General features: G+C 40.9%; 3 protein-coding genes across 7 annotated transcripts; all 3 read right to left on the minus strand.

The window, feature by feature from the left end:
* Window positions 1-339: 339 nt before the first annotated feature.
* sdc2 (syndecan 2) lies at window positions 340-40,121 on the minus strand. Its single transcript, XM_070922258.1, has 5 exons — window positions 39,851-40,121; window positions 5,919-6,033; window positions 4,934-5,106; window positions 3,208-3,337; window positions 340-708 (listed from the first exon to the last, which is right to left on the minus strand). The coding sequence occupies exons 1-5, from the start codon at window positions 39,908-39,910 to the stop codon at window positions 545-547; spliced, it is 642 nt and encodes a 213-aa protein (XP_070778359.1). The 5' UTR covers window positions 39,911-40,121; the 3' UTR covers window positions 340-544.
* Window positions 40,122-43,571: 3,450 nt separating this feature from the next.
* LOC139299492 (protein phosphatase 1 regulatory subunit 36) lies at window positions 43,572-49,405 on the minus strand. Its single transcript, XM_070922401.1, has 11 exons — window positions 49,286-49,405; window positions 48,998-49,062; window positions 48,815-48,898; window positions 48,425-48,561; window positions 47,881-47,950; window positions 47,680-47,778; window positions 47,326-47,466; window positions 46,920-46,962; window positions 46,017-46,246; window positions 44,716-44,916; window positions 43,572-43,845 (listed from the first exon to the last, which is right to left on the minus strand). Exons 1-11 carry the CDS (start codon window positions 49,313-49,315, stop codon window positions 43,572-43,574), a joined length of 1,374 nt encoding a protein of 457 aa, XP_070778502.1. The 5' UTR covers window positions 49,316-49,405.
* Window positions 49,406-50,127: 722 nt separating this feature from the next.
* Window positions 50,128-54,174, minus strand: LOC139299452 (probable thiopurine S-methyltransferase). Of its 5 annotated transcripts, none has more exons than XM_070922358.1 (9): window positions 53,986-54,174; window positions 53,243-53,365; window positions 52,994-53,086; window positions 52,690-52,822; window positions 52,296-52,348; window positions 52,117-52,191; window positions 51,881-51,966; window positions 50,589-50,633; window positions 50,128-50,421 (listed from the first exon to the last, which is right to left on the minus strand). In XM_070922358.1, exons 2-9 carry the CDS (start codon window positions 53,338-53,340, stop codon window positions 50,384-50,386), a joined length of 621 nt encoding a protein of 206 aa, XP_070778459.1. In that variant the 5' UTR covers window positions 53,341-53,365; window positions 53,986-54,174; the 3' UTR covers window positions 50,128-50,383. The 5 variants fall into 5 exon arrangements, with proteins under 5 accessions (XP_070778459.1, XP_070778457.1, XP_070778456.1 ...); XM_070922356.1 differs by having other exon boundaries at window positions 50,128-50,428; XM_070922355.1 differs by lacking the exon at window positions 53,986-54,174 and adding an exon at window positions 53,900-53,976 and having other exon boundaries at window positions 50,128-50,428; window positions 53,243-53,368.
* Between the last annotated feature and the right edge of the window lie 478 nt (window positions 54,175-54,652).

Here is a 54,652-nt window from a genome sequence, read left to right on the forward strand (position 1 = left end):
AACATCAGAGAAAAGATAAATTAATGTAATACACCTTTAGAGATCAACATCAGACATGCTAGGACAAAATAAAAAGAAAAAAAATGAAAGCAGGATTGATACAGAATAATTATATTCAATTATTTCCACTTTTAAATTTTTTTTCTTTACAAATAACAGACTGCTACAGTTAAAAGTAGTCAGCGACTAAAAATAGCTCCTTTGACAGAAGACAGATGCGATTAGTTTCCTCGCCTTTACAGATCCTGTTTTTTTTTTTTTTTTTTCCATCTTTTTCAAATTATACACAAAAAGTTTAAATACACTGAGATTTGCCATAAAATGAGAAATGCTTGGTTTTCATTTTTTTTTTAAAAAAAGAAGAAAGAAAAGGTCTTAATTACAATACTCTATGCAAAAGCTTTCCTTTATGCTATTTTTCCTTAATCAACTTGAAAACATTTTGTAGTTGTTTCTTGTTGTGTTTGAACAGGTTTGCTGTTGTCATGGACTGTTTTTCACAGTCACCCGCAATTTGTCGTTCAGCTGACAGGAGGGCCGGCTTTTACGCATAAAACTCCTTAGTTGGGGCCTTTTGATAGGCTGCGCCGGAGGGTTTCCTCTCTCCCAGGTCATAGCTGCCCTCATCCTTCTTCCTCATACGGTAGACCAGGAGGAGGATGAGGAAGATGGCGAACAGGAAGCCGATCACGCCACCTGCAATAACAGCTGAGAGAGACAGAGACAGAAAGAGAAGATAACTATCAGTGCTGAGAAAGTCAAATCAAAGTTTACTGTGTGTACTCATGGAGAGTGAGACCTTAAATGTGTCCTAAAGAAAGCATTCATGAGCCGAGCCGCCTCCTTTTAGTCTAAGATGAATTGTGTCTTATCTTGTGCAATCAATTACGACACAGTGTTCATTTTAGCAACCGTATCTGCTATTGCTGCAACACATTTCAATACTAAAGCAATTCCCCAAACAAATGATCAAAATTGAGATTGAATGTGATGAAACAGTGACAGCTATTACAGCTGAATGTTGAAACCGATACTTCATGTCAACAGGAAAACCCCTTACATTAATCTCAAGAGATACAAAGTCAATAATTTCCTGTGGTTCATTTCACCCCTTCTAATGTTAAAAGTTAGCGTTCCATTGAGGGGATATTAAGGCTCTGATCCTTGATTGGTGCACGGAGCCATGTTGTCCCAAGCGTGGCTGATTCGACATGGTCTGTATTCCAATCAGTCACTGCCGCCTGGGGCAGGAAGAAGCTGATGCTATTGGTTCCATTAACAGTCTGGCAAATGAATCCAGTGGGGAAAAACAAACAACAACCAGTCCAGCATGGCTAGAACTAAATCCTGTTTCTGCTCCTGAACTGGCTGATAAATCTCATCGCAACACTTCAACAGCAACACAGGCGAACACCTAGCCAAAAGGCGTTTTTAGGAGTTTTAGGAATGGAATCACTTTTGTAGCTGATTTTATTTGTAGGGTTTCTGATGAAAGATCAAGTTAGGATTGTAATGTCAATATGTAAGAAGTTCTGTTCTTTTCTGACAAATGAACAGCATATTTGGTGTCTTAAACTTTAAGTCCATGTGGGTTGAGCGCTAAAATGTCAGATATCCTCGCAGGGCCGTGATACGTACTATACAGTCCTGAATAAGGACTAGACGGACCACAAAAAGACAAAGGCAGAAATATTGAAGGTTAAACTTCATGTGAAGGACACATTGTAAACCAATAGGTCTAACATCAAAGGAATTCTGAATAAAATCCACCCAGACTGTATTAAAAATTGCCCCCCTCCCTCCAGCTTTGACCCTGTCTCTCCTCACTAATGCTCCTAACTCGCCACATGGGCTTATTTCACTCTCCCTCCCAATTATGCCTGTATGAGGTTCTTTATAGCTTCCTAATCTCTTTAAGGTCTCTCCTGGTGCTACAATCTGCCCTCTGCTCCACTTTAGGTTTCCACATGTTGACTGGCCCCCCGGCCCCATGGGTAAAGATCATGGCACGCACCCAGCTGCTGAGCTCCAAGAAGCCGTAGCACTATGCAGAGCGAATAAAGGAAAATTAGATTATGGGCAATTATTTTTTATAGAAGTCATACGGGAGATGAAGAGTAATGGTTATAATCTAGAAGAAGGGTAAAGAGAACGAGGCAGAGAAGGCAACAAAGGAGAGATGAGACTCAGTATAGCATATATATATTTACATTTTCGAAGGCCTTATTCAAAGACCTATACTTGCAATAATTTTTTTTCTAATCACAATCCAAGAACAAAATGCAAAAGATGAAACGAGACTATCAATAGGAGAGATGTGAGCTGAGTTCTCGTCTAGCTGAGACTGTCCCGATTTGTCCTTGTTGATGTTGTTTCTGCATATTGCCAAGACCAGATGGATATCACAACAAAGTAAAAGTGAGGTGCCAATCAGTGTTTGCCTCAGACACGCAGGGAAAGAGAGACGGCACCACAGAGTGCAGTCATTTTGAGTCTGATCATTTCCTTTCCACCCTCTTTCATGTAATCAAAGCGAGCAACACACACTTGAAGCACCCACAATGCTGTGAACTCTACAAGGTCCCACCGAGGGACGCAGATGTAGTTTATTAAAAGTCATTACTTTGAGAAGTGAATCAGGTGGGAGACGTTAGGAAAATATTTCCAAGATTTCCAAGACTTAGCTATTTACCAGAAATATGCTGATATCTTGTAAGATATAAGAATTTCAGAAAGATTAGATGGCAAACTAAATAAACATTTATTGGTGGAGCATCCAACTGAAAGGCTACTTTCTTCATGGGCTGAAATATCAAAGGAATAGTTCCACATTTTGGGAAATAAGCTTTCTTGTTGAGAGTTAGATAAGAAGATTGATACCACTCTCTGTACAATATATATATATGAAACTAAAGCAGAGAGATGGTTAGCCTAGCTTAGCATAAAGACTGGAAACAGAGGGAACAGCTTACTCTGTCCGAAGGTAATAAAATCTGCCTAGCAGCACCTCTAAAGTTTACTAATTAACATGTGACGGAAAATCTGCTATACCATCCAACCAATGTCCAAATATATGAATATATCTCATTTAAAACACAAACTGGAGTCAGATGAATAGTACATACTGTATATGTTCCTCTGTGTATTTAAGTAATTTTCCAAAGGAGATTTGGTTTGATGTCTGTTGCGATTTATTGTGACACATACCTGCCAACACCTCTGTCCTCTGGAAGAGGTTTTCAGTGCGGACTTCAATGGCCTCCTGGGGTGAGCCGGGGGCGCTAGTCGTACTGGTCATCTGGTTCCTCTGCATGTCCTCTGTAACTGGCACTGGTGCCTGCATGAGAAGAAAGACAGGAGGGGGAAGTGGAGAGATTAAGGTTGCTTTATTGACAGCTGACTTTCTCATTCTGTCCTCCAATATTCCTTGTCTGTGTCTAGAGGTCTTGGGTTCATTCGGGTGTTCTGGCATAATCCCTAAATACCTCGCTGGTACAATCACGCTGATAGCTTGACATTTTGGGAAATGTGCTTAGTTGCTTTCTTGCTGAGAGTTAGATGAGAAGATTGATAACACTCACATATCTGTCTGTATAATAAGAAATTGCAGCCAGCTGCCGATTATCTTAGCTTAGCATAAAGATTGGAAACGGGGAAACCTGGCTCGGTCCAAAGGTAACAACATCTGCCTACCAGCCCCTCTAAAGTTCACTTATTAACACTTTGTATCTCGTTTGTTTAATCTGTGCAAACACTGATGTGTAAAAATTACAGTTTGTGGTTTGACAAGGGTTTATGTGGGGGAGACTTGAGGAAGTCACTGCACCTGGCCAATAAATAGTCCCACAACAAACAAAATATAAACAACCGAGATATAATGTGTCAAATTAGTGAGCTTTAGAGGTGCTGGTAGGTGGATTTTATTACTTTTTGACAGAGCTAGGTTAGCTGTTAGCTGAAGCTTTAGCTTCATATTCAACTTACAGACATGCGACGGATATCAATCTTCTAATCTCTTGGCAAGTAAATAAGTACATTTAAAAAAATGCTTAACTATTCCTTCAACAAAAAAGTGAGCATTTCACTGGTCCACTTAGCAAGAAAGTCTGATGGGGACCAAAATGGAACCTGGCCAGTGAAACCTATAGAGGCAGGCCAGAGAAGAAAATGGAACAAATCCAGATTGCCTAAAAAGATTAGAGCAAAACTAAAGAAAAGTAGGTAATGAAAACCGAGCCAGTGACCCCAAGGTTTTTCCGGGAGTTTAGGAAAAGAAGTATCTGGAATGGATCCGGGCCCATGTATCCTATGCTTTTTCCAATAACACTAGAGAAGGATGCAAAGGACCAAAATGGATCTGAGCCAGTGCATTTGGCTAAAGGAGTAGTGACAGAGGCAAGAGAGAAAAAAATGGAACAGGGCCAGGTAGGCTTGGCTTAGGAGGTTGAGACCTGGACGACTAATCCCAAACAGATGTAGGATCCAGTTCAGTACAGTAAGAGTGCAACACAGAAGTGAGATCTAGGATGGTTCCAGAATATGTGATTATTATCCGAGAGAGATGTAATCCTCCATAATTTGCAATGGAGCGAAAACATTGAAAACTGACGTGAGCACTTGATCTTTATCCTGAAAGCAACCTCACGGCTCCTGGTATTACAGGGGATTTGATGGTATACTGGGTCAGCTAAAGACATACTGAGGTACTGTGTCACTCTCTGTTGAGTCAGGACAGTTACAAATGAGTCACCATGATTATAAATGACTTTAAAATGTATTGGTCACAATTGTTAAACGTGAACTTTAACAAAAATGTTTATGTAATGGATTGTGCAAAGAAAATGAATATCATCCGATTTATCATAATTTTTTTAACTCTCAAATATCAAAATCAGCCTCAAAAATCCCGTATCGGTTGGGGTGTACTTCTTACCTCTGTTCTGAGTGGTTTCCTGGGCGTGCTGTCCCTGGCCCTTTCTCTGACCGTGGCTGTCTCCACCCTGGGGGTGAAATCTTTGGTAGAGTCCTGGGTGGGCTCTGCTGCATTGGGCTCAATATAAACCACACTGACAGTCACTGTTTCCTCCAACACTTCTTCACCTCCACCTGCGAGGAAGAGGGCGAGGTAAATAATGTCTCTCTATTAAAGGGCATAAAATGTTTGCTCGGTAAATCTAGTAGTACAGCACATGTATAGGGACAATACTTTGCTAAATGTAAAAATGCAGTAAAAATGTAAATGTGTAGTATGTTGTATGTATGTGCAAATAGGCAAAACATGGTCATGCATGTTCTCAATATTTTATGCCCACAGTCACATAGTTTGTCTTACTTAACTTCACACTCTGTGGATTTATTTTGAATGTATTATTTACAGCTTAAATCTCCTATAGAACACAGAGTGGCAGAGCAGAGTAATAGGGCATATATAGAGTATTGGAAAGGATATCGATCACTGTCCTGTCTCCTCTCACCTAGCACAACCTTCTCTCACTGCAGTTATACAACTCTCTCAGAAAGAAGAGTTACTTTCGACAAAGGAATGAGCATTGCAAAGATGCTCAAAGCAAGTAGAGCAGATGTGCTAATAAAAAAAAAAAAGACATGCGAAATTTGCACACTTGCCCACGGCAGTCTGGGTGACAAGGCAATCTCAATTGAAATCGAGTGAGAGAAAAAGAGAGGCGGTGAAAGAAAGAATAGACCAAGAGAGGAAGACAGAGGAGGGAGGAAGTGATGGCACAACTTTAGTCTGCCAGTGAAAGATGGAAAAACTTAGCGTTCATAAAATGTACCTGCAGCAGACTTGAAAATGAATGTCATCACGCTTCTGGGTAATTGCCTGCTGAGCTTGCAAGTTTGCGTGTGTGTGTCTTTACCCAAGTCTGTGATTGTGCGTGTGTGTAAATGTATCTTACCTGAGCCAGACCCTGAGTTGAAGTCATCATCATCTTCAGGGTAGAAACCTCCTGAGCCTGTGTCATCCAGGTACAAGTCATCAGCCTGAGAGGAAGTCTTGGCTGCTTCTGTTATCTGCAAAACAACAAGATAACGAGGTGTTGAGGACTCTTGTCGGTTTCATTACACATGTCTATTTATAGAAGTCCATGTGAAAGTTTTCGTTCTGTACCACATCACAGTAACAAAGTTAAGACCTTCGACTGTTTCCACACAAGCAGTGTTTCAGTATTCTACCACAGACAGCTAATATGAATCAAGTTTTTCTTCTGGCCTTTAAATCATTAATTGCAACCTCTTTGCTTTGAGACCAACACTTCAGTTGGTGATTATTTCTTTACTTGGCAAACATAAAATCCTCTTGGGTGGCAAATCAAAACTCATATCATTAGTACATTTTTAATAGCACAAGTCTTTGCTGAATCTGCCATTCAGAAATCTCTGAGAACAATCTGTCTCTAGTATCTGCTATAAAGCAGGAATTACAGCACAGTGTGGACACAAACCTTCAGCTGAGTGTATGTCTTAGAAATGGCTAGTATCAACAGATCACAGAGTGTTTTACGTCTGAGTTGTAAGAGCTTCCTTTCAAACAAGACTAATAGTCGGTTCTGTGAGGCTGTGTAGGCACTTCGGTCCAGTTAATTAGCAATAAACCAACACGTTGAGGGATCACCAAAGTTATTACAATTCATCTTCAAGGGGGGCATGTACATCTGTACAAACTGTATTGGCACACAGGTGACTGTCCAATCAGAACGAGTGGCCCCTCCCACAGCATCGTCGTCTAGACAACAAGCCTGAGTGGTGGGAATGTTTGTGTTCCGGCTTAACGGAGTGATTGGCTGAAAAGAGCACAGTTGCCTGTTTGTTTAAAAAGCACTTCCTCACACGGTGTGTAAGTTGAGATTTTAACGAGATATAAGATAAGAAAATTGAGTTTGCGGACCCACGTGTATGTTGGACACTTAAATATTGCAGCCATCATTGTTATAGTGGGTGTATGGTACACGTAACTCTTTATGTGTCGAGTGTGTGTGACTGGAATAGCTATAAACGCATCCATGGCAACATCTATTCAACTCCTATTCACCAATCTGTGGTCAGCTGTAGTGCCCCTTCTATACTGATAGTCCTGCTTTAGAAAAAAGACTACAAAAGAAAGACTCCACAATATATCACCCCTGTGTGTGTGTGTGTGTGTGTGTCTATTGCACCCATTAAGCTGGTTGCTACAGTTCCAGGTCTGCTCTGAGGATGTTGTGCTGATAAACCTGGGGCTGAATGAAGTTGAAATAGAGGAAATAATCAATTTGCTTGGCAGGAAATAAGTGTTTTTTTGTTAACGGTAAAGAATAGGCACGCTGTGAGAAAACTAAGAAAAGAGAAATTATCTCATTACCTCATTAACGCCTGTTTTAGACATTTCGATTAATGGTCGATAAATAATGTAAACTGTTTTATGTGAGTTTCAATATATGTTTTATGTATTTTATCATATTTTATGTATCTATCTATGTCCAAGTGTGTGCCTTCTGTGTTTTCTCCTGGCTGAAATTTCCCCTTAGGCCCAATAAAGTTACAGATAAACTTAATAAGAGTCAATTTCACAGAGATCAAAGTAGCATTTTCAGGTGTCTTGTTTTCGCCCACCAGCAGTCCAAAACCCAAATATATTCAGTTTATAGTGATATAAAATACATAAAAGCAGCAAATCCTCACGTTTGAGAAGCTGGAACAAGCACGTTTTTGGGTAATTTTTCTTGATAAATGACCGAGATGACGAATTGATTATCGAAGTTGTTGCAGATTCATTTTCATTGCAAGAACAGAGAACAGTCTTCTTTCAGTTACATCACTGCAGCTTTTGCAATTACACTAAATATTCTGATGTGAGTGTGTTCAGTTAGTGCTTTTAAGTCATTGTATATGCATATGCGTGTTTGTGTGGAGTCATGAAAGAGAGGCCTGGCACTCTCCATAACAAAGAAGCAGGGAGTACACACAGCTTACAACAGTGTGAAAGAGAAAGGAGACAGACAGAGGCGAGATGAAACAGAACAATATCTCCATCTCTCCTCTCTCAACTGGCTCTGACTTTTGGAAGAAAGGCCTTTCACCGCTGAGCCGCTTGATCAAAGAGAGAATTTGTTCAAAGCAACTTTATCTTAACCTTTCTTGCCTTTTTCTCCTCCAAACACAACCCCCCCCCCCTCCACTGCAACAGCCTGGAAAACCAATTCATCTGTCCATGCGGTCCACAGGTCTTTATGCATTGGCGATAGTAGCACAATGAACCAAAAGGAGAAAGGCCACAGATCAAATGGTGACAAAGGGCACTAATGAGATAGAGGCCACACACACATGCATGCATGAGTGGACATGTTTTACAAATGTATGCAAGCATTCATTGATTCATTGATTATACATACACACACACACATTAGAGTGAGCAATTGAGCATATAACATGACACCCCACAGACATGCATGGAAGCGTGTGAAGAAATGCATGAAGAGCTAAAGTATTAACAATAAAGCTTGAACTCCCCTTGGGCTTATTAAACTTAGCTTATAATGCTAACACTTTCACCTGACTTGTTAAATGAATAAGTGGATGAATAATATGCACGGCGTGACGCACAAGCAGGTAGCTAATTATAGTTTTTTTCTTTCTTTATCCAGAGAGCCCTTAAGATACCATGTAAGGCCTTCAAATTATAAGTAATTCCATTATCAATTAATCTAGTGGTTATTTTCTCTCATTATTTAGTTTATAGAATGTTAGCATGGTCATTTCTTAAAATGTCTTGTTTTGTTCAATCTATAGTTCAAAACCCAAAGATATTCAGTTTGCTATCATGTAAGAGTAAGAAAACCAGAAAATATTCACATTATAGAAGCTGCAACCAGTGATTTACGTTTGCAAATCAGTCAAAGTAGTTGCTTATAATTAGCTCTGTACAATATCTTTGTTTTGCTTTTGATACAAAGTAGATCTGAAACATTCATACAACATAAATGCAAAATCCATTCATGTGCATGTATTTATGTTTATTTAGGGTTTACTGCATTTGTTGTCTCAGTACCTGTACTCCATGCTAGGGCAGACAACATCAGACTCTACTGAAAAGCACAACTCTCTGAAGCAAGCAAGAAAACGTCTTAGCAGAAAGGAAAATGGAAAAAAAAATTCAGAAAACATCACACAAAAAAGACTTGGTATCTATTGGACAGCAGTAAGAAATAGCTTGAAATACTGGGAAATTATTATTTGCTGTCTTGCTGAAAATTAGGTTAATATGAAAGTACAGATGGCAGCTGGTTAACTTAAGTTAGCATAAAGACTGTAAACTTTTCCTTTAACAGTGACAATGAGGCCAAATCCAACCAAGAGTTATGTTACCTTTCGGATGAGCACTCAGGAACACAAGTGTACAGAGACCCTGTTTAATTCAGACTTGCAGTTACACAAGTCCGTTGACGTAATCTTCATGTTTCAACAATTTGAACACAGTGTTTATGGATTAGAGAGGGTCAACTGTGCTGCAAGCACTGCAACACCAAATCAGTACAGATGTGAGAGAAGGAAATGGTCTGTTTGACCTCGATAAACTTCACTGACTTTATCTGACACATAGGGCCAGGGACAAACTAACAAGCATGTGTACACAATATAAACTCGATGAAGCTGGCTTTCTCTATCACTAACACACACATATGCGTTTGCACAGACACAGCAGCCCCGATAAACTCTGCGCTTTTTATCAATCCAGTGACATTTACAGGTAGTCTCTGCCTCCGGCCCTTATCACAGGCTCGAAGCTGAACTAGACATCAATCCGCCGACAAGTAAAGCAGAGTGGACCCCGAAAACCAGTTAGCTGACAGATGCAGCCTTGCAGAAGTCCCACTTTTTATAAGGTTGCTTCACTAAGGCATGGCTGCTCAAGTATAAGGGGCAATTATTTGAAAAAATCCTGCAGTGTTACTTATCATTTCTTTTTGGCTGTGAATGTTAGGTCTCCCATGATGGAGAACAATTTCTGTGTCCCATCTATTATACAGCAAAAGTCTATGGACTCATCCCTCCTTAGAAAGCAAAACTGTGCTCTTCTCCTCACCATCTATGTCCTCATTCACTAAATCTGAAAGTGAATATGATATTAAAGTTTTGTGAACCCTTGAAAATAAAAACTTTAAGACCTGCAGTATTTTAGTACTGAATCTTAAGTAGTAAACCATTTTTATAGCAGCCAACAGTCAATGTAATATTATTACTGTAGTGAAGGGATCCTTTACAAAGCTTTCCGAAGGCTTACTGAGTTGCTGTTGTGATAGTAAGCCTAACTATTGTTGTATGTATTTAGTGAGGCGGGCATGCTGCTGAGTCTGTATGCTCAGTATGATATAATGACATTATCATATTCTCTAGTTTTGGAAAAAGAGGTGGCTCTCCTCTGTTTGTTTGCATATAAACCAAACTTTACCAGTGAAACAAGCACATGGAAATCAATAATACTCAATCAAAGTCAATCAATCACAGCAATTGTAAATAACTAATCTTTGGTGCATGTTTTTATTTTGCCTCTGTGTTAACTCATTTAAAAACAGCACTGCAGATTAATAGAAGCTAACAATACTTCACTATGACAACCAGAACTGAGAATTACGCACACATCAAAGACACACTCGCATTCAATCCGTCTTTCTAAATGAGGCTTAACTTTCCGCTCGTCCTGGTCATTCTTCGAGCTCAAGCTGTGCACCTTGCAATCAGTGGGCTAAAAAAAAAAAAGACCACGCTTCAGAAAGAAGAGGCCTTGGAGCACTGTAGCAGAGTAACAGTGAGTCAGTGGGCAATACAATATACATACAGAAAGGCAACATGTCGCCTTTGTGTGCAGCAACACAAACCCACAGAGAACTTTCTGGCGTTAAACGCAGTATCTAATATCAGCCTTCTGAAATAATGGCAGGAGCTGGCCATGGCAGGGCTATTGTCAGTGTGAATGACAATAGCCCTGTATGAAAAAACACAACATGCTCACTCATTTGAATGAATTCAAAGTTTGCCGCAATGCAATGTCATCCGCCAAGACGCTGCGTCGCAGTTTACCCGGCAATCGTCACAAGGAAACATTAAATGATTGTCACCGTGATAACAATTTCTGTGTTTGTAGTATTAAAAACTGTTGTGCAGTGTTTTGGTGTCTGATAAACATTCAAACTCATGGATCCACTAATCAAACTGGACTTTCTAGATCGCATTTCATGGTGTTACCAGTACCTGAAACAACACACCTCCACTAACGCAGCTCCTTGCACTTAAACAGTCACATCACTGATCTTTTGAACCTTAAAGAGGGGCGATGAAACATTTGAAAGAAGAAATAAAATAACCTTATACCTTATTATATAATAATCTTCCTCTTACCAATGAAATTAATAAGAAATAAAACAAACCTTTACTCAATTCAATACACTCAGTGGTTTTGCTGCTACAGCCTTACTTGGTCTGGTGGTTACTAAGTCAAGTTGAGTCTGCATTGATTTGACTGACAATCAGTTTCATCAAAACATATTTCGGAGACCAAAGAGTTCCTGACTCTTAAGACTGATCGGCTTGTTGGAACTATCCGAGTCTTTTCATCATTAGGGTGGATAACTGGTAAAACCTACCCATGCACAGTCACTCAAGGACACGTGGGTATTTTCACGCACAGACACACGAAGACAGCCTCATTTGGACACCTTAACGAGCAGAACCTACATAGTCTATCAAGCTTAGAGAGAGTGAAAGGCAAAGAGATGGAGGGACCGACATGGAAAGGACAAGTGAAAGCGTGCAAGAAGGAGGGCTTGCTGCTATAATGAGCTAGTAGCTAGCGATGTATGCCCGCTATTAGCTGTGAGAAGAGCTGCTGTTCGTAGCATCTCTGCCTGCTAAAGAACTAATAAGCCGGCGGGAGGGCAGCTTCCACACTGTCCGTCTGTCTGTGTCTTCCTGTTACTCTGGTCTGTTTGACCTGTAGACCCTGAGAAGACATGACGAGCTGCAGACCAAGATTTGACAAAACAGATGACAGAGAGAAGAGGCTGGAGAAGCACGGACTGAGGAGAGGAGAGTGTGAGATAAAAGAGAGAGTGGGGGTGGACGGAAAAGGGGGAGAGGATGAGAAAAGAGAGAGGGAAGGAGGGGGAAATAACCCACTGCTGCAGACAATCCTGTAGCCTGGAGGTTGCTCTGCTAAAAGCCTGTCAAAATCACCATGTCCATGCCTAGCGGGGCTTGAAAGGCACTGGGTCTGTATGTGCTTACAGTATGTGTGTGTCGGGGTAATATTTGCAATTCTCTGTCTATAAGAGGTGGATGGAGGGGATAAGGGAATACATATGGAGGTCATCTGAACTAACCCTCAGCTCCTGACTTCCTACTGTTGACACACCGCTCTCACTTCTAACACAACAAATATTAGCTCAACTCCAAGTCTCGCCAGGTGAAATAGTGTTCCTCAAAGGAATGCAGACACACACACACACACACACACACACACTTGAACATCTGCGTGTCCATGAAAGCACCCATGGGACACACATATGTGCCAACACAGACGCACACACAACCCCCTTATCCAGATCTCACATCTCAAAGGCGGGAGACGAATACACAGACGCACATCAGAACACCGACTTCAGAGAGAGGGAAAAGGGGAAAACAAGTGCAAGCGAGGCTGGCAGACAGGCAGAGTCTCAGATCCTCCTTCGTCGGTCTGCTGCTGTCTCTGGTTCTCAACTATTTCCTTAAGTCTACCTCCAAACTGCAAGGAGCTTAGAGAGAACCACAACAGAGAAAAACAACATCCCTCTTGGCTTTCCAAGGATGGTTACTTACTTATACTTATATATAAGGCATTGTGCTTCACAAAGTTTTGGGAGATAAACTTATTCGCCTTCCTGTCCAGAGTTAGATGAGAAGATTAATACCACTCTCATATCTATACATCAAGAGTGAAGCTATAGCCAGGAGACGCTTAGCTTAGCTTAGCATGAAGACTGAAAGCAGCTGGAAACAGCTAGAGTATCCTATCAGCTCATTTATAAACACATTATATCTTGTTTGTGTAATCCTTACAAAAACAGTTTTACAGAGCGTTATGTGCCGGACCTTTTCTTTCTATCTTTATTTTCTCTGTTTAATATCACTGTAAAATTTATATATTTGGGTTTTGGACTGTTTATCAGGCAAAACAAGCAACTTGAAGCTGTTACTTTGACTAAACAATGAATTGCTAATCAACGTGAAACACTTTAGGCCCAAGTTTACAACAGCCTTTTATGGTGTAACGCTTGACGCTCTCTTTGCCTCTCTATTTGCTCAGCTGTATTGACTTTCATAATATCAAGGTTCTTCATATGCATACTGTGACAGCCTTACTCTGTGGAGTGTATTGTCTGCTTTGTTCTGTCCTGTGAAAGAAATCAGTTCTCATTATCACAAGCAGGCAGACAAATATCTGCATCTATGAGAAAACTCAATGATATGTGAAGGGGAGGGTGTGTGTGTGTGTGTGTGTGTGTGTGTGTATGTGTGTGTGTGTGAGAGAGAGACGGAGAAAGAGCCTGTTAATCTCTAATTAACAAAGTAAAGGTGGCAGATTGGCCTGCTGGCTTTCACTTTATCTGTTCTACTTGGCCTGCCACAGATCCATACACAAGGTCAATACAGCAGCACAGTCTAGCAAGCAGCAACTGGGCTCCCTCCACAAGCCCCCTCCCTTCTTCCTCCCACTGCCTCCTTCTTCAGCTGAACTTTTTTTCTTAATAATATCATGTTCCTCAACATAGAAACATGGGAGTCTCTCAGGTAATATACTGATCCTTTAGCTTTATGTTATTGCAACCCGTTTTAATGGTTTCCACTAAGCTGTTTTTTTCCATCAGTTGGTTATGGCGACAATACTACAATACCCATGAGCCTCTGTCACCAGTGCTATGGAGAAGAAGCCTTAGCTGCTGAATTAATCAAATCAGAAAGTTAATTAATTTTACTGAACATTTTATTATTGGTTTTCTCAAGAACATAATCTAGGAGGTTTGCCCTGCCGTTAGCACAACGCACAGTGGCGTTTTACGCTGTGACTGGATGTTTCTTTTCAGAATGCACCCTGGGAGTCATAGTTACTCGTGGAGAGCCTTTGTTTGCAGTTGTTTACGTTTTATGATGATGATTCAACCGGGAGAGTTTCGCGCTCATTCAAGCTGTCGAAGTGCTCCAACTGTGAGTCACGTAACATTTCCTATGGGAAAGATGAACGACTTCTGGAACCAGCAGTGCCCACAATGGTAAATGTCTTGTTCATTTTCTGCATTGACAATATCAGGTGACTTGCAGTTGGAGCACTTTCAAGGCTTGACAGAAAATATGTCGTCCTACAAGACTGTGTACCTAAAAATGTATAGAGAGAAGTCAACTACAGTACAACTTCCACGTAGCATAAGAAACATTCTGCCACGAGAAGTCGGTTTCAGTGAAACTTTCTGTTGCTAGTAGCAACCACTACTGAGTTCAAAAGCAGTTTAACTGACATTGTTACATCCATGTTTACCTACTACCCTACTATTATCTGCAGGTACTCTTTTCCTAATACTTGTTTCATAATTGTTAATTTAGTTTTTCTGCGGTTAGTTTAATGCTTACCAACCTAGCCATTATTCTAGCTGTCTGAGGCTAATGTGTTGTGAATACGAGTAACGGTTAAATGACTGTCAGGCTAACTGTACGCTATGTATTTTACTCTTTTTTGTTTCCCAAAGCAAAATCTTCAAAGCCCAACTGCTGTCTTCAACCGTTATTATACTGTAAGTGTGTTTAGCTCGCTGCAGGAGAAGAAACATCTCATCAATGAGGTAAAAATTCTGTGTGCATGACACTAATGGTAGACTGAAACTAAAGATTATGCTCTTTAAATGGGATTTTAAAATGGTAGAAAAGCTTTCTCCCACAACTTTCAGCTGTATTGTGGAGAGGTAGGGAATAAGAGCCTCCCTAATGTTTGGAGCAGTGGACAGTAGGAGAGGAGTGACAGAAGAAGACGAGTCCAGGAGAGTTTGATGGCTATATAGGGCGACAAATTGGATTCCCTGAATTCATGCAGCATCGGCCATCAACAGAGCAGACAGCTGCTGCCTTCATGGAAGAAGTATGAATAACAGCTGGATCCGTGATGGTGTTGTTATTAGAGACAGACAAAAACAGGACAGGAGGAGTTGGCAACATCGAAACATTCAATTTGTCCCAGCAACACCTGCTGATAACTGAACAAACTTGCAGCAAGATAGACAGAAATTAGGTCTCTGTGTGTCATGTATGTAGGCGGTGAGCATTGTTTGGAAAATGTAAATAGGAAGAACAGAAAGTAACAGCCGCCTACGGGACTGTAGGAGAGGATGTCCAAACTGTAACTCTAACAGGCCAAAAAAGGTTTGTTTGTGTGTGTGTGTCTGCCTTTGTGCTCTTTGAACCCACTCTAACTTTTATTGCCCTCCCAGGGATCATAATAAGGAACTAATTGATAGTCTTTAAGCCGCAGGCAGAGGAGAGGGGGAGTTCCTGCAGGAAGTCAACACAAATCAAACTCTCTCTGAGCCCTTAAGGTCTGGAGTTACTCCAGCTGAGTTGTGGTGGGTAACAGTCGCTGTGTGCATGTGTGTGTATGGGGTGGACAGACAGAGAGGAAATGCGAAAGAGAGATAAAGAGAGAGCGATATTCTGGAGTTGACATTGGCTGTCTACTTATCTTGTAGTCGCCTCCTCACTTATCCACACAAGCTTCCTACCTAATATCCTACCTATCTTACATGTAAACCTGTAAATAGCTTGCTGTTATTCCTCTCTGGTGATGTACAAAAACAAAATCGAAGAAAACACATCACATCAACACAAGACGACAGGTTTCATTTAAATTTGTGAGAAGATGATGTCTCCGAGATATATTTATTTCAGAGGCTCAACACTGTACAATATGCTATGGAAATTTTCATCCCTCCCCCTCTACCCTTTTCATTTTCTCCTTGGCCCTGAAGGGTTAGATCACGTTGCTTCTGTAGGTGAAAGGCCCCCCTTCAACAACCTGAGCACAAGCTGTGCATGTGGGTGCGTTTGGCTCAGATTCATATCGTCTCCTATTCCAAAACAAACGGCCGTCTAACATAGAAAGGCATACGCCACATTCCACAGGGCTCAAGCCCGTCCATAAAGGGGGTTGGCAGGAGCAGGAGGGGTTTCCAGCTCAAACGCCCAGGGGTGTCTGTACCATACTCTGCTGTGTGCAACTTGTGGCCTTAAAACTGAAGGTGGACCACTATTAGAGATGTGCACATTTAAAAAGATAAGTCTAGTCATATTCTATATCTATCTTATTGTCAGCAAATCCCAAAACCAACAGAGATCTAACAAGTAGTGCCTGTGTAGCCAAAACCTGATGGAGCTTATTCCTCCGTACCACAGAGCTCCATTGTTGACCAAAAACTATTACACATCAGTGAATCACAGTTGCACTGGCTGATTTGTTCCTTCATTACAATAAACACGGGCTCTGTAGTTTATTCTGAGTCAGTCCCTTTAACACCATCCTGCCGAAAGTATTGTGAGACAGACACATTTTTGGTTTTGGTCAGAAAAAAGTCACAAACTCTCAGTAATAGATCAACTTACTAACACTTGCTCAGCAAAAACCTCCTCCATCAAAAACAGAGCAATGTGGGGCTTCCCGTAGGAATCCTCTTTTACTTCCTGTCAAATTCAAGTTCATTCATTCATAACTTGTGTTTTAGCCCTATGAGGGTCTGCCAACTCCTGAGGAAAAACACCTGGGTCTCTAAACTTGCTAGATGTTTGAATGTCTTCACCAGCTACTAAGTTACTTGGGCTCCCTACTGTTTTGCACTGAGCAGGTGGCTGCTGAAAGCTGTAGTTTTATATCATGGGGTCGGCCACAGCTGTTGTGAGTGCAAATGACCTCATAATAAATTGAATTAACTGTACAAAATGCAGCAACACTTTTCAATTTTCCAAATATAATTTAGAGCGCTTCAAGACTTTCACACAGGCGTGAGAATGCAGGTGAAAAGATGTGTTACCCTTTGGTTCGTCTGACACTGCCCTGCACCCTATTAATAAAAGGACGAGACCAGCCTTTTACGGGTGCATTAGCACAACTTTATGTCCCCATAAAGATTTAAGTAAACGGTCTAAGGCTGCAGGACAATCACATGTAGCAGACCTTTCTGAGAGTGTTGATGCTCAACGGACGTGTCAGCCTGCTACTGCTGAGCAAATACATCGACTTTCTGAGATATAAGACAGATCAGCTGCCCCTTCACTGCACAAGCATTTTATGTCCACAGAGAGAGCATCAAGAACTAAAACTGGTGGCTGTTGGGGGGACTTTTGGTTGATGGACAGGGTAGGAACTAAAATGATAATTTTTAGTGTCGATAACAAACACGGGTAAAAACAGAAAGCTTGAGCGAGGCTTACTGAGGCATCTCTGGTTGTATATTGCTCTAACTCACACCATGTGAATAGTGCACATGGGTAGAATCGTAACCCTGCCTTACCATAACGTGCTGCTTCTCAACCAGCACCACATGGTGTTTTTTCCTTCCCACAGACCAGTAAGACACAACATGGCGTGGCTATGATTTCCTCCCTTGCAGTATTGCTTCCCAACAGGAAGAAAGTCAATTTCATGGTTTCCAAGAAAAACAGACACATGCTAGACCGCTGACAGGGCAAGAGTGAACAATGGTGGCCGACTCACTCTCACTCCTACCTGTCCAGTTGTGTTTAGAGGCTAATGTAGGCAACAATGGAATATGCAACCAAAACTGTGCAGCATTCCTATCTCATTGCATCTTTGTATTTAGGTGTATCTGTGAGTGTCAGTGTAAGAATATGGATTTCCTCACATGCCGCAACACATTACAGCTGATTTACCTCATCTCAGACCACTAAATATTTCACCAGTCTAATTAAAGGCTGCCTGATCCTGTCAAGTGCCTCTCTAGAGGCCCTGATCAGATTTAATGTAAAGTTAATGTAAACCTTCTCACTGTGAAATTTCTCCCTCAGCGCTGCCAGAACTCATAAAGAGGAGAACAATGTGGAGCTCATGTGGCTTCAACATGGCCCTATTTAGAGAATACCTCAGTGCTGTGGTATCCAGCCTCATGGACCGTAACTGGCTTTCTTTCTGCCTTCTGCACAAGAAGGAACTCTGCAGATTCCCAGGCCTAGCGAGCCCTGCTGCTCCCTTCTATGAATCCCGCCCTCTCATCCTCCCTCCTGTACGCCTCCCTGCTTGCCTGTCCACCGGTCAGGAATAGGGGAAATTCCTCAGCTCCGTTAAACAGCTTCTGATTCGCACGGGAAAGCCTAGATTCTTTGTCAGCTGTGAAACTCTAGACACTGGGAAATGGGCTTCACCTTCCAGTCATCTCTGGTGCTGAGGAGGGGGGAAACAGAAAGATTTGCTGCAGCACGGCAGCTTTTTTCCCTCCAGACAGGAGAGAAATATGAAGCTTAAAAGAAAAGTGTAGAGAAGAGCAAACACAGTAAGAGAGAGAGAGAGATTTAAGTGTGTTATATAAAACAGGTTTCATATTCTGTCTGACTCAAATAACCCGAAAGCACTAAGGCGCAGCATGGGAACAATCTGGAGTTTCTCCATTTAGCTGGAAGTGATAGCACGGCCCATATCATGAATACCACATATCAAAGGCTCAAACCACTCGCAGGGACTCAAAATGGAGTCGAGCCATGTACACAGAAATGTGAGCAGCTGTATGAATAAGAGACAGCGCTTGTTTAACAAGTGCTGATAAATGGAAAAGAGTTTTACAAACGGTTCAACCCTCCTCTGGAAGTAGAGAAGAGCCTTCCCTGCCCCTAAACTGACCAATCACTGGTATAATGTCCCCGCCTCTATTCTACTCTAGTTGCACGCTAAATGTCTTTATCCTGAACATAATTCTTGAATTCAGAATGGGTGAGAATAGGACATCATGGAGGCTATACTGCATTTGAATTAAAAATCTAATTTCACGGGGGCAACTAATTACTATTTTCATTAATGATTAATTTCTTGATAAATCAGTTAACGGTTTAGTCAATATAAAGTCAAAACATGTTCAAAAATGCTCATCACAATTTCTTAAGCCCAAGTTGACGTCTTCAAGTTGCACATTTTGTCTGACCAGCAGTTAAAAACCAAATAACATTGAGTCTGCAACTAACGATTCTTATCATTATTGATTAATCGACAGATTATTTTGAGAGAATTGAGAGAAAATGCCCATCACAAATTCCAAGGGGACGTGTTCAGATGTCTTGTTTTGTCCAAACAATGATATAAAACAGAGAGAAACAACAAATCTTCACATTTGAGAACCTGATGATATTTGTCTTTTTTCACTATTTTTGTTTACCAAATGACTGAATGAATCAGTAATCAAATTAGATTACTTTTCTGTCAATCAAAAAATCGATGAATCGACTAATCGATTCAGCTCTAATTAACTTTACTTTCACATAAGACAAATAAATGCTGTAACTAGGTTGTGTTTTCATGGAAAATGACTTAATCAACTAACAAAATATTGGCCAATACTGTTTGTGTCAATCAACTAATCAATTATTTAAAATTTAAAATTGTTTTAGCTCTAATATTACTATGTTTTATTTAGAAAAAGTTACTTTTATGGCCATCCATTTAAGTTAACAAACCATTCTTCAAACCAGCTGGGTGGAACAAAAACAAGCTAACGACAACAAGAAAGCCCCAGGTAAAGGCAGTTACAGCTGACACAAACACACACTGAGACAGACTTTACAGAGACATCATCCGTTTCAGCCTTTAATTAAGGGCCACCTCTGGCTCTTGGGGGCAGCCTTTAGCTGGACTAAAGAGGTCCTCTGTTTCTTTCTCTCTCATATCTCACCAAATCATGGCTGAAAATGACCTGGCCCGCAGTGCCCACTTAACCGGGGGAGAACATTAGCATTGTGACAAAAGCTTATTCTCTCAAAAAGGTCTCAGTGAACCGCCTCAATTCATTCACTCTTAATATAACATGAAACTAATCGGGCATCTGGCCCTCTATCGATGCAGAATTCTCATCTCTCTCAGTATCACATTAATACTCGCTTAGCTTAACTTTTAGCCCACAGGTACACACGATACGAGCCTTTCGTCTATGCAAGAGCAGGAAATGAATAGTTATGCTGCTAACTTAGCAGGTATTCTCCAAGGAGCTGCAGTGTATATTAAAGAGAGGAGAATATAGAGCCTGTATAACAGCCCCCGTCGCTGCCTGTACAAGACTTCTCATCTTTCAATCCTGCCATGTAATACTCAGCTCAGTGGGCAGGAATGTGTGCATATACATCGACCTCTATTTAAATGCATGTGTGACTGTTATCTACCTCTCTGTGCCAACAGGCTTCTTGTTCCCTTGATGCGAGCGTACGGGGCTTGGTTGTGTAGCATGTGGCCCAGAACTGAAGCTCTGCTGTGTTCAGCTGCTGTCAGCAGACAGACAGACAGACTCTCCTGGTTTAAAAGCTGGGAGGGAGGGAGGGATACTTACAGAGGGTGCCAAAACCATCTGTAAGGGAGTGCAGGAGAGAAAACAGGTCTCTCTTTATCTCATGTCCTTGGACCAGCCTGGTAAGAGGACAGGGGCAAGATTTGCTTCATTTTGTTTAACATTAGTCATTCAATTATTAGTTGGTGGATAATGTCTGCAAAGATTGAGAGAAGTATTTTAATAACCTTTTTTCTTTGGCAAACATTTGAGTACATATTAGGATGCAGAAATACCATTTATATACATTATGTTTGCACAAAAAAAAAGCCATTTCACCTGCAAAAATCAGGATGTATTTAAGAAAAGTTGACAAATAAATGTGCATAGTAACTTTGACTCATGTATACAAACACTTCAGACACTTAAATAAAGGAGTGCTTAAATAAAGAGAGCCATATATTCTAAAAGTTCTCACACAAATTTCAGTCCATGATCCAAATCTCACAGCAATCTTCAAAACAAATATTCAGGCCTAAACAGTGATTCAGACACACTTTAGTCACTGCAAGACTGCAAGACTGCTGATGAGGAAGCCTCTACTTATAGAAGCCGGACGCTCGCATCCTCTGACCTCCATCGGGCGACACAGACGCTTTGCTGGTTCACATATCTGCCGTTGGCATTTGACTTTCATATCTGACTAGCTAGCTAGCAGCATTAACTACTGCTGCTGTAACATGCTGCAGAAACGATCCACCACAACCACCAATACCAAATATAATGCAGCCTGCCTCGACCTCTGAAACAACTGTCTTTATTTCAGTCAGTTCAGTTTTGTTTTTGCAGTCTGACTTTTTGCCTCTTTGTCACCAGACTATTTTGCCAACAAACAACTGAACCACTGTGTGATTCATATTCATATAATCATTCAAAATGGCTGTTTTATTTTTAGTTGTTTTGAGTTAACTGTGGGGAGGTCACATGGCTTGGAAACCTGCATAATGCGGAACATTTCAAATTCAGTGTTATTACTACGTGTTTTGGATGCTTTTATAAATCAGTGGATTGACAGATGAATGGAATTATATTTTATTTGCATTAGAAACCACATTCCTAAATAAATGTAGCCACCATTATTCAGCAATAGCAAAGACTTCAAAAGCTTCACGGGGCTCCCAGCTGAGATCTATCATGCTGTTTGTTATATAAACCTCTGCTGTGCATGCATACACCTGTGCCACGGGCAAACACACATTCGCAGTACAGTGCCTTGGTTACACACACACACACACACACACACACACACACACACACACACACACACACACACCTCAGATATATATGTACACTGTTAACACATGAGCTGCCACATGTTCATGAACACACAAACTATAGACTGTGTTGCTTTGTCCTGTGCATTGACCTGTCTTCATACAGTGTGCACATAGACAGCTCTCTTTTTCTCACACAAACACACACACACACACACACACACACACACACACACACACACACACACAGTTCCTCCATCAGGTCGTCGGTGTCTCAGTCAGTGCTCTGGAAAGGGATGAATGCAGTCTTTCAAGCCACAGCAGGCCTGCAATATCAACCATTCCTGCACTTACGCAGGTGCTGCTGCTGCTGCTGGACGAGTCAGTTGAAATGAATATTTGCAAATATAGTAGATATGAGTGTGTGTGGTAATATTTCTAATCTACACACATAAACAGTGTACAAGTATCTTAATCACCTGAGAGGCAGATGGGGTCAGTCAGAGTTCCCGTGTTCTGCACCGCTGACTGCACTTTGTCAACAAAGCACACACACTACTGGAATGTGTTTTGTTTGAACCCTATCACTATAATTAGGCTTTGCATATGTGTGTGCATTTCTTCCATGATGCCTGTGCTTGCTTTGTACTTGCACTCTTTGTTCTTGAACTGAACAGTCGTTCAAGTATTGCTAAATGCTGGTCATGTAAATTACATGCTGAATACTGCATACACCAAACATCTTTGTGCTCTTGAGTTCAATCTGATGGGGAAAAAAGAAAAACACACCGTGGTACTTCACAAGTTCTGTCCTTAGTCTCCTATTAGCTGTTCTACCTCTGGCATGCACATAATGTCTAACATAAAGGGGGACTGCTAAGTGTTTTAAACTCAGTGCCCTTAATCTTTGAAACAATGGCATGCACATAGTTTCTGGCTCAAGAGGGGGTCAGTGTCATTAATCACTGATCATGTGCTTCAGACTAAGAGCTAAGCTAATCAACTTGTCTTATACCAATCAAGGTGCAGGGTCAATTCACTTTCAGCTCAGTCAAATGTGAGTGTAAATTAAAAACAGTTCGCTCCATACAAGAGAGGCCAATTAGTCTATCACTTGTCAGGAAATTGAATATGCAGAGAACCTGCAAAGAACAAAGATAACCTGCATAACCTTTTTTTATATGCAGTAGATGGATTGTCAGTTTCTGTTGTTAGTGGTTGCAGCCAGCTACACAATCCTCTAGTGCTCCGTGTCACAAAACGCGTCTCTCACACCTCACACAGTCTGGTTTTCTCTGTCACTTTGTCAATGGAAGGGCATGGTTTCCATCAACTCTGCCTTTTAAAAGCTTGTGTGTCTCGCTGGTGTTATAAAAATCCCCAGGGCAAGGTGTGTGTGATTGTGTGTTTAGCATTTGTGAACCCATGTGTCTGTACTCACATACTGCATGCACATGCACAAGAAAATGTGTGTGCATGTGTTTGCTTGATGGATGAACTACATAACCAGTTTTAAACTTAATATAGTCTGCCTTTTCCCCCCATTTTAGCATCTCTTGGTCTTTGTGTGTGTCTCTAACCAATCTGTTGCCAAAAAAAAGCTCTTCATTGCCAGATCATTAACACCACAACATGAAAGCTCTCTCAAGGACGGCAGGGGTCAAAGTTTGCCCCATGTCTTCCTCACCACATAAAATACAACAGATATAGAGGACGGATTGGAGAAGGAGGAGGAGGTATGGTGACCCTGAAAGCTCAACAATACAGAAACGTGCAGCTAGCCCCACAAAAGAAACAGAAATTAGTTAGAAAACCAGGCGACACGAAGAAGTGATGAGTCCTGATGTCGATGAGCAAACAATATAGACAACAAATAAACAATTTTTTTTTTTTTTAGTTTTAAGATTCTGATTGCACGATTCAGATATTATTGCAGATATTTGCTGTAAACCTAGCGTTAGCCTTTTGCAGATTACTAACCAACCAATAAATAATGGTATATAATATCTGAATCATGCAACCAATTACTGTTACCTCATTTCCATTAAGTAAATTGAATTGTTTTTATTTCCGTTTAGTATGTGTGACTTGCAGAAGTTCTATATTTGGATTTTTTATATTCATTTTCTTACATTGCACATCCTTCATTTGCTTGTGTTTTGTGTATTTTGTGTATTTGCTGTGTTACAGTGGGTTGAGCCAGTGTCTCAGTGCCACCGTTAGAAGGAGAACATGAAAGACAAGCTGGGTCTTAGTTAAATTTGTTTATTCTATTCAACTTTAAATAGTTTACCTGTTTCCAGTTATAATCTGTCCATTTAACAAATGCATTTTAGATGACGTGAATTGGATTATAAACATGTTACTAGAAGAGAAGAAATCCAGATAACCAAAGTACCAAATATCAGTATCAAGTACACCATATTTTCATGCCTGTTAAATACATATGACCATTTATGCACTTATCAGCGTGCAGAAATAAGATGATGTGCCACATTCCTCCATCCAGGACGCCAATCTCTCACTGCTGTCAGCTCTGACAAATAGGCCTTTATCACCTGAGATGAAAGCCAGAGGGGAGAGGGAGAAGCAGATGGGGCAGAGGCATGCGAGGAGAGAGGAGGTGGGGGGGGGGGATTTCACTGCTTTGTTGGCTGATCTGGTTCAATCCTTGTGGTGCAGCGATTGAATTCCCATCCAAGCCTTTTCCTTAAGAGGATTTGGACTCAAGGGAGTCGGCAGGCCACAGGGCTACAGTGTGAGGGGAGGAGCCCGTGATGGGATGATGGGAGTGATTGAGGAGAGAGAAAGGCATGGAAATTGTAAAAAAAAAATAAAATACAAAAAGCAAAGGTCAAAGATAAATTTGAGGCAAACATGTTATCAGAGGGGGGGGGATAATGTGTTAGCTATCTAAAGACAGGAAGGAAGCAAAGATGGTGAGAAGGGTTAATGACAGAAGTCACACACATTATAACAGGTAGACGAGATGGAACGTGAAAGAGAAAAGGGACAGTGACAGTTTAAGGAGCGGATAAACAGAAGGAATAAAGAGGCATAGGAAGGATGAGATGACGGGAGAGGAGCGGCAGGTGGTGATCTCTGATCCCATTATCCAGGGCTAATCCTGACCAGCAGTTTTGTGTGTGTGGTGGTGTACATGTGTGCGTTTTTGTTGTTGGCATGATGCTCACTGACGCTTCAGGTCTGTCAGTCAACCTGTAGCCAGATTTGAGGTCAAATTGAGCACGAGATCTGCTCAAATGGGGCAAGGGTTAATTAACAAAACGTGTTAAATAAGCATATGTGCAGAAATAGACTGGAATATCTTAAAATTGTCTGTATTTCAATTCAATTTAGAACAAAACTGTGTAGCACTTCAAACACGATGCACTAGCCCATAATACAACTAAAAAGGATCTCAATTAAATAAGAAAAAAAGCATGGAAACTGATCAAAAACATGAACAAAGTATAACGTAATTAAATGTTAAATCTTGACTACAGCCATCTATTCAAATTCACGATTTAGTCCTACCAATACTGGGACTCTTGACACGAGTTTGGCTATTGTTTTAGTACAGTATACAGTTTTCTTATGTTTTAACAAGCTATTTCTTTGTCATTTCGTGCTCCTTTTTTTCTCTTGTGTCTGTCTGCTCTCCATCTCACCCTCACTCACAAAACAACAGACTTCTGACAGCTCGCTGCTTGACAGATGAAACACGGCATGTCTCAGCTTACATCCACAAAATAATAAAACTCAGGTGTAAACTTTTCAGAGTCTGAGAAACAGCAGATACAGTGTGATTGGGGTGGGTCTGGTGTTCAGTACATGAGAGTTGGCAGCCCTCGGCGCAAGTCCCAAGTGCTGCCACTTCCAGTACAGTATGCACAGGGTGTATTAATAGTCAGCTAGCCAGTGTGTCTGGACCACAATGTGTTTGTGAAACAAAATGTTCAACGACTGATTCATAAACACACCGGTGAAATTAGAGCTGCTGCATTTTTACTAATAATAATCACAGAATTATAGTCTTTCCTGTTGCTATGATCACAATAAAACAAACATTGTTATATAGGGAACCAGAAAAAGTCAAATAGGAACTTTTCGTTCTGTTACAGAAGTAAAAACAACTCATTCAAAAATACATTGACAATCGTAATAATGCAAATAAGTAAAAGTCCAGCTTGGGAACAGCTTTACTCAACAGCATGTCATGTGGTTCACTCAATATGTCGAGATAAGGATGGTCATTTTTTAAAAAAGCAATCTGATATCATTGTACATTCAGCATTTCTGTTTTGTATCCTTTAACGTACACCATTTCCCATTAGCCCCACACCATCGCAGGTTAAACGCCACCAGCTGAACTCCATGGGTGAGTCGAGTGTTTTCAGACAGCAGAGATTACAGCTTCCGAGGGAGCTGTAGTTTGTGTACGCTAACAAATTAAAATTATGAAGGCTTTATTTTGTCTAATAGTGAGTGCTGTTGTGGAGCACATTTAAATTTTTTCAGAAAGACCGACAACAGAAAAGCTGAATGAGAGATTGCGTTGAGTATCAGAAACAAGTGGAACAGAGGCTAGCCTGGACGTGACGTCAAGACTTTGGCTCTTTGTACATCGAGACCTACATGAAAAATAGGTCATAGATCAACTCAGTTTAATACCGGCTCATAACCTAAACATAAAAGCGATATGTATGTTTTTGCTTTAATGATCAAATGAGAACTCCTGTCATCAGTGCATTGTTATGTTTAAAGAGGGTTTTATCTGCTGGCTCTAATCCAGTCTGGGCCACCATGTCACATGATGATGTCGGATGACTGCAGTTGCAGATGTAGATGTGCAGGTCATTATTAATGTCATGCTAAGATGTTAAGCCTAAAAAAAAATAAAATAAAATAAAAAAAGTGTCCAAAGACACTGTAATCCCCTTTTATTTAAACCGACGAAAGAAAGACCAAACATTTTCAAATCTTGGGTATGAGTATTATTATTCAAGTCAGGTTGAGTTCAAGTTTACATGACAGACAACGGATTATGAACTCTTCATTTAGTCTTTGTGAAAACTGCCAAGGCAGGGGTGCTAAAATCAAGCTTTGAGTGCTCCTGTGGGGTGATGCTCTGAAAATAAGCAGCACTATAATGTCTTGACACATGCTAGAAGTGCTAAATAGTTTGGATATGCTCCATGATCCTGACATAACAGGCATGACGTCCTCAAGACTCAAGTGATGATGCACTTCTTTCAGGGTCTCCTTAACCATTTCAGCCTTTAGAAATGTAGCCTCCGACACGAGTTTTTAAGTCAGAGTTGAAGGGCACATAAGTGAGCGTTTCCATGGCAGGACATCTCTCTCCAAAGATGGGCAAGTTGAAAATCACGACAAAAGGGCAGCTCTCAGTGGGCTGCAGTATCAACAGTGACTGGATCCAACGTGGGCTAAGCATGACTCATGTAATTGCACATTAATGACACTGTCTAATTATGGGTGTGTGAGCTGAGCAGCGTGCCAGACTCAGTGTAGGGTCCACAACCACACAGGTTTTTTAATCTCTCGTCTCCATCAGTATGAAAACTTCAAGCTAAAATATCTTCAAACGCAAAGGAATTCCTTGTTGTTATGTTTCCTTGGCAGTATTACCAGAGTATACGTTTAATTCCTGCAGTGGGTTTTAAGTATTGTAAGGCCCACCGACATAGAATTTATGAGCCAAACACTGAAGTTGATTACTGCTATAACAATGTGCACACATACACCTACAGAACCTTATTAAACCAGGATTATCTTAACCAGTCATTGATACTGGAGCTCTAAAAGCACGACCTTTTCACCGTAACACAGTTACCTGTGCGGATTAACAGTGTTGAAGAGTCACCTGAGGCTCAGGTGGCAGGTGCTGAAGATTAGCCTGCTGTGGCTAGAGAGCTCTTCAGACTTCTTAGCAGCGTAGTCCAAACTAATTCGAACTTGGCATGCAAACACCAGAATGCTCACTGCAACACAAGGTCTGTTCATATAATAGTTACGGTAGGAGCAGACACGATCAGCTGATTAATAATTTTGGTAATTGATTCATCGTTTCAGTAATTTCAAAAGCAAAAAAGCCAAACATTCACTGATTCCAGCTTCTCAAATGTGATGATTACCTGCGTTTCTTAGTTTTGAATATCTTTCTAGTTTAGGATTTTTGATCGGGAAAAAAACAATCTGAAGATGTTACTTTGGACACTATTTTTTCACCTTTTTTTTTTTTACATTTCATAGACTAAACAATTAATCAACTAAACAGAAAATATGATTGGCAGATTAATCAAAAATAAAAATAATTGCTGGATTATTGGATTGCTGGTTAAAGATTAAGAAGCTGCAGCGATCCAGGCAAAATAGTTGCACTTCCTTTGGTTCATAAAGCCACCATTTCACCAGTGTGAAACAACAAATGTGATTTTGTTTGGAGAATACGACCTTACGAAACAAACACCAATCACACAAAGAGGAAGCCATTGTAATGTACAACACATCTGTGTGTCTTTTTGAACGATGTTTGATAGAAACACCACAGCACCGTCTGCTCAGTTCCTGCGCTTGTTGAAACAAACTACTCCACAGCTAAAAGAAAAACGCTTCCACATTTTACATATGCAGGCCAGCTGCTCGATGCTAGATGCATTCTTCTCTTATCAACCAAACAACAGAAGTAAGTAACAAGTGAGCTCAAAAAAGTATGAGTAAACAGCTCACATCATTCCGGACGATATCCTCCAGCTTTGATTAGCCCCTAACTGGAAAGACTCTTCTGAGGACTGCTTGCTTTTTATATTTTGTTAAATTAAATTAAGATAACACTCTCCCACTTTTAAGGATGGGGTGCGCATCCCTAATGTTGCAGCAAAACCACCTTGTCTTGGTTTCTTTGGGATCTTTTGTGTGGCTATTTAAAAAAAAAAAAGGTTCTATCCTCTGGCTCATATTTGGAAATGATGGGGTGAAATTCTTATTCATGTCCCATCCTATGTAAATAATTGAATTCTGGCAACCAAAATAGGCCCAGTACTCGAACCACAGCTAGGCTGTATTTTCAATCTTTAATGACTTTGTAGATGAATAAGCTGGGACTTTGAAAGAGTGCCAATTTATCAAGACAGAAAAAACGCTTTCAACTGAGAGAACACACAATTAGCAAGAGTCCAATCTTTCCCATCCTTTGGATGCAGGACAGAGATCACTAACAAAACTCCTGCAGCTAAAAATGGCTTTTAATGTGCCTGCCAAACCTCTGCTCCCTCCCTCACGACATAGCCTTTCCCAATTCTTTCCCTGTGCTGTAATTCTGCAAGAATGTGTGGTTTCTGAAGACTGCAGTCTGGCTTTCCTGAAAGGTCCAGAAACAACACAAGATGCTGGCTGACTGGCGCTCCACCCTGGGCTCCAGGTTTTACTTTACCACCTCCTTTCTGATGGGCTGAGGATGCTGGGGTCTCAAGAGAGGCACAGTATTTGTAAGAAAATACAAAAAACAGAGACAGCATTTGCACAGCTCTTACGGGAACCTTTGAAAACAATAAAGAGGTAGCGGTAAGCTCTAATCGATGTTATGTGCATGCAAAAATCTACAAAGATATGCTTTGAAAGCTGGGGGACAGAGGTTGCGGTGGTACATCCCACACTAAAGAGGAGCCACTATCAAAAACCCACCAGGCCACAGATGTTTCCAGCTGCTTTTGCACTGCAGGTCTAACAAAACTTGTCATAAAGCCTCTTGCGGTCACCAACTCACACATAGCGAAGTGCAGCCACACTAAACAAAAGCAGAGGCTGCAACAGTAAGCAATCATCTTCAAAAAAGGAATCTTCAATGGACTCTTCAGAGCCGTGTGTTGATGCATTGAATGTGGAGGCAGCTCTGTCTGCCACACGCAGATGTAGCGGGGTCAGTGGAGTTCATTATATGCACACTGTAAAAGCGGGATGTCGCAATGTCACTCCATACTGACTATAAAAAAAAGTCTCAAAAGCAGGAGGGAGCTGATGGAACCACAGTAATAGGTATGAGAAAATCCAGCAAATTGTGTATTGCTCTCATCACACGACAGAAGTAGTCATTTTGACTTATCAAGCTTCGGTCACGGGGTGTAAGAGAGACCTTTTTTCTCATTGACAATGAAACGACATAGACCTTTAGATAAAGGTTAGATAAGCCATTTTCTCAGACTTGACAAAGCTCCTTCAGAGCCACAGGAGACATTATACTACTTTCACAGGCTGAGTAATTCTCTCCATGACTAATACACTGATTTGAGTGGAATTCCCCATTAAATTTGACTGGGTTTAGCACCGTGACAGAAACGCCACTACAGTTGATTGAAACACAGAAAACTATTTTCATACGCGATTCATGGTTTAAGTCATTTTTCAACCACAAATGCCAAAACCTTACCTAGTTTCAGCCCCTCAACTGTAAGAATTTGCTGCTTTCTTTGTCTTGTGTGTCATTTTTGTGATTTCCTGTTTTAGGGTTCTGAACTGTTAGTTGGACAAATAAGTTGGACTAACAGGCAACTTAACAATGTCACCTCGGGCTTTAGGAAATTGCAAATGATTTTTCACAATCTTCTCACATTCTATAGACAAAACGATTAACTCAGAAAATAACGGGCACATTAATAGATGATGACAATCATCATTTATTACAGCCCTTATATTAATGCTACTTTAACACTGACACTGGGGAAATGAAGAAAGATTTCCCTTGTGTTTGTTTTAAGCTGCGCTGTTGAGGGTTTTTTGTGTATTTTGTGTATATCTTTCAGGTCTACTAATGTGTTGAATGGATTTCCTCTCTCATAAAACATTTGGAAAGCAGAAACATCACATCATGCGTGGAAGTTGCTCCTGTATTTGCTTAAAAACTGTGTCAAGGGTTAATTGAGCTACTAGTACTACTGGATACAGGAGACGACAGAAGTTATCCAAAATGTTGTGAGGCTACGACGCTTAAAGCTGCTTAAAGCTTCTGAAGAAGAACCCTCGCTCTCTTTACATCCACTATTTAATTCTTTGTGATGAATATGAAAAGCCCTACAGAGACTGTGTTGGAAAGCTAGGAGGCTCCAGCGTCTGCTGGCTGCCCAGGCAGAGAGGATATCCTGCTGAGTCTGGAGGATAGCGGTCATGCAGCCGTCCCACTCATCCAGCCAATCACTTGATTAAACAAATTATTGTCATCAAAGTAATCAAGCTTTGCACCCTGCCTGCCCGCTTCCATTATACCATGAAAACCGGTTTAAGCACGGCATGGAAACGATACAGATTATAAGTGAAGCTATGACCTTGGCTGATGTCACTGTCAAAAGGGCTTATTTTTGGGGGGTTGGAAGCAAGATGGAGAGAGCCGGAGAGTGAAACGGTGAAAGCAAGAGAGAGACCAAGAGAGTGTCAATAAGGACAGCTGGTTTTTTTGACACTAATAATGTGCTTAAAATCTTTGGGAATATTCAGTTTCAAATTTCCAAACCCAGAGCACACAACCTGAACACAGTCAACCATACAAAAATAGATTTCCAGTAAAGGGGTCAAAGGGTCAACCGTGTACCTGACTGTGGACATGACACATTCTGACTGGCAGCCTCTGTTTGTTTAGAGACCTCTGCCTGAAATTTTCCACCCATCAAGAGGGCTGTGTGGTCACGCCCGAAAGGAGAGCGCCAGCAATGAGCGTGTCAGCGGTATTTGCATTTAAAATCAAAATGGATTCCATCTGACACGGTTTCTCTGGTCTAAAGCCTCTCCGGGCTGAATAATAAACCCAATCCCTCTGCGTAATGGAGGAGTGACTGCTGGGGCGCTGAATGCAGCGTGGTGCTCTGCTGAAAGGGTTTACAGTCGGCGTTGAGAACACAGATGGCTGTTAACAGAATGCATTAGTAAAGATTAACTCGCCTGTTAGAATCGCCACATTAGTGCCTCTGATCATGTTAACAACCACGGCGGAGAGACAGTGTGTGGTATGATAAGGCTTGAAATTTGACCTGGGGCTGCACAGTTAATTGTGTGTGTCAAATTTACTTGCAGAAATATATTTTATGAGAATATTGGCAATATCAAAATGTAGATTATCCACCAGCAAGTGAAGATACTGGAAAGATGCCAACCGTGCAGAGAAGTAATATTTTTTATAAGGGGGTATAATAAAGCGCTGGAATGGATTACCCGATCAACAGAAAATTAATCGTTAACTAACGGTTTATCTTTTTTCAGCAAAAATGCCAAACATTTGATGATTTGAATTTCTGCAACGTTAAGATTTGCTGCTTTTCTTTATCTTATGTGATGATAGACTAAATATTATTGGCTTTTGGACTGTTGGTCAGGCAAGAAAGAGGCTTTAGGAAATTGTGACGGGCATTTTCAAGAATCAAGAAAATAATCTTTGCTGATACACAATAATCTGTTGAGTTTAGTTGTCCTACACTTTTTTTTTGTTTTTGCAGAAGATGAGGTTAAAGGATTGTTGAATATCTTCACAATATTTATTGAGGAATTAAGGAATAGAATTAAGGAATAGAAACAACGTTAAGGTTATAGAGTTTCTGTCTCCATTCATAGAGCACAGGAAGAGCTGTGTTCAAAGGTTTTACTTTTTTACACTGCAAATCATTTTTAGGGGGGAAAAAGGATTAATGTACGAAAAAAAATCATGTTTTTTCAGATTACAGACCATAAATTAGTTTCAGACTTGCTGTGAAAGGGCCCTCAGTTTGATCCTCAGTAGCAAATAAAATTCTAGTATTTTCTCCTTTTAATTTAGTGCCCATGTCCCTTTCTATATTTGCCCCCTTTTTCACCACTGTGAGCTCATTCAGTCTTACAGTGTGAGTCACTGTCTGGACTGGTTTGATGATGTGGTCACAGTTTAGACTTTCAAACATCGGATGTCTGCCACAACTGTACACAGGAACATCTGGACACGGATCTAGGGTCTTGACATCACGGCTCCTCCGAATCAAAATAAGGAAATGAAGCAAACCTCAGCAAAAGTCAGCACCCACCATTGCCTTTGAAATTAAACTAGGATTAAAAAACTAGGATATGAAAATGTTTGTTTTTGCCAGGAAAAGAGTGTTGGAGACAGATGCACATTTTCTAAGCACGGAAAAAAAACTGGCTTTTTATTAAATTACAGGTTATGTGCTCACCAGGAAATTATTAAAAGCTGGAAGCATTCAGGAGTCTACTGAGACTACCCACGTGGAGACAGCGATGGAAACACATCTACTTCCTGTTTGGTTTTTTTGTGAGCCATTACAATGACAAACACATCTCAATAATGAATATTCATAAGCGCTCAATTGAAGCCTTTAAATTCACTGCTTTTCACTGAAATGAGATGAGTTTACACACCAGCATGCATTTAGAGGAAGAAGTGCTATGTTCTAGTTCACTAATGAATTCCTCTCTCCAGCTCATCAGCTTCCCCAAATACCCTCTGGAGTCTCAAAGGTCTCTCATGAAAACAGCTCTAAATTAAGTGACTGCATGGAGTATAATTTGCAGTTGGTGATACACCCTGCACAGAAAGCTTGATTTACACGCTTTAGCTCATTCGGTGCTGTTTTGACTCGAGATGGGGGAAATAATGGAAACACCAGACATTCGAAGTACATTTTTCTGCTTGGAGGAACGCCAGTGCAGATATCAATTTGGTGCCCTTTAGAGACGATAAAGCGTGCTCGTAAATATGAGTGCGCACAGATGTGTTAAATGTGCCGTGCCGTTTTCCGCAGCAATCTTGGAAAAACCTAGCTGACGTCATGGCTTCAAAAATCCACCATTTTTTGAGGAGGCGATAGTGTACAGATGGAACACATTTGGCCCATAAGATCATTGTCTATTCAGCAGAACAAAGTCAACCAAGAACGTTTCACGAGCAGCATTTGATTTCACTTCATCCTTTAACGAGTCGACCAACTAAACCTGAACTGGCCACAATCTACGCCAATGATATTTAATACAGCTTTAAAAGCAATTTTTTTCTTAGTTGGAGTTACAGGGTAAACTGCCTAATGTCAGAATTTCAGCTTTACTGCATCAACCCCATAATGTATAATTCTTACGTGCTTTGACGTCTCTGGACAGTATAAATTCCTCCCAATAGCACTGCAATAAGGTGTGATATTCAACAAAGTGGAGCTGAAATGATTAGTCAAAGTATTGATTAGTCAATTGACAGAAAATGAATCTGCAACCACTTTGAGAGCCGAGTAATCATCATTTTTCCAGGAATGCCAAACATTTCTAAAAACCTAAAGATTTGTGTTTTTTCTCTGTCTTATGTGATAGTTAACTGAATATCTTTGGGTTTTGGACTATTGGTCGGGTAAAACAATACATTTTGAAAATCCCGCTTCCTACATAACATGAAATCCCATAAAGTTAAACCAGGGTGTCCACATTGTCAACCATGTTGAACCATGTCCAGAGGCCTTTTTATGATTAAAAGTAATGTATTTAAGTCAAAGCTATTTTTTTCCAGTAAAGAGTATAGGCTCTTTTGAGCGTAGACTCTTGTATTTTTTTGTCCATTGTATAATAAAAAGTCTGTGTCCAAATTATATTAATTTTCATTTCTCTCAATACGCTCATTTTGGCATAAGTGTATTCTCACAATTGCCAAATAGAAAAAATGATAATAGCTTGATAAGAGCATGCTCCATTACTTGGGTCTTCTTTTTAAATTACATGAGAAAAAAGTGAAAGCACAAAGTATCTTTTACAGTAATTAGAAAGTAAACAGTGGGCAGATTCCTAAAATTCATACAAACTGTTACCAAAGACCAGACCAGACCAGTAGACCAGTGGTCACATACCGAATACCACTAGTAGCACTCCGTTTACCACATGGGTTTGTCTCTGTCATTTCACCCCCTGCCAAGTTAGACACTTTTCACACCTCATACAGCAAAGCTCCAGACAGGTCCTGTCTGGCTTGAGAAAACCTGAACACCAAAAGGGAGGCAGGGTTCACACTCTGCCCCCCCCCCCACTCCTTTTCCTTCATCTCCTTTTTCTTTTCCTCCTACCAACTGAAACTGGGAGGCAGGAGGCAGTAAAAAAAAAAAAAAGAAAGAAAGGAAGAAAACAGACGTCCTGACACAGGGTTTTACCCATTTCTCTCTGTCACAACCACAATCCCCTCCACCCCAAGCCCTGCCAAGGAAGTTTCCATTTGCTAAGCTAATTAAATAGAAGAAAAGGGGGGAGGAAATAAGGTGGGAAAAGAGGAGAAAAGAGAAAGAGTAACGTTCCTGGACTACTATGTCTAAATATTTTCATCCAGATTGCCACAAGCACATGCAGAGGCTTTTGTTGTACACCTCTGATAGTCTGGAAGCTCACGGTGGCTGTGGCCCAACATAAACCAGTGCTGCTGTCGCCGGTTTTGCTGCAGCCACATCTCCCTAATCTGTTTTCCCTGTGCCTTGGTGGCTGGGATGACAGTGTATTTTAAACATGTGGCTATAAACTTGCACACACACATATCCAGAGGGACATAAAAAAAGGCACGGATGCCCAAACCAGCACACACAAACACATGCACAGTTAACAGAGTTTGACTATTTGTGAGTCTTTACTAGTATGCACAAGTCCCTGCCAAAGTAAGAGCCTCTTCCAACTCGTCAACAAGAGAGAGGAGGAGGAGAGAGGAAAGCAGCTCCTTTCAAACACACATACGTCCTGCAGATGTTAGCAAATTCAATGCAAGCACTCACATCTTAAGGGAAGGGAAAGAAAAAAAAATGGGGTGTATCTTATGTGGGGGGGGGGGAGGAAAAATATATCCTTTTCCTTCATTCCTTCCAGTTGCCTGAGAGGGAAATATAATGCCACTGTTCTCTGGCTAAAAAGAAAGAAAGACACTGTGGTAATGACAGGCAGCATATTGACCATGCTGGCAGAGAGATGTGGCAAGAGGGGAGCGCTGTAGAGGGGGACAGAGAAAAACAACACAGGGGAGGCAAAAGACCATGTGTGCGAATGTGTGTTTATCCACTTCTCTGTGTGTGTGTGTGTGTGTGTGTGTGTGTGTGTTTGTGTGTGTGTGTGCCTGCATGGTGACAAAACAGGAGTTCATGCGTGGACACAGATGGATTCAGGGAAAAAAGGGGGGTGGTGGTGGTTGCTGTTGTGCTTTCAGTGGTCCAGCAGCCCCTGCCTCCTGCCTTCTGTGGAGTCCATTAGCGATTGCATAATGCTTGGCAGACAGGGACCGATTGAATGCACCCCCTGAAGGGTCGGACACCAGCGATGAGGTAGGTTGCTTTGCAGAGCAAGAAACTCGGTGTTCCCATGTGTGTCAGTGGCGGATTTATTCGAAAAATAAGAAAGAAAGCGGTGGCTTTTTCACTGTCAGACAAAACACAAGCCGTTTCAGGCAGGGGGGCTGCTTGTGTCTTCACTTTGAGGAATTCTAGGTTAATGCAAAATAAAAGCGCATCATTAAATATACAGCAGGAGAAGCTGCAGTCACAGCACAGCATCTGGCCTCTGCTTCTATGTGGCACTACATCCTTTCATTTCTCTACTCCATCATTACTCTTTTATACTTTAACTTTTATTACATTCTTTATTTGGTAATTTTCCTCGCATATTATTCCTTGCTGCCTTTCTCCCTTTACATTTCCTTCTCTTGCATACAGAATGATGGAAAAGAAGGTAAATATTTTGTCCATCAACTGCAGACAGACAGCATTTTACTTATTCATCATGAAGTGCATTAGAAATGAAGTACTTAAGATGAAACTTATTGCTTTTATCCCTGGAGAATGAAGAGAAAATTTCCAATGTACACACTTCCTGCGGGCTCTGAAAGCCTTGTGCTGTGCAACAAAATGAGTGAAGTATTGCATTCAGTTCAGTAGCCTTGGAGAGTGTGATTAAAAAAAGGATTAAAAAACATTAAGATTCATATAGCCTTTATATCAATCTACGCAAAAGGAAATACTCGTGTGGGTTATTTGTTCTCGTGCATCTAGGAGTGAATGACGTGTGTAGATGTGTTTGTGTGCGTTTTACGAGTACTTGTCTGGAGAAATGCACTCGACAGCCTTAAGTTGATAGGAAGGTCAGCTTTTGCATCTGGGCTGTTCATTTCATTACCAGCAAATCAGGGTATACAAAACCAGCATTCAAGCCAGAAAATTAAACTAGAATACCGCTGTGGGACCTGGATAACACATCCATCACAATACACAGCCTGCACCTTTCCCCATCCCTTGAAAAGCCATCAAAAGGCTTCAAGTTGAAGTCTTGTGTTTGGTGCCTTGGCCTTTTCACCCTTGAAATAACATAAGGGATTTTCTCAGGGTTAGCGCATCTTTTCTTTTTGACTATTTGAGGGTAGTTTATCACAGCAGTCCGACCTCACTGGCCCTTTTGAGAAAACACTAAGACAGCTTTCACCCTGCATCATCTTCATGAATGCCCAGAAGAAGAAAAATAAACAGATATGTGAAATCTTCCTTTTGCTGGCTCCAAAATCCCTTGAACTTGAATGGAGTCATTCCATGTAATTTTTCTGTCTCTCTCTCCTCTACCACCCCCCCCCCCCCCCCAGCCTCTTTCTACAGCCACACTCCAGTCTTCCTCTGAAGTGATTCTTTTGAGTCCAGCATCAGAGTGCGAGACAGCACTCAGACCCCCCCCGTAAATCACAGATGTAAAGGGAGGTGAACAACACCCACGCTTCCCACCAAAACATGACACAAATTACAGACCACAACATCTGGTGAGTGGCGTGCACCGAAAAAACGCGGCAGGGCGGGCTGAGCATATACAGCCTAGCTTAGCCCAGCCAAACTCTTCCTCCTCCTCCTCCTCGTTCACAAAAGTTCTTGGAAGAAGAGGAGTTGAAAACATGAAAAAACAGAGAAGAGTTGCAGAAGAGAGCAGACCGTTACAGTTCCCTGTGTTGACTCATCATCTACTGAGAGATATTATAACAACACACAAGCAAGGCTACACTGCACTCTGCAAAACAGTATTTTCCTTCAACTGGAGGCTTTAACATGTGCAGAGACCTCACATGTTGCATTACTGCCAAAGCATTACTAGCTAAGTAAGCTGGTGAGCAGGCAAGCCAACAAAAAAAAAAAGCAGAATGAGGAACATTAACAGTTTCAAGACAAAAGCACAATCATTTTTATATGACCGTATAAGACTGTGGGTGACAAAAACAATTACTTTTTCAAAGCCACGAGCAGTGAGTTTATCGAAAGGTTTTCAAAAGCCGCTGAGAGTCATACTGTACCTCGGTGATGTGATGGGGTAATTAAAACACAGACCGATGTGCCTAAAGCAGGTTATCAACCACTTGTCAACACCAGCGCCAATATTGAGAATCAATGTCACATGTCAAATTCCAGTGAGGCCTTCAGGGGACACAAATAAAGGGGAGGCGGATATCGATCAGGTTAAAGTGTATGTGTGTGTCTGATTTGTGGGTGTAAAGTCATCTAGATGATAACGGTCAAGCACGCCAATCTTGCCATATTCTTGTAATGGACTACCTTATATTTTGCCAAAATAAGGTGCTTTTTTTTAATATCATAAGATATTATACTGTAAGTGACCAGGAAAATATCATATATATAACCTGCAATCCTAGGTAGTATTGTACTTCATGCTACCTTGGTGAAACTCAATAGTTGTGTAGTGTTGGTAGTGCAGTACTGCACTGATTTGTCAGTGCCCTGGTGTAAAAAGAGATCATAGAAAAACATGTAAAAAATGTACTCAGAGGGTGACCTCATTCAAAACAATGACTCATAAAAACAACAGTGTCTGAATCAGCTAATTGGACAAGCGGCTCTAACAGAGGAGGAGGCACTGCGCCAAGCGACAAGTCACAACCCACAGAGAAACAACAGGAGGGGACAATAATGACAGGGGCTGCACATGAAAGTGCCAAAATCTGTCAGTCCTACAACCCGGCCAATTTGCAGGGCGACGCACACTCAGTGAGGAGGCACGACTCTGACTTGAACCTGCAACTGGATCAAGGAAATAACAGGGATGAACAGCAGTATATATAAAAGTCTGACCGTTACTGATGATAAAAAGGGGAAAAGGAAAATTGAGAATGAAAGTTGCAGTATTGCTCAGGTTATTCATCTAAATGGCACCACCATTCAATGATAGCCACCAAAAGGAAGAAGAAAACAATGATTTATCTGGATAGTGAGCTGGATGGCTCCAATAATGATGACATTTACTCAATAATGCATCTATTTCAGTGAGCATGGACCTGCACTGCTGTCATAGGGACCCACATTATAACAACAAATCACTGTAATAAAGCTAAAATACTGGAATAGAGGTGCTCTGTGTTCCCTAATAGTCAGCGTAGTGATCATATCCTTCATTTCAGATGTCATACAGTCTACAATATTCCCGTTTAATGTGATATTTCTAAAGCGTCCCTCTAAATTGTGTCTTTAGTGGTTATGCAATTACTTCATAGCTTTGAAAGAGATATTTAAGCAACAAATACAAGCACATTGAATGAACTTCATCCATATAGTCCCTTTAAAGCATTGCTCCATGTTACAAAAAAGGGGGAAAAAACTGAAGCTGAACTCCAATTGGCAAGCAGTGAGCAGGCTCTATATGAGCTCGTCATGCACATTTCAATATCTTATTATATATAAAGAACATTCTTGTGCAAAGTGGCAGCAATACGTCCGTCTGCTTAGTTGTCAGACACAGATTCAATGGACAAACAGTCTGACTTCTCGGCAAACTACAAGTCAAACGTTTCTCATAGCTTATTCCTCCATATTACAGCAGTGTTTTGGATTAAATGAGAAAAAACACACATGGAAATCAGAAGATTTTCTCAAACAAACTGCACTTTTTTTTCCTTTTTTTTTTAAAGCAGCTAGTGGTCCGTACGTGGACCCAAGTTGCCGTTCTCCCCCACAGCTATCACTCCCGTTTTAAGTTTGCTTTCCAAAAACTTACCGTTTCCCCGGAGAGGAAGACGGTCAGCCCGAGGGTCAAAATTATCCACACGTTCCTCATTATTCCTCTTTCTTAATTACAAACGCGTTGTTACGAGCGAAATGTCAAATCTTTCCCCTCTTCTTCTTCTTCTTCTTCTTCTTCTTCTTTCTCCCACTCGCTTTCCCCTTCGCTCCAACTCCTGCCGCTTCTCTCTCTCAGGAGTGGGATCCCACCGGATACGTGTTGCGTGTTGGTTATTCCTCCCCCCCTCTCTCCAGGCACTTCTCTTTTCTCCCCCCTTATTTCCTTTATGTAAATCTGACAAGATATTTACAAATTAGCACGGTTTTAAATGCAAAGTCCTCCGCGCGCCTTGCGTCAGTGAAATCCGCACGAGACACCTAGCTCGCTCTCCACTCTCCCTCAGCGCTCACTTGAAATAACGAGGACAAAGTAGGCACGAGCACGACTGACGCTCTGCTGAGTGCGTGCGCTCTTTTCGGCCATGTCACCGCGAGACACAGAGAGAGCTTGAGACAAAGTGGCCAAAAAGGAAGCCGATAATAACACAGCGATTATAACAACCCAATTATGTTGTCTATTGTCGCACAGCAAGTCCTCATAGGAATTACTATTGATTATTGTATTTTTTTTCTACAGGGGAGGCTGGATAACAGACTGCACGAGGAAAAAGCCTCTGCTAATTGAGACATTTATCTCCACGTCTAGATAATGATCATTAATTGCAGCCCTAATGAGGATTCCACAGTTTCATTCACTCGCGGCACTAAATTACAATCAAGTCTGGTGTTTATTATGCGGCGATGATATTGTGAACACATCTGATTAGTCGTTAATCGCTGCTGTATTTCGGCATGAACGGAAATCCATGTACCACTTTTTATATATGAAGAGAGAGATGGAATATATATATACAACAAAAGATGGGATATAAACACTAAAAGGAGTTGCATCAGGTTTATGAAGTCCCACTGAGTTAAGCCATTTATGGGCAAAGTCTCCCCCTGCTGGTAAAAATGAATAACTAACTAACTAACTAACAGAATATCGCATAATTCAAAAAAGTGTGCTTTTGTTGTAAAAATTTAAATTTGTATCTGCAACAAAATTTGATCAATTTTGTAATTCTGAACATTTAGTTTCCTGATTTCCTAGATGTTGCCTTCAGTCAAATGTTTGCAAGTTTCCACCCTCTGCCCACCTTTAATCTCTGTTTCAGGGTTTCTACACAATCACAGGTTAGATGTTGGTTTTAAGTAAATGATCAGGTCAGTTTATCTGGTTATGTAAAACCATTAGCAAGCTGGAATCTCCTGCTTGTAGCAGCCTCATATGACAAAACGTTAGATTACAGGTACAAAACGAAAAGATTTGGTAAATATTTTGTCCATCAACTGCAATCACATCTGTTAAATCATATATCATAATGATCTTGTAACTTAAGAAGACCATTAGATATAAATGAGCTTGCAGTACACTTTAATTAGCTTTAAAACATGAGTAATGCATGATTTGAGAGGCAATTTTTTGTTATTCAATTAATTAAAAAAGAAAGGTGGGATTTTTCCACTTAGTAGCCTTCGAATGGTCCACTGACAACAAGCTTGCCAGCACAATCTTCCACCTCACAGTCAAATTTCCACATCACTAAAATCCATTCAGAACAGTGGAAAAACAGCATTTTCCCAGAACCTTTTGAAAACCACTAATCCCACCCGATAACAGTCTGCCCTTTGTGCACAGTAAACCCTACAACTCTCCTGATCACAAGTACTGCCAAACTAAATTCCTTAGGCACCATCTTAGCCACATATATTGCAAGTCAGTTCCGCAGATACACTTCCTTCCTTCAAATACAGAGGCCAAAGACATATAGATGTGTGCAATACAGACTGTAGTATAGAGGTAATTGTGCATTGGTGGTGCAATCCCAAAAACCTTACATGTATCCATAATAACTAGGCTGAAATGTCGATATACTCTACTTGCCTTGATGCGAGGTGTAAATATACACCTATTTACGCTATCATGTCTGCAAACGCTAGCTCTGTGCTCAACAAAGCTGCTGAGTTCAACCACATGATATCACAACATTAACATGGTTTAACCAATTAACCTTTAACATTCACACGGGAAGAGATGTGATTCACTGCCAAATTATAAAGCTTTACCAATTAGTGCCACTGCTGGATCTCTCATTTTGAAAAAGAAAGACAGGAAATTTGAAATCATTAAATCATTCTGACGACTGATTAACAAGAATATTTCAGTGTGCAATGAATCATTGTGCAACGTGTATGTGGAGATTTCTCAAGTATTCACTGTTAATGAAACTTGAATTTAAAACCAAAATAATTCCAGATTTTTAAATGGCACTTTAAATAACTTCAGTTTGGCTTGTCCTTTTTCACAGCAAAGAGGGAGTGCAGTCAATGGATAATGACCCTCTCTCTCCTCCAAGCTCACTGTTCTAATGTTTTGAAACCCAGCATTTAAGTTTCAGGGACACAATCAGGTGGTAACATCAGGCAAAATAATGGTCTATTGAAAGTTTACTGGAAATTAATCCTGCTGTATTAACTGATGAAGAGAAAGGGTGTGTTAAGTATCTGACTGCTTGCCACACTGTATTAGCCACACTGGCTAACAAGGAAGGAGACAGAGAGGCAAAGTGAAAGTAGCCATCAGGGGATGAAGTCAAGACTGCAGAAGAAGAGGGGAGAAAGTAACAGGTCCCATTTGATCTGAATAATTCTCTTTGTCCTCCTCAAAGAGTTCCTCTTCTGTGACCTCAATAGAAACAAAACAACAGCAGAAAAACTGAGTGATACCAGCCAGATTTGGACAAAACAGTGGAGTGCTTCAGTTAATCGTTTTGGGTGTGGAACGGTGTAAATTTAAACCAAGAGCACTTCAAATTTTTGAAACTAATTTAAAACTTATCTTGTGACCCATCCCCCATCCTAATGCACAAGCTTCCCAGGCCTCCTCCTTCTCCTCCTCCTCAGAGGGCTTAACTCTACTCCTGGTGTCCCAGATTACACAGCCAATTAGGGCGAAGGCAAAGCCCCTTCTGCTACCAATCCTGGCTAGAGAGTGGCGTGCGTGTGTGTGTGTGCGTGTGTGAGCATGTGCGTGCATGTGTGTGTGGCACGACTTCATGTTATTGTCGGCCTGTTGTGCGGCACAAGGACACAGAATGACTCAGTGGTCTAAAGGGAGGCCTTCAATGATCTAAATAAAACCAAAAGTGAGCACTGATCAGTTTGACAAAGTGCGTGAAGGCTGTATAATTTGATTTCCCAAATACAGATTATCCAATGTGAATTATGCATGCAATGTGTTGGACTTCCTTCATATTCATAGGTGAATTGAATATCTTTCAGACTCTATAGAAAGTGCAGACCTTCAAAATTGTTATGGATTTCATTATATTTTATTCAACAGCACCACCAGCTGGCAAATAAGAAACCGATTTAAATTCAGAAGCAAATCTCAACAAATATGATGTGTGTGATGACAGTCCAGGTAGGTGCTTTTGAAAATAAGCCAAACATGAGCAAAGAAAAATGAAAATCTGCTGCCGAGTTTTTCCTCTCTGCTTTTGACCCTGTGGGCTGTGCTGAGGAATGCATTTGCACATGCAATGTCTGTGTTATACCATCTATGCAGACTCGCACTCAAAACATTCTGCCACTTTCACACATACACATGCAAGTCATTCAGTGTCTGAGGTCACTGCCTCAATGGCGGCTGCAGAGTTTCTAATGTCTATGTGGGTGGAGCTGCCGTATCTGGCCAGGCCTGTCGACTTGGGCCCCTTGAACGACCTGCTACCTCCAACATGGATGCCAGGATGATCCTCAGTGTTGTTATTAGTATCACTCCCTGGTTCATGGTCGTCACCCTCCCTCTTGTTGGTTTTCTGCTCTCCACAGGGTATCAGGGTGCTGTGGTTGAACTGTCTCAACGGCTTGCCAAGAATCCCAAAGCTGATTTAATAAATAAATGAGAGAGAGAAAATGTGGGGTAAGATGGATACATTTGTTTGTTTTCCACAACCCAAGTCACTTTTTCTATGCTATCTTGGCACAAAAACACACACAAAGTGTTGGTCTATGAATCTTTCTACCCTTTCAGTTGGCGATAAAGATTGCCATTACATATGAAACATGAGATTATTCGGTTAAAACCAGACAGAGCGCTCTTTATTATCAGTGTTCCCTAGTGGTTATATTGTGTTAGTCATGTGAAGTGGGTATTACTGCACATAATCACAATATTGTTCAGTTTTTCATACGAGTTACTGATTTCTAAGAAGTTGAAACAAAAATGGCAGGAGAAAACAAAAACAAACAAATACAAAAAACAAAATCGCAGCTAAATGTCCTAATTATTAGCAACATTCAAATATATCTTTAAAGCTTCACAATATTTTACATTAACACTGTATCAAATGAATCCCTGTGATGCAACAAGGGTCACTGTCGTATGCGACCCACTGAAACCCACCACTTCACCATGCAGCTCTACAGAGCTTTAAGCTTATGGTTTTGGTTTTTCAAACCGCACATGGATGGTAGACATTACGGCGTTGGTGACACCAAAAAGGTGCTCATGTGGTTCTGTGTCTGCTGGATGACTATGTGGATGACTGTTTGCTAACAAGTGTTTGAAAAGCTAATAGTTCATCAGTGGTGTGTTTGTTTGTTTTGAATTATTTCTACCCCCCCATCATCGTACACATAGCAGTAGCTGTTATTTTGGTTATGGCAGTAGTGAAACGGACACATTATACCCTTGATCAAAACAAACCCCTCCTGTGTGTTACATGTGACATATTCTATGATGTTTTACTCCACCTGACACTGGCCAGCTGCTGGTTGAGCTCCTCCGTCAGTGCCTCTGTGTCACAGTGCTCGGCCTGCAGCGGGCTCTGCCTCCTGGCCCGGCTGCTGACAAACAGATGGGGGGACCGTTCTTTGGGCGAAGGCAGCAGACACACCATCAGAGGGGATCGCTGATCAGCTATACTGCTGAGGGCCGGACGCCTCTGGGGGGGTCTGGCGGAAAAAGGACCAAAAGATGTAATGGATTTATTGTATATAAAACCCCCTGTAAGGAAACATGCAAATGTAAAAAAGATATTTTGGATGAAACACTGAGGACAACGAGTTTGTACAAATTTCTCTTCAACACATTTTACTAATTTCTATTCAACAGAGTAGAAATTGAGAGAACAAACTTGTGAAGTGTATAACTTTTACACCATTAATCAAATATTATTATACTAAAGATCCGTCTATACAGTAGTTCATTCATGAACAGACAACAGCTGTAAAAGCATTTTGAAAAGGAGACATTCCTCACATAATCCATTTTGTCATACATACCCATAGTACTCATGGTGGACACCTAAACAAATATCCAGAACTAATTAATCAGCAAAGATGTTATGGAAGCCAAACTCTCGAGATTCAGGTGCTATTCAAATACAAAAAAGTATCACAATGTTTTCAATGTCAATGCGAGACAGCCGGAGGTAGGGCTGAAGCTAGTCCAAATCATGTTGTGCACATCCACCCTCAGGAGGAGAGTAAGCTTCAAGACCAGCTTTTGATTGTTTGGTCTCAACCTGACAGCAGGAAAGAGCGCTGGGCCTCTGACAGCTCACACAACTGTCAGACACAGAAACGCAACATAAAAACAGGCTGTCAGAGAGTCCCTCCTATCAAAAGGGACAAAGGGACTACATCAATCATTCTCCAGTTAGAGGTCTGACAAGACATCCATCAAACACAGACAACTCTACTGCTGGAGCTATTAGGTTGTTTACGTATAACAAGTCAAATCAAGGTCAGACTGGTTAAACATATTGATGGTTAGACAATAGCTAATATCAACAATGGACCACACGACTACTTCAAGGATTCTTGAATTTCTCATTGAATTTAGTTTTCAATGATAGCAGATGAAAATGTGAATGCCTCTGAAGGTTGACCAATACTGAAACTTCACTAACACCAGAGGGCCGTTACATTCTGTAGCTTAACCTTTCGAACTGGCCTGTTATTTTTCCTCAAAATATAAAAAAAATACATGTACAGCGACGTGATGGTATTACATGCCACCTCAGCCCGACCTTTACCTCACTTTAACATACCTGTACTTGAATGTGCCATTACGTCCCGTCTCCTTGGGGTCAGCTTCCCCCGTCTTCGCTGAACCATTAACAGTAGCGACAGTCATTCCTGAGTCCCCATCAGTCCTGTTCCTCACTGCCGTGTTGAAGGTGTCAGAGTACAAAAGACGCCCCACCTCCTCCTGGATATCGCTCAGGTCCTTCCTGCCAAACGTCACCCAGGACACATAACAGAAGAAGCTGTACAAGCACTAGAAACAGAAGTGGGGTGGGGGGGGGGGGGGGGGGGGGGGGGGAGTGAAAAGTGTCACCTGGGTTTTTTAATACATAAATCAATTATTTCCTTAATTAATTTGATAGTTAGACATTCATCCATTTTGTTGGATTTATTGAATGAGCATTCAACACCCCTTCTTTCTGGCTAAAAACCAAGGCAGCCACTTAGTTGTCTGTGTTTTTAAAAAGGTCACAACAGCTATTTCTGTCCAAAACAGGTCACATACCGAGCAGGCAATAAGCTGCTGCTGCTGTTAGCGTGATATTTCTCTCCCTGTCCATCCACCTGGCTAAATACTGGAGAGAGCCTGTCAAAGCAAAGCACCTGTGTTGAGTCAACATCTCCCACCACTAACTAATTCATTAAGGCCACCAGGCATAACCAGCACTCAATGTCGTTCTGTTCTGCTCACGGCCGTCTGTATTCACAGATGGTGAACTGGCCTTCACTCTGTGCAGATGAGGCAATATAGTTACGAATGTTTTAACATGCTGGTTTTGCAAGGAAAGAATTTTCAAGTCAGATACAAAATGAGGGAACAGATTGGAATCACTAACCAGTTCCTAACATTCATAACAAGCTTAAAAACAATTTGATTGGAACATTGCAATTAAGGTCATTAGTTGTAGGATTATTATTGCACCTACCGCATGTAGCAGCCATTCTGTACTGTTTGACGACATCCAGCCCCTGAAAAACACAGAGGAGCTGTTGTGTAGAGTATGTCGTGGCAAACTGTGATTGGTTGACTTCTATTCGTGAAAACAAAGAGCAACATTTAAAGTCAGACCTGAAATACAAACTCACAACCAAGTTCAGCTGAAGCTAATATGAGGCTTAGCTCAATCAAGTGTGTATCTATAAAAGTTGTGGTCTTTTTAGTACCAACGTCCCTCTTTTTCTCACTGTCCCAGCACTGCATCACTACTGTTATCCAATTGTACGCGAGAAGTATTTTGGTATGACGAGTGACGCATTCTGGCAACTATACAACTGAGAGAAAATACTGCAGGTGGAATAGTACTTTCTGAACAAATCTGAACAAAAACTCACTTGTGATGCGATATGTGTTGATGCTGATCTATCTCCAGGTCCATGATGAGGCTGAAGTAGCAGACAGCTAGCTTCTTTTGAGCTATCTCCTTTTTGGCCAAAGCCTCAGCCATCATCTGTTGCTCTGTGATGAAGCCTACACTGGCAGGTTGGTTAGAGAGGGAGTGAGGGTGTAGAAATACAGAATAGAGAAGAGAGAAAAGAGGATTGGAAGAAGAAAAAATGTAAAGAAATAGAGGTCACAGACATTGAGGAAGAAACATAGATAAAGGCAGTAATCACTGACCTGACATGATGGCAACACATAATATAATAGACAACACAACTCCATTCTTCCATTCTTATCATACTTACGCCATTAAAGGCTTAGGCTTATTCTCCAGAGACTTGTATTCAAAAAAACAAGACAGGTACAGGAGGAGGGCAGTCAGGACTCCATCGAGCTCTTTACTCCTGGACACAGACAAGGAATTCATGTCAATGTATGACTTATCTTGTCATACAATGTACAACAATGGAGACTGTATGCACGTGTAAAGTCTTTGTATTCCTTACTTCAATACAGCCAAGAAGCTGAATGGAATGGGAAGTGAATAATTCTCCTGTAGCAAACTGACAGCCACCTCTACAACACAGAGAGCTTTGTCAGAACAGGGTCAAAGGCCATATAGCACTCACTATGTACAGAAATATATATATATAAATGCTATCAATATTACAGAGGAGCAAGGTTTAGTTTTATTTCACATTTGATACGATTTGATATATGATATTCGATCTTAATTTTGGAAGCGCAATCACAAATGGTGTGTGTATTGCATAGTGGGATAAGCTGTGAAGACAAATCCAGAAATTAATTAATTTGGTTACCCAGAAAACCGCAATATTTTCCAGGGGCACTCTCGGGATATCAATGCAAGCTCTCAAGTAATGGAGCAAGTAATCACAAATGAGCATTTCCCTTTTCCCGTATACTCACACATAGCAAACTCCGATTTGTTTATAAATTACCAATGCTCTTACAGAAGACAGAGAGGAGCAGCTGACATAAGTCATGCAGGATTATTGTTAATGAGTGCAACTACATGTTGACACTTGCGTTTAACGTCATCAGTGGTGACTCGGTCCCCTCTCCTCTTCATCACTGAGGACCTGTAAGCATTCAGATGAGCAGGGCTCAGGCTCTTCCTGATGCTTTGGCGCCCTCTATGGTTCACCGCACAGACCTCAGCCAACCTGAAGAAACAGCAATGATCAACACCTGCAGGTCACTTGTGTGTGTGTGTGTGTGTGTGTGTGTGTGTGTGTGTGTGTGTGTGTGTGTGTGTGTGTGTGTGTGTGTGTGAAGAGCAAAGCATCATGTGCAATTTCAAAAAGAGGTGATTATAGGGCTACATTTTGTTCTGCCTTTTGAAGAATCCTAAACACAGAGGTGAATGACGTGATTTATAATAAGACTTTTGAAAGCTGCTGCTTGACCCAGGCCTACCACTCTGATCGCCGCTGAAGATCTTTGAAATTGACATTGGTTTGCCCCCTTTTCTTCAAAACACCCTCCTCTGCTGGACTAGAACTAGAGGAAAGGGAAGGTGTTCACTATATTAAAGTTTAACGACGTCTCCTGGCTGCTAGCAGGTGCAGTAAGCTAACTTAGTAATTAGGCCCAGCTCACCTGGCGAACTCCTCTGTTCGAGCTTCATCATTCCACACCCAGCGGCCTGGAGGCGGTGCACTCACCTGAAAGGTATTCCTTTAATGTCAACCAGAGCTTTTTAAATGTCTAACTTTAAGATGAATTGTAAATGTATCACTTGGACGTTTTAAATGGAAGTTAAAACTGCAGCACAAACACCGACGGTAACAGTTACCGGTAAAAAATTGTAACGTATCCAGCGTTTTTATTGTCACATAACGTCTTTTTTAACTTTTGAAATTCGTCTGTCTCAATGTGACAACTTACGTGTGTCGGCTCTTCGGGATATTTCGGCATTTCTGTGAACAAAACTTTCTACAGGTTAGCTTGTGCTCCTTCCTCCTTACCGTTTGCTAATGTTAGCCGCCGTATCCAGGCAACAGCCAATGCGGAGGAAGCTGGCCCCTTGACGCATGGTTACGTAACGCTTTTCAAATGTCATCTGCATATGGAAAGTTCTGTTTACCAGGTCCTCTACAGAAAATGGCACATTACTTATGCTCAGAGATCCCAGCTGTAAAACATGGTTGAATACAGTGGATTTCCATGTGCTTTCTATGTCTGACTAGTGTTGACAGTACTTTTCACATTTTACAATTAAATATTTTAGACTGATAACTTTCTGCAAAGAAGCATATCTGTTGGCTTTTGAGATAAATGTGTGCTGGTAGAAGTGGGCAAGGATGATTTCAAATACTGCCACATCTTGTGCTTTGTATACCTGCTTTAGGTTTTTAGAAGTTACACCATAACCAGCATATTCTCAAACCAAAAAACCCCCCACAAAAAACAAACTTATGTGGATTCAATTAATGTCACATTTAGTTTATGTCTTAAAAACCTGAAACTATATTGTAAGGCCATAAAAACTGAGTTTAACCCCATCATAGCATCATTTGTTTTTTTTACTTTTCTCTTTATTTACATCCTGTTTTATGTGTATCTTTGCTGTAAATCCCATTTTCTCAATTATGTTCTATTTAAATAAATAGTTATATTAATATATAAAAAGTGCCTATTTGGAAAATGTTAAAATTGTCAGTAATACACAACAGCTGTCAATAAAGCCACAGACATCTTGTTACAAAAACACATTTTATATTGTTAGGCATTCAAACCTTTATATGTTACAGTTTTTAGAAATTCTCTTGACATTTTATTTCCATGCACCTTCATTTCCGCCCAAAATTGAACTGTATCAAAACGATGTCAAAGCAAATTGCCTTGGACCTGTGTTTGCAATAGAATCCCCAAGATCTGCTTTCCTGAGCTCTCTAAACTTAGTTAGTTTTTAAATGCTCTTTGGAGTGATGAGGTGTACGTTTTCAGTCAGGTAGTCCAGCCCCCAGCCTCGATGTCTGTCTGTCAGGGCATCCACTGACTGCAGCAGTTCAATATCACAGCTGTTCCCTGAGGAAATTAAATGCACCATTAAAAACCGCAAATGAATCTCTGCCTCCATAGTTCATATCTAACAGGTATCCAAATACTACTTCCTACAGTATCACAGTGCTGTTCATATTTGGTTAATTTATAGACACACTCTGCTATGACTCTTAACAACACTCACCAAACAGGCTTTGTACTTGTTCATCAGGCACAAAAAAGGGAGGACCTGAAAGACAAATAAAGTCACGGATATCTTTTATGTTTCACCAAACTACAAGCACACTGATCCCCAGCATTACATTTAAAATGCAAAATAAATGAAAATACACAGTAGGATATTTTTCTTTTGTTTTAAGACCAGGGATGTGTATGACTCTACAGTGCCTGATGTTTACTGTTGAGCAATCCACCTGTGTTGTGTCCGAGTTACCCCCCCCCTCTTCGAAGTAACAGTGACCTGGTTCCCCAATACGGGCCAGACTTTACGCCTTTATGAAACTGCTAAGACGACAACTAATGGTTCAGTAGCACGGCTGTGGTTGCTGCACCTGCCGGACACCCTACACTTGCAGGGAAAAACCACATACGCTCTGCCACTTCGGTACCTGTAGGCGCCTCGCTAAACGCAGATGTTGAAGGATGTTTTGTTGAGGTTAAGCATGGAAAATGTACTTTGTGACCTCACAGTTTGTTACCCAATAGCCAAGATGTTTTTCAGAGGTTGACCTTTTATGGATCTCCGACTCCCCGAGGACAGGGGGCTAAGGGTTATAAAAGGAAGAGCAGAACAAAGGCTGGGCCCTTTTTGCCGCTTTTTTGAGCTTTGCAGGTTTTTTGCCGCCTTTTTGGTCCTTTGGGGTTTTTGATTGTTGGAAAGACTTTGTTACTTGTTTTTTGCTTTCTTCTTTTTATATACATTTTGTATTAATTTACTCTTTTGATAAAACTCCAATAAAACTGGGATTGTATTTTGTACACTCCAACCAAAATCCTGTGTTGCTCCTCTCTGAGATCATCTAAGTAGCCACCCTCAGGTAAGAATACTACTCTCCTTGAGCTATGCTGACAGTTGATAATTCCTAATTTCCTAAATTTATCTCTAAATTATAAATTAGGGATTAGGGTTTTGTGACAGGGCCAGTGTAAAACCAGAGGGGACCTCCTCCAGTATTGATCTGTTCCTTCAGGATCTTACTGAAGTACCACCAATCTCCAAACACCTACTGCACACAGATATTCCTGCTAATATCCGGTCGGTACAGAGTCGACTATATAGGCCCTAAAGACGTGATATTCCGGGAACGTAACTCGACTCCCTAAGCAGTCTGAGGCGGTCTTGCGTGTAGATTTTGGGAGTCCGTTCAAAAAGTGTTAGGTCGTAGAACAGCCGTCACTCAATGTAATATCCCCGTTGGGTGGGGGTATCGGTTATAACATCTAAGAACCTTTTCATTACACACAATGGACAGTTACCTGTATATAATTCAGGATTGTACAGCAAAGTGTCCAAGAGGTATTTGCAGTCTTTGGCCATGAGAGAAGTTATGAGAGCAGCATACCTGTGGTATTGTGAGAGAGAATATAGTAAGACGATTGTTTCAAAAGGCTTTCATTCAGTCATTAAATTTAGGGTGTCATATGTTTCAATAATAAACATTATGTTTTAAAATAAAGTATCTGCTATGTTGATACATCAGATCTCATCTTACTTTTCTCTGTCTCTTGGGTTAATGGCCACTAGAGACCCCCTGTCCCAAATTGCCCCAAACTGACCATCAATGGAACTGTGAAATGGAAAAGCATAGTTTCTGTTAAACATTTAATTGAAAAAAAAAGAGTAATTTAACATCTTTAACAACAGGGATAAAAACATACACAGTGTACTTACCTGGAGAAGTTGTACAGGTCACATTGATACAGGGAGATATTCCTCTCTGAGCTCTGTGGAACAAAGACTATGTAGATTAACAATTTTGTCCATATCTGTGTAAATACAACATTTCTTTCTTTTAACTGTCTTCACCTGTCAGGGCAATACTACTGTCCTACATGTGGGTCCCATCTAATTCCTGCAATAACTGGACTTATTAAGTGAGACCAACAAACTCTTAAAAGTGTGATATCAGTGTTTTTGCATGCTTTAGTCCATTCACTACAGATCACTATACTTAACATAACGGTTATTTGTCATAGCATACCAAAGTGTGTAGAATTCCTAAATGTAGAAACAAGTAGAAACAATGGCTGAAATCTTTTGTACTGCACATGTATAGTTCACCTACCTTGTAAACCTTTGCTCCAGGTATGGTAGGGACAGGCTCCTCACTGTAGGTCATGTTGTTCTCCTCAAAGAACTGTTTTATAGCCTTTTCAGATATCTCCACCCCAACCACTGAATGGCCCATGTCAGCTAGCCTGGGATTCACACAGGAAGTAGAAGGAATTCTCATCATTGAGAAAAGATTGAATTATAGGGGGTGTCCATACATTTTTAATAGGAACAAGCATTTTATAGTAGAAATGATAACTGAAAAAGCAAACACCAAATGTGATCTTCTTTATTGAATATAGTACACTTTTTCATACCACTTCATATCTACAGCTTTCCCACAGAGAGGGAAGAAGAAGCGAACTCCTGTCCGTCCGGCAGCAACTTTATCCATGTTGTTCTCCAGCATCCTGTCCAAAAAAACATATTTGCGTATGTATTTTTAATAGTTGGGGTTATACCATCACTCACTTTAAACTTCTTAACTCTATGAAATCACTTGAAAACAAAAAGCCTTTAGTTTTCCCTTATCCCATCAAGGAGGTAGATACAAGTGGGGCCTTTACTTGTGTACATGAGGCTGATGGAAGCCAGTTCTGTCCTCCTGCCAGCGTTGCTCCCATTCTCCGAGTGCCATGACTCGATTCACCTGCGGTGCCAGCATGCTGGTCGTGTTTGCTTGACCCCAACTACTTGGTGACAGCAAAATGCAGAGAGACGGAGAGAATAGCATCCACATCAGTGTCTGGAGACACATGTGAAACAGCTGCACAGTGGGTGAAGGTGTGAAAACTATGATGGAGAAAAAACAAGCTTGCAGGGTTACAAAACCATGATTCTAACTAACCCAAGAGCATTTGACTCAACTAGTAGATAATTACAGAAGAATCAGCTGTAGCCAAAACAGACAGAAGTGAGGGCGAAGGTTGTGTACATGTATACAGAGTGATCTATGCCCCCTAATCCGAAAGTGGCAGCTTTTAGCTTTTCTTTCGGGAATAACTGGTCCAGCTTCTTGAAGTAAATGTGTTTCTATTTGTCACGTGAGTAAGCAAACGCTGACGTCAGGGGGGGAATTACCAAACGGTTTGCATAACAAGAGAAGTCTTTTGTAACTAGTTAGTTAATTAGATTATTGAACAGAATGAAATCAATCAAATATGTCAGATTATGACCAGAAGCGATTATATTTGTAATACACAACATGACATGTCCACGCTTACCTAGCAGCAGCCTGGCATAAAACCAAACACACTGTTAAGAGAAACTCTGAATCCCGCATGTTTGTTAATTCTGACCAACAGCGTACCTTTCCTGAATGAAGACGGTTATTATTTGTTCAGCAACACACCAGCTCCAACGTTGATCACGCAACAGTTTCAGTCAATACCCGGTCACGCACATGGAGATTGGTCGTCCTGAGTTTAGTCCGTCAGGCGATGCATTTCTCTCACAACTAGTGGTTTGTTTGACAACCGTGGCGGAAGTGGCAAGACCATCCAGTCCATGGGCAGGATGTGTAAGAAAGCGTTGTTTGCCTGACAGGCGATACTCGGGGATAAAAAGTACTATTTCACCCGGTTTACTTCTGGTTTGGGAGGAGCCTAGTGCTGCATTCATGTACGTGGGAGATACCAGAATCGTCTTCAACAATATCACCTCAACTCTTAAATGCTTGTCTCTGGGCCTAACAGTGATTGTACAGTATGTGAGCATACTGATCACCCCAACCAGTAAAGAAAGAAGCGTTCCCTACTGCTAAATAGGACACATAAATATAGCCTTTTATTTGATGTGTTCTTTTCTGTGGCGGACTAGCAATGGTCCGTGAAGGGGTCCTGACGTGTTTCCAAGAAACATTACAGGGCTAATTCAATTTCAGACAGTAAAGAACAGTGCTATTGTTGTCGCCTCACATCGCCACTTGTCAACTGCATAATTTAAATGTACTTGGTTAGTTATAACTAAGTACAAGG

The sequence above is a fragment of the Enoplosus armatus genome, chromosome 16 (genome assembly GCF_043641665.1).
Source record: "Enoplosus armatus isolate fEnoArm2 chromosome 16, fEnoArm2.hap1, whole genome shotgun sequence".
Classification (NCBI taxonomy): domain Eukaryota; kingdom Metazoa; phylum Chordata; class Actinopteri; order Centrarchiformes; family Enoplosidae; genus Enoplosus; species Enoplosus armatus.

Bases quoted from the DNA above. Each gene is read 5' to 3' on its own strand.
- LOC139299452 (XM_070922355.1), bottom strand. From the start codon at position 53,958: ATGCGGGATTCAGAGTTTCTCTTAACAGTGTGTTTGGTTTTATGCCAG. The intron at 52,349-52,689 runs GTAGGTGAACTA...TTTGTTCCACAG, and splicing joins CTGGAGCAAAGGTTTACAAG to AGCTCAGAGAGGAATATCTC. The intron at 50,634-51,880 runs GTAACTGTCCAT...TTTGTCTTTCAG, and splicing joins CAATCCTGAATTATATACAG to GTCCTCCCTTTTTTGTGCCT.
- sdc2 (XM_070922258.1), bottom strand. From the start codon at position 39,910: ATGAGGAACGTGTGGATAATTTTGACCCTCGGGCTGACCGTCTTCCTC. The intron at 5,107-5,918 runs GTAAGATACATT...TCTTCCTCGCAG, and splicing joins CAACTCAGGGTCTGGCTCAG to GTGGAGGTGAAGAAGTGTTG. The intron at 3,338-4,933 runs GTAAGAAGTACA...CTTCTCATGCAG, and splicing joins GGAAACCACTCAGAACAGAG to GCACCAGTGCCAGTTACAGA.
- LOC139299492 (XM_070922401.1), bottom strand. From the start codon at position 49,315: ATGCCGAAATATCCCGAAGAGCCGACACAC. The intron at 47,779-47,880 runs GTAAGGAATACA...GTCTGTGTCCAG, and splicing joins AGCTTCTTGGCTGTATTGAA to GAGTAAAGAGCTCGATGGAG. The intron at 47,467-47,679 runs GTAAGTATGATA...CCAACCTGCCAG, and splicing joins AAGCCTAAGCCTTTAATGGC to TGTAGGCTTCATCACAGAGC.